The sequence below is a fragment of the Apium graveolens genome, chromosome 1 (genome assembly GCF_009905375.1).
Source record: "Apium graveolens cultivar Ventura chromosome 1, ASM990537v1, whole genome shotgun sequence".
NCBI lineage: Eukaryota > Viridiplantae > Streptophyta > Magnoliopsida > Apiales > Apiaceae > Apium > Apium graveolens.
Genome location: NC_133647.1, coordinates 188,536,452 through 188,608,540, shown reverse-complemented (window position 1 = coordinate 188,608,540; position 72,089 = coordinate 188,536,452). Strand labels below are relative to the sequence as shown.

The following is a 72,089-nucleotide window of genomic DNA, read 5'->3' as shown; positions in this document are numbered from 1 at the left end:
GCAAAACTTATGCAAAATCTACAAACTACAGAGATTCAAGGTCAAATAAACAATACAGTCGTGAAACTCGAGCAAGAAATACGAAGGAGCGAAGCAAAACCCGCACAAAAGATTACATGCATTGCAAAAACACAAGAAAACGAATGAAAGAAGGAAACAAAAGAATCGAGACACTTACAAATGGGCAGGAGAAAAAATGGGGCTTCAACAGCAAATGCTCCAAAAAATCTCTGTAAATGCTCTCTTGTCTCCCTCTGCAGAAGTATTTGCGTAAAGGAAAATAAAGTGGGTGAGAGTGGTATTTATAGAAGGTAAAAGAGGCAGGTGAAAGGTTTTGAAGTAAAAATTAACCCCCAGGACACGTGGCGAAACCCAATTGGTCCCAAATAGTAACTGCACAGCAGTTATTACATGAGTTGTCACGAAATCATTATGTGGGCACGTCTTTTCAGGAGGAAAAAGGGGGAGAGTAAATAACCAGCACACTCAAAAGATATAGTTAAAGCCTATGTATCTTTGACCCCGGCTGGAATCCCAACAGTCGTCTGACACCCCGGCTTCGCAGCAGCAACTTTTCAGAGTCCGGGCAAAATCAAATGTCAAAAGTGTACTTGCCCACCAAACCGTGCCCAAAATTCAAATTCAAAATCAAATGACTAACCAAGTCAACCCCGAAGCCTCATCCCCATTTGACCCCGGGGTTAGGGGGCAGCAAATCAAATAACCCCCAAAACTTTTCTAAGTATTTCAAGGAATCCCACCTTAAAAACTCAAATCAAATGACTAACCAAGTCAACCCCGGAGTCTCATCTCCATTTGACCCCGGGGTTAGGGGGCAGCAAATCAAATAACCCCCAAAACTTTTCTAAGTATTTCAAGGAATCCCACCTTAAAAACTCAAGTCAAATGACTAACCAAGTCAACCCCGGAGTCTCATCCCCATTTGACCCACCTTAAAAACTCAAGTCAAATGACTAACCAAGTCAACCCCGGAGTCTCATCCCCATTTGACCCCGGGGTTAGGGGGCAGCAAATCAAATAACCCCCAAAACTTTTCTAAGTATTTCAAGGAATCCCACCTTAAAAACTCAAATTAAATGACTAACCAAGTCAATCCCGGAGTCTCATCCCCATTTAACCCCGGGGTTAGGGGGCAGCAAATCAAATAACCCCCAAAACTTTTCTAAGTATTTCAAGGAATCCCACCTTAAAAACTCAAGTCAAATGACTAACCAAGTCAACCCCGGAGTCTCATCCCCATTTGACCCCGGGGTTAGGGGGCAGCAAATCAAACAACCCCCAAAATTTTGCAAAGGCGTCGCGGCACAAAGGCAATTACTCTACTCCCCCATCCGGGTAAACCCGCATAAGGGATTGGGGGCAAATGATAGCCCATAATAATTCAGGCCCAATTGAAGAGGCCCAGGGCCCAAATACAAGATCCCAGGACACGTGGCGGCATCACCACCGTCCAGGTTCCCGGGATCCAGAACGTTCCTACGCTCTGGATCTGATAGTACTCTGACACATTCAGCGTTGACCTTGAGGACCCAGGACACGTGGCAACATCACCACCGTCCAGGTACCCGGGATCCAGGACGTTCCTACGGTCCGGATCTGATAGTACTCTGACGCATCCCAGGCGTCCAGATGCCCTACAGTCCAAAAGGCCAACCTACGGTCCAGATGAAAAGAGACAAACCCCTGAACCCTAGTAGGAGGCCTATAAAAGGTAGAACAGAAGGAAGGTTACAGGTTACAATCTTACATACTCTCTCTCTCACCTATACTTACATGCACACACGTACACCCCATAAATATATTCGCATAATCCCCACTCTGCCCTTCTTCTCCTTAAAACCCTTTCTCATTCTCACGCCGGAGGTGCCGCGGGGACGCCACCCCACTCCGGTTATGTTTTGTAGGATCCCACCCTACAGCTACACCGCACGCTGCCGCCGTCGCCGTCCAAAAGGAGTTTGAGTCCGGGCTCGGCAAAGAGAATGCCCCAGGGTGATTTGGGATTATCAGTATTGTCAGGTCTTGACAAGTGTTCTCAATAACTATCTAGCGTGTGAAAATTAACTGTGAATAAATTTAATACATGTGATTAATATGAATGCATAGTCTCCCGCCAACATATGAGCTCTTAATTTTTTAATTTCAAGTTTATTTACGAATTTTTTTTACAAATAGATAATTTGATAATATATTGATTGTTGTATATATACCAACGCCAACTAAAACCCTAAAATTCTTTGAATTAGCCTCCGTGTTATTTGAAGGGTTTCAATCAGCTTTCAATTATGAATAGTCCCGATCTTTTATTATTATTATTATTATTATTATTATTATTATTATTATTATTATTGTTAATTTATCTCTTAGTTCATTTTTTGTTAATATTATTTAGGTTTTGTTTGTATCCCTTTGTGAGAGTAAGAAGTTTTGATGGCGTTGCTTCGATGATAAAGATATGATTATGTATTTGTGGTCGATGGGTTAAAATAACACTTGGAGAATTATATAATGTACATATCACTTCAAAAAATCGCTAAGTTGCATATATAAGAAATAAGGATTCAACAGTGATAACTTATACGTTTGTTTAATTTTGATCATATATATAGATATAGTATGACTTTTCATTATTAAATTATTTTTCTTATTTTAAAACAAAAACTTCATTCTATGTACGTCTCATAAAACTTTTAAATAGGAGGATTACGTGGGAACCCTGCATACAATTCTAATTCTTATTTATTAAAGGGCTGCAGTTATAAACCCAAAGAGATGTTGGCTTAGTGGGTGATCACCAAAATACGTTTAATTAATATATGTTGATCAATAAAATAAGATTAATTAGTGGCAGAATACTGAAACTCCCAACTGATGAACTAATCCCAGCATGCATACATATATAAAACATATCAATTCGGTTGCAAGTTGCTGCCTCTGAGATTTGGCCATGCTTTTTTAGATTCATTTTGATAACTATATGTAATTAATTAAGGTTTTTTCATAAGATTAACACTGTTAAACCTAATTAATAAGCCATTATCGAGTAAGAAACGACCACACGTTGTGATTAAAGAAACCTAGACCATAGATAGACAAGAATTCTTACTGTTATTTAATTATTAAAGTACTAATTAATGAAACAGAAAGAGACGTGAGAAGTTGTGGTGACGGCTAGTTTTGCATGAAAGGGACGCAAAACTTTAAACCTAATTACTGATGATATCTTCTGGTAATTTACACAGCCATGTGTTAATTAAACTCATAATTAAGCAACGGAAACTGCTACGGATGTTGCATGGCTAATACAGAATCATCTACCTCTAATACGTGTTTGAAGACAAAAATGTCATATTTAAATGTCCAAAATATATAATTGATCAGTTAAACACGCTTAAAATTTCTGAAGTGTAACTAATTTAACATAGAATTATAAAGTTATTTTTTACGTAACAGAAACTTGAAGTTAAGTTTAGAATTAGTTGATGATTAACTTCAAAAATAATCTCGATAATTTCAAGTGTAGATTGTAAGTTTGAGTGTGAGAGGTGAGTTGAGTCCATATACCCGTATGTTGTGTTTGGATAGCCATATTAATTCATATTATAGTGTGTATTAATTCATATTTTTCGTTATTTACCCATTCCATTCTGCAATAACATAAACAAGAATTTACTAAACCAAAAAAACATAAATCAGAGATCAAACACCAGGTTTGAGAATAAATGCTCCATTCCTTTTGTACTCATTTTGTGAGGGTTCACTCCATTTTTTACTAATATCCATTAATTTTATTCATTTCATTCTATTCCATTTCTATCTCCGCCTGCAAAACAATATTATAATTTATAAGTTTATCAAGTGACCTTAGCTAAAGCTAAAGGAGTAGGAATAGAAACTGATCGAGTTCAAGTTCATGCATGATGTCAACTGGTGTAGTGATGTACACTTTACTATTGTAATGTTCCCTTAAATTTCAAGTATCAGTGCCCTTACAGTCACAAGATTACTTAAAAATGTATTTTCGAGTACTCTATTTTTGTTGTTTTTGGTTTTTCTATCATCCACATTCACACAACTGGACATGATCAATCACAAGGTGGGATGGTGTGGAAAAAGTTATGCTCAACTTGGCTAAGCATTTCCTCAGAAAATTATTTTCAGATTGACTTTGAGAGACTACTTGTCATTTTTGTTTTCCTCTTTTTAACCTCAACTTTCCCCACCACCCCCTGAAACAAGTACCCAGTATTCAATGCCCAATAACCAAGCCCTTAGGCCTCTTTTGACTGACGCTAAAAGTCCATTTTATTCTAGTGAACTCATTTATACGGAATGAGTCCAAAACTCTAGTAGAGATTGTAAATTATATTTACAACATATGTTATCATGCTTCTTAATAGTGAATTAGCGAAAAAAATAACCGCAGTAAGAAGTAACAGATGTTTTTACGTGAACGTGAATACTAGACATGCTCACTCTTTCCACACCCAGGACTAGAATTGCAGGATTTATGTATTGGCATATCTTAACGACGGTAAGTATGGTGCAAAAATTATCGGTTGTCCGTGTCCATACATGATATACATACATGAAAACATACATTATAATGTTACATAATCAACATATGAATCCATTGTTGGATATGCTTACCACACTTGTATAGTAAAAGTTCCAATCATTACATGCATACATCACACACATTTGAAGTGCTGTTACTGTAACATGTCCTTGTTCTGCTTCCGTGAGTTTCTTACAACTTATGTAGCCCACATTTCTTGCCTCTTCCTCCTATAAAAGCCCATCCATTCTTAATCTGTCCGCTCCACAATCTATTTTCTCACCATAAAAAACCAAATCAAACCAAACTTTAGAATTGCTCTACCATTTTTAGCCATGATGTTTTCATCTGAATATGTAGAAATCCAAACCTTGGCTCAAGAAAACATGTCCCAGGTTGATAACAACTGTGGGGTTATACAGAGTAACATGTCATCACTCCAGCACTTCGACAACTTTTTAACCAACTATATGAACTTGCAAAACTCCCTCCCTGTCCACGATTTCAATGCTCAGTCCTCGTGTGTTAGTAACAACTCGACCTCAGATGAAGGCGATGAGCTGCAGCTTAGCATCATCAACGAGAGAAAGCAGAGAAGAATGATTTCTAACAGAGAATCTGCTCGTAGGTCGAGGATGAGGAAGCAGAAGCACCTGGATGAGTTATTGTCACAAGTTCACCGTTTAAGAACAGAGAAGAATGACATCATAGAAAAATTAAATAATGTATCCGAGAGTCATGACCGGGTTGTGCTAGAAAATGCAAGGCTTAAGGAAGAAACGTCTAATCTTCGTCGAATGCTGACTGATGTTCAGCTTGCTAGTACTTACAATGGCTTAAGAGATTTGGAGGAACTACCCTGCACTTCTGCTCATCCTAGGACTGAATCATCAGATAATTGTATGAGTAGTTCCACCAATTTGCTACAATAAGCTATAGCCATAAATCTGAATCAAAAAATAAAAATATATATACTCTTATGATCTAATATTTGTTGTATCCACCTTTTCATGTTCCTTCTCCTGTATGCTGCTTCCTATCATTATTCGTAATACCAGTTTGTAACTCTTTATCGCCGCATAAAATGAATGAATCATGGAGCTACTATGTGAATATGATATATCCCACTAGCTCAACTCAGAGGCACACTTATGAAATTCATCATTAAATTCTAAAAGGACAGTATATGACCCCCCCCATCACTTAATACAGTCGTCACAAAGGTAATTATGCAAGAAAACAGCCCAAAGTGATATAAACGTTCTAGAACCAAGAAGACTTATCTGTGTCAAACCTAAATAATTGAGTTTTTTTAAAAGAATAGAGCATAAAATCATATAGGTTTCAAGAGAGAATTCATAATGGAAACACGATCCAGTACCTTAGAGAGAAGGCCCCAATAGTACAAGCAATGCGACAAACGGTGGTGGAGGTACTGGCAGTAGTCAGTAGTGGATATAATACAATGAACTACTGTAAGATGCCAACATTCAAAAGGCAACCCATTATACGAAACTAATGTCTTTAGTTTCTGCGAGGCATCAAAGCTAAGAATCCAAGTCCCAGCCATCATGGAGGGACTACTTCAGGTGTTGTCTGCTTAGTGCAGCTCCTTGCCATTTCCACATGTTACCATATTACTGGTTACCTGCATGCTGCCTATCTTATCCTTATGGATATCAGACGAGAATTTCATGTATAATCTAGAATATGAATTCATTCATTGGAATATATTCTTGCTGATCAAGTATCATTGTATAATTTCGATCTAACATAATATGCACATATATTCGTTTTATGATTTTTTTTTCCCAATATTCTACACCTAATAATCTGACAATTTGTACTTGGTGAATTTAGAATATATCATATGTTATGTCAATAATAAGAATTAAGCCTAGTAGTACCTAAAGAAGTATCAGAACCCATGCTAACTAACCGGCCTGGTAGACGTGCATATTCTCACTTGGTGCTTTACTTAAGGCCATGATCGGATCCGTTTGGTTTAAAGAATCAAAAGTGAAATCAGGAGGAAACTAATGAAATGGATAGGATAACACTTTGTAAGATGCATTCCTTCCTGCATTCCATTTCTATCAATCTAAGCTACAGATCAAACTCGAGAATCAATTCTGGGATATATTTCCCATTCAACTTGTTCACATTACTCAGTCATATAAGAATTTGCACCAGTTGCATGGTTTTCCATTAGACGTGCTAGTACAAAGTGGAAGACTACTTGCTTCTAATCACATCCTCATCTAGTAAATAATATTACAGCATTTGTGTTAGAAGCATATATTTACAGTAATTATCAAAGAAAACTAGATGATTATCATTGAAGAAGATGAAGATACAATATAATAAGTTCTGGATTGTGTTATATGTTTTCAGAAGTAGAGTTCTAGGTTTTTATACATTTCAGATCTATCCTCCCACTCCTAACTAACTTTCCCGCCTAATTCATGTTATATGTTTTCAGAAGTAGAGTTCTTGGTTTTTATACATTTCAGATCTATCCTCCCACTCCTAACTAACTTTCCCGCCTAATTCATCTCTTTAACTTGTACAACTGTCCACCTCTTTTTCCTGTTTTGTCATTTTAGCTATATATTTAACATCCCCCTCAAGTGAGGAGACTGGAACAAGTTGCAGACTCCTAACTTGGAGAGTAGAAACCGAAGCTGACAAGAAGGCAAGGACTTAGTAAATAAGATAGCAGGTTGTTCAGAGGTTGGAAGATGATGAGTAACAATAACACCTTGCTTGATCTGTTGTCGTACTAGATGACAATCAATTTCAATATGTTTAGTCCTCTCGTGAAAGACAGAATTTGAAGCAATATGAAGAGCAGAATTGTTATCACAGTACAAAGAGACAGGAGTGACAGGAGGAGTGTGTAACTCGTTGCATAATGAGATGAGCCATGTAATCTCGCAACAAGAGTCAGCCATAGCCCTGTACTCGGCTTCAGCGGAGGACCGAGACAGAGTATATTGACGTTTACATTTCCAAGAAATGAGAGAATTTCCCAGTAGGACACAAAATCCAGTAAGATATTGCCTTGTGTTTTTACAACTACCTCAATCAGCATCTGTAAAAACTTTAAGAGTAAAACCAGAAGCACTAGACATTAAAATGCCTTGACCAGCAGTATGTTTCAGATATCTGACCAATTTAAGGGTTGCCAACCAATGAAACTCTTGAGGTTTATGGATATGCTGAGCCAGAATATGAACAGAGTAAGACAAGTCTGGTCTAGTGATGGTGAGATAGATTAAACGACCAATTAACCTTCTGTAGGAAGAGATATCAGTAAGATAAGGAGATTCAGAGTCATCTGTAAGAGTGTGATGTTGATCAAGGGGAACCAAGGAAGGCTTAGCATCGAAATATCCTACATCTCGAATAATATCATTGGAGTACTTAGTTTGATGCAGATAGATACCAGAACTGGACCTGAGAATTTCAATTCCAAGAAAATATTTCAAAGGACCTAATTCCTTAATCTTGAACTTACTAGCCAAGAAGGTTGTAACTTGAGACATAAGAGTTGTGTCATTACCAGTTAACACCATATCATCCACATATACCAAAAGAATAACAATCTGAGAACCATGTTTAAGAACAAACAGACTAGAATCACTCCAGGTTTGTGTAAAGCCAAATTCTAGGAGAGCAGTAGATAAAGTGTCAAACCACTCTCTTGGAGCTTGTCTCAGACCATACAGAGACTTGATGAGTTTACATACCAGATAAGCATCAGGAAACTGAGTTGAAATCTCAGAGGGAATATGATAGCCAGGAGGAATCTCCATAAAAACCTCTTCATGTAAGGAACCATGCAGAAAAGCATTTGTCACATCCAACTGTGTTAGTGACCAGTTCTGCATAGCTGCCAGAGCCACAATGACTCTGAAAGTAGTCATTTTAGCAACTGGTGCAAAAGTATCAAAAAAATCCAGTCCTTCAGTTTGTGTAAAGCCTTTGGCTACTAACCTAACTTTGTATCTATCAACCTGACCATTAGGAAGGTACTTGACCTTGTACAACCACTTACACCCTACTACCTTCTTATGAGGTGGAAGAGGTACAACTTGCCATGTTTGATTGGCTTCCAAAGCTGACAATTCTGTTGCCATAGCCTGACACCACTCAGTGGACTGAACTGCTTGATTATAAGTAGTAGGTTCAAAGATTTTGTTGTCTGATGAACTAGAGATAGAAGTAGAATGTGAATTAACATTATGAGCAAAACTAGTGTGGAGACCAGTGTAATCTTGATATTTAAGAGGTACTTGTGTTTGTCTCTGAGGTCTGGCAGGAGCATGAGATTGAATGAAGTCACTAGAATCAGAAGAGTGAGGAGTGGAATCTATAGTAGAAATCTCAGGACTAGAAGTAGTGGATGAATCAGAAGAAGGTGTTATAGGATCAGTAAGAGAGATCAAAGATGTTGTGTCTGGAAACAAATAAGGAACAACAGGAGTACTCATAATCTGTTAAAAAGGAAATTGATGTTCAACAAAATGAACATCCCTAGAAATGAAAACATGTTTAGTTTTTAAATCTAACACTTTATAAACCTTTTTGGCATAAGGGTAACCTAAAAAAACACCTTTAACACTTCTAGGTGCAAATTTATCTGCTGGCTTTGGAACATTAGTAGTAAAGCAGAGACAATCAAAGACTTTTAGACGATTGTAGTCTGGCTTTTTATGAAATAGAACTTCATAAGGTGATTGGCCTTGAAGAAAGGGGAGATGGTGTTCTATTAATAAGATAACAAGCTGTAAGAACACAATCACCCCATAAGGATAGAGGGATATGAGCATGAAATCTGATGGCTCTTGCCACATTCAGAAGATACCTATGTCTTCTTTCTACTTTACCATTCTGTTGGGGTGAATAAGCACATGTTGTTGGGTGAATTATACCATTTTGAGCACAAAGAGTGTGAACCTGATGATTAAGGAACTCGGTTCCATTATCAGATCTCAAGATTTTAATATGAGTATTGAATTGGGTTTGAACATGCTGGACAAAGTCAGATAAGACTGAAGCAACATTAGTTTTATCTACCAACAAGAATAACCAGGAAGCTCTAGACTTATCATCAATTAAGGTGAGAAAATAGGAGCAGTTGCCATTAGTTTTAATTCTATATGGACCCCATAAATCCATATGAACAAGTTCAAAAATATCACTACTAACAGAATCACTTGAAGGAAAAGGTTTTCTCACTTGCTTTGACAACTGACAGCTATCACATTCATGAGATAGAGTGGATTTACAATCAAACGAAAACAAAGTAAGTACAGAGTTTGGTACATGACCAGTTCTAGCATGCCAGAGATCAGTAGTAGAAGAGTTCACTGAAATAGCAGCACAAGTAGAGGCATAGGAGAGAGTTGCAGAATTGAGAGCAGAAGCATTAAGAATGTAAAGTCCATTGACAGCCTTACCAATCTCGAGGTCCCTCATCAAGGTAGGGGCCTGAAGATAACATTTGTCAAGATGAAACATCACAGAAGCAGTACTGTTAGTGAGAAGTTTTGTTATGGATAATAAGTTGTATTGAAACTTAGGAACACAGAGTACATTCTGTAAATGGATCTGATCATGTAGAAATATAGATCCTAAATGAGTAACCTCAGCACAATCTCCATTAGGTAAATACAGTTTAGAACTGCAAGGCCTCAAATCATGAAGGAGATGTTTGTAAGGAGTCACATGATTTGTGGCTCCAGTATCAATTATCCAATCACTAGTATTTTGTGAAACAATATTGACAGGACTAGCAAAGTGAAATGAAGTACCTGCAAACTGAGTACTGTTAACAGCAAAATAAGCAGGTGCAGATCCTGAGCCATTTGCATTGGTGTTCCTTAGAGTTTGTTGCAACATCTGCATAATCTGCTGACACTGACCTTCAGTGAACTTGTCATTATTAAGACCAACAGAAGACCCTTCAGTACTGACATTCTTATATGCATCTGTGTTATTTGAGCTTTCTCCCTAAACTTGAGCAGAAAGAACATTACGAGCTGATAAATTCTTTGGTTTGGGCTTTGGCTTGCCATGAACCTTGTGCCAAAGAGGATATCCATGAAGACAGAAGCATTTGTCTTTAGTATGACCAGTCATATGGCAGTATTCACAATAGACGGGAGCATCTGAGATATTCTTTTTAAAAAATTTCTGAAACTGAGACTTTGTCCTAACTGACATAGCAATATTTTCAGCACTGAGATGAGACTGACTGCTCACTTCTCTCTGATTTTCATCCTGAAGCAGCATTGCATAGCATTGACTCAAAGAAGGTAGAGGATTCATAAGTAAGATCTGACCTCTAATATTTGTAAACTGTTCACTCAAGCCCATCAAAAACTGTGTGTTCTGAATCATTCTCTCATGAGTATCCAATTTAGAGTTCACTGCACAAGTACAGTGAGCACATGTGCACCTTGGAGTAGCGGCAAGACACTCCAGTTCATCATTTATGGTCTTAAACTTGGTGAAATAACCAGCTATGGACAGAGTACCTGGAGACAAATGTGAGATTTCTTTTCTAAGACTAAACAATTTAGGGACATTTGTTTGAGCATATCGAGTCTGTAAATCATCCCAAATCAACTTTGCAGATCTCACATACACAATACTATTGTGAATGTTTACGACAACATAATTTAGCAACTAGGATGTAACCATATTGTTACAGCGTATCCAATGGGCAAAAAGAGGAGTATTAGCAGCAGGTTGTGCATATGTCCCATCAACAAATCCAAGTTTAAGTTTAGAAGACAATGCAATTTCCATTGACCTTTTCCACTGACTATAGTTGCTTTCGTCTAAAATCACAGTTGTAAGTATCATCCCTGGATTATCCGAAGGATGCAGAAAATATGGATGATTAACATCTAACAGAGTTGTTGTAGATGTCGATCCCATTGCAGCAGTAGAATATGACGCAGTAGTCATTTTTACAAACACTTAGTGTGCATAATGATAGAAGATACAAAGATTTGCTTGTTTAACTGATAAAAAAAACAGCAAACAATCTTAATTGACTTGCAGATAGAATTGAAGGCCTCAATTGTAACGGAAGAAATATACGTATCTGATAGAAGTTTTAGAATAAGAACATCACCAGATGATGATGCAGAACAATAATGGAGATCTACGATGCTCGAGCGTAACTATGATGATAACGAACACTAATCCATGAATCACAATGAAAATCAACAGCTTTTTGTATGCTTGAGATGATGGATCAAGTTATTGCAGGCTCTGATATCATGTTAGAAGCATATATTTACAGTAATTATCAAAGAAAATTAGATGATTATCATTGAATAAGATGAAGATACAATATAATAAGTTCTGGATTGTGTTATATGTTTTCAGAAGTAGAGTTTTTGGTTTTTATACATTTCAGATCTATCCTCCCACTCCTAACTAACTTTCGCGCCTAATTCATCTCTTTAACTTGTACAGCTGTCCACCTCTTTTTCCTGTTTTGTCATTTTAGCTATATATTTAACAATTTGCTAATTCCATATAAGAATGTGGCTGGGAAAATTTGTCTATTCCAAGTGTCCAGTATATTCAACCATAATTTGATTGATGATCCTTATGATAAGTTCGGTTTAGCAAGTTTAAGCACTGATATATATAGGAAAATATACATAATTGTATACAATTTTTTTTTTCATATGCTGGGTTTTAATTGAAATGAGACTATATATTCACATAAATAAGCCCAATTAAAATATCATGCATCAGTTGTCAGGTCATTCTGCAATTTTTTAGGAATTCTTCCCAAAAAAGTAGTTCACAATCATTGTTCTTTACAGATATAAACCATTTTGATATTAATTTTTGGATAACTAGCATGACTCGTGTTCAGCTGGAATAATTGAAGCTTCAGGACTAGAGCAGCTGAGCAAAAAGAGATCTCTTGGAGCAGTATCAAATATTAGTCTGAGCAGACTAGCAGGATTTAACATCATTGACATTGGGCACTTGTTAATTTTAATATTGTTTGCAACTTCTTGTTTAGATTTCTGAAATTTTATGTTTGGGGCCATACCCTAATTTGTAATAAACTCAATTTTTCAAAAAGTGTTTTTTACAATTCCAGTAATTTTTATTAAATATGGTATTTAATTCATACTTATATTATAAACTGTAAAAGATTTTTAATTGACCGGCCAATGTCGGTCCAGATCGGTCCAATTTAATATTTTTACGGTCCAACCTGGTCTTAGGACCGACTCTCAAAAATATATCATCCGATACACGATATTAAAAAAAACTATTAAATAATGTATTTAATTTATACTTGTATCATAAAATGTATAAGATTTTTAATTGAACGGTCAATGTCGGTCCAGATTGGTCCAATTCAATATTTTTACGGTACAGCCCGGTCTTAGGATCGACACTAAAAAATACATCATTTAATCCACTATATTAAAAAAAGAATAGTGCTAAAGGCACAAAAAATTGTTACAAAATGATGTGTCATGGTTGGTGTGACAGTTTGGAATGATTTAATTGATGTTTTTGATATAAATATAGGGGTCCATTTTCATTTAGCCAATAAAAATTTGACACTTGTCATTTTATAACTTTTTTTGTAACAAATTTAGTACCCTTAACATTTTCCTAAAAAAAACAGTTTCCGGTCTGGTCTGGGCCTACATGGACAGTAGTAATAGGAGCAAATTAAACATTAAACAAATAAATCCACAAGTTTAGAGGGAGAAAACATACAAAAAGGAGGACGAGCAATTTATTCATAACATTTCATTCATACTATGAAATACAATCTCTGTACAAAACACACTGCCTATTTCTTTTTACCCTTCCTAGAATAAACCATCCCTCGGATCCCATCCGGGTCCGCAACAAAACCCAAAGGCCTATAAAACCCAAGAACCCGGGGCTCCGAATACAAAGCAATATTACTAATCCCTTTATTAACAAGCTCCTCCACTAATCTCTCCATCAACACTTTCCCTAATCCAATCCCTTGGAAACTGGGGTCCACCACCACATCCCATATTATTGCATTAAACACACCATCCCCCGTGGCACGTGCAAACGCAACAGGCTTTTGTGTTTTCTCGTACTGGGCCCACAACAAAGAGTCCGTGTGTTCCAATGCAACACGTATTTTGTCGGGGTGGCGACGAGGGAATCCAACGGCTACGAAAATGGAGTTGAGGTCGTCGAGGTTTAGGTGAGTGATCGTACGGTGGAGCGTGAAGCCACGTGTAGAGAGTTCTTGGTCGGAGATGGAGTAGTTTGTGATGGTGAGGGGGGTGGGGTGGGTAGGGGCGGTAGGGTGGCGGAGGAAGGAGTGGAGAGGGGTGGTGAAGTTGCCGTGGAGGAGCATTTTTTGAGGTGCGAGATGTGGAAAAATGAGGATGTTGTTGTTTTAGCTTATCCTTGTTTCGAGTCTGTGGTTGGCGAGGGAGCTGTTTATTTCATGAGAAAATAATGAGAAATAATTTATGTGCATTAAATTTTTCGGTGTTGAATTGTTAAATGTGAATTAAATATGGTTATACAAAAATTAATATTTTAATTGTTAATTTACATTTGAAAATATTGATAATTATTATTCTTTTTCGAGTTGGTTTGAGTGCGGTTGTAAAATGATACGGGTAGAACCGGACACCACATAATCAAGTATGGTATTTTTTTAATTTTAATGTGTTTAAATTTGGATCCGTAATCATATTATGTGCAAACTGAGTCAGGATTTGGGTATGTAATTGTATTATTCAGATACAAACTAATACTAGGTATTTGAGAACCTGATTCAAATCAAATATAAGTCTGTATTATATTTTTACTTTCTAATCTGATAGTTTATGATCCATCACATATGAGTCAAATATTATTGATTGATACTAAGCATCATTTTAATTTTGACTATTCGTATATTTACTAGTATTAAAATAAATATTATATTATAAAAATAATAATAATGTAAGTCATATTTGTAGGAAATTAAAACTTATATAATATATTAAAAATTATATAACAATTATTCAGTTACAAATATAATAGACTAAAAATATATTCTACGTAAGAGGTCGAATCGAATATGAAACATTGATCATATTTGGATATTCGGATAGTATCATTTTATATAAAATAATATAAGACTTAATTTGAGCGATATATGAGTGCTAATATCCGGAATCATATTATATTCGAATTTAAATTTTTTTGCCAGACTTGAAATAATTTTAAAAAGGGATATAATCATATTTTTAAGCTAAATATAAGTTGAGATACGGATAGTACGTATTAATTTAAAGCCCTAGTTTGCATCTTGCTACACTTCGTCAAAATCAAAATTATTTATCATTACATAAGATGAATAATTTTATATATCATTCATTCTAATTAGAATTAGAACAATTTTAAAATTAATAATAACTTTATACTCTCAAATTCGTACTTAGGAATGGGTATCTTATTTTATATAAGATGCTCAAATGCATATTTGTAAACCGACAAAAAATGGAAATTTAATGAGATATTTCAATACCAAGTTTCAGAGTAAAGTTCTATGGAGTCCACATTTAATTGGAGTACTTGGAGTTCATATATGTTCTGCAACTAAAATATAGCTTAAAATATTGCAAAACCTATTATTTTTTGACAAATATCACTATTCTATTAAAAATATTGCAGATTGCATACATTTTACAAGCAGAACATTGCAAAAATATATTATTCTACAAAACATGTTTAGTTTGCAGAACATAAATATTCATGTTGCAGAACATATTGCAGAACATATATATTATACTCTAAATATATGAGATTTGCATGATTTTGTTGAATTTATGCTATTTGTGTAACATGTTTTGCAAAATAACATGTTTTATAATATATTTTATTTGCATAACATAAATGGACTCCGAGGACTCCGACAAAAAGGTGGACTCCATAGAACTCAACTCGTTCCATATAAAAATAATTGAGAAACACAACTAACAAATCAAATGAGATACGCAACTAACAAATCAATTATTCAATTATGAAATGCCTATTTACGGATTAGTATTGTTGATTTTTTCAAAAACTTCTATTTGTGTTAAAAAGAAATATAAATAATTAATTTTTTGAGCTTATTTCTGAGTATTTTTAAGAAAAAAAAACTACAGATTTGGGAATTTTTTTTTATATTCAAAATTTTCTTTCCATTTTAAAAATATTAGGAAAGGAAGAAAAACAAGTCATTTTCCATTTTTATCTTACATTCCGAAAACATGTAATGCTAATGGCCCGTTTGGAAAATTAACTTTCATTTGAAATTCTGAATTTGATCAAATAAATTGTTTAAAAATTTGGAAATGAAATCCAGAACATTCAAATATTAGTATATACATGATAATTTGAAATAACAACTCAAATCATGTCATTTGAACCGTAGGATTTACCTAGTGCGCAACCAAATGATAGCGGCTCCGAGCTACCTACGATAAAAAATATTAATCTCTTATTTAAAATAAAATACAAGTTTTCAAACGCCCTCTAAATTAATTTTGTGGTATAAGAAGATTATATCTCCATCGACAAGTTTGAGGTATAAATGTATATAGCTAATAGAATGATAATCATATAACCGGTCGTCTAGCAAAACCAGATTCCTGATAAATATTTTAATTTCTAACGTGTTTAATTTTATATCAAAATAAAATCAAAAATTTAAAATTGGCACCTAATTTTTGTTTCGATAAACAAGCGAAAATTTCATTAAAATATTAAAATACAACCGGAACAAACTTCTGAACCGTCAAATACAATCTGATTGTGAAACAAAAAACAAGCTAAATAAATAGTTGTTTTGTTTTCAGATTGCTTAACATCTGGGATATGCAAATTCTTCGATCTAAAAAATATTACAATGACATCTCGAGTAATGCAACCTATAATATTTGTGAAACTAATATCATCACAATTGACTTTCACATAAGTATCATATGTAGTCCAATACTCAGAATTATTTGCAATTTTTTGTTGTGAAATGTAAACTCTTACAATATCCAACACCATCCCAGATTTGATCCAAGTTTTGAGAATCTCCCAAAATATCATAGAATTTTTTTCTCATAAAAAATACGGAAACCGTAACATGACACACAGAAATATCAAAACTGAACATTAACATCCCAAAAAGATGAGCACATGACAACCTTGATAACAAGTTATTTAAAAAGATTTCATCTAAAAAGAATTAAGTCTTGGTTTTATTATAAAAACAAATAAAAAGATGACGTGAAAGAATAAAGGGGGAGAGGGAGGAAGGACCGAAAAATGGAGAATCGGTGGATATGAACCCTAGATTCGAGAGTCACCTAATTAAATCAAGTCAAGAAAGATTAAAAGTAATATTACATAACCCAAAATTTGAATCAAAACAATTATAAAATAACGTAATTATTGAAAGTAGAGTCACATATTATTGTCAGGTCTCTAGTATTTCTCCTATTAATCATCTAAAAATTCACCCTAGTCCAATTTTATCAAAAGAATTCTAATCCACATCCCAAAAATTATTTTACTTGAACTAAGTAAAATATTTGTCTATTTATTTTATGTACGGCAGAAATCCAATCATACAAATTTATATTGATTAAAATATTTCAAAAATATTAAAATTTCAAAAAAAATCGTAAGTAAATAAATAAATGATGATCATTGCGGCGCCACGGGCTTTATGAAATCAAAATAGGGCTGCTAGGCAAGTAGCCATGAAGGCTTTAATAAACACTAAGATGACTGAAGGAACGCCTGTAAGGGATCATGTTCTCAAGATGATGTTGTTAGTGTTTGTAACCTAAAGACAACACTATGATATTTTAGTTTAAGACATTAGAATTATTAATGTTTATGTTCTATCGATTATTCTCTTTATAATTTATTAATTCTTAATTTACCGCGATATAAATATTAGATTAATAAATGTCCTTGGAATATGATATGCAATTCTATATCTCTAACTACGTGACTTGGAAATGAGATTATGAGAATAGTATCAATATTCCTAAAGGTCCCTAGTCGAGTATTATTATTAAGGGACAATAATAATGCATTAAGACTGGTGTGTTTGTTGACTGATGATCACATCTCATTGATCATAGGTATAGTGATACTAAAGTCAAAAACGCAGGCAGATGTATATGTACATGGTGCTGGAAAGACCCAATTTGAGATTCTACATGTTTGTTGTGTTATAAGTAATTCTCACAGTGATAATGATGTAATGGTTTTAGACCTGAAGTCATTATATTTCTATACAAGAATGTTGAGTTCAAGCATTCGTGTGGATACCGATAGAGCGTAGATCGCGAGAGCGGGATGCATGGTGATTGAAACAAGCTTTGGATCTCCATTAGTCAACCAATTTGTAAAATTTCTTAAGGTAAACAATCTGATGATCTACGGATTAAATATCTATTTTTCGCATGGATCCCGCGGTGGGTTTCGAAAATTCTGCTTTTTCACGTTTTTAATTACTGTTTTAGTTGCGTTTATGTGCACGAAACTCTTCAGATGTCTCATCTGAATGAGATAGAGATCCTTGGTACTGAACTTGACGGGGAAACCCAGATTGACATTGTCCTTATGAGCTTACCTAAGAGTGTTGAACAGTTTTGCTTGAATTACAACATGAACAAGAGGTTATGTAGTCTCGCGGAACTTCTAACAGAACTTCAGGCAGCTGAAGGATTATTTCGGCAGATTGTTCAAGTGAATGTGGCTGAGAAAGGTTCTTCCTCTAAACCGAAAGGTAAGAAGAAGAAGAAGAAAAATACTCAGACACAGAAAGATGCGAATGCAGTGAGAGTTCAAGGTGGTGTGAAAAAACCTAAGGGAAAGTGCTTCTGGTGCAAGCAGTCAGGTCACTGGAAACAGAATTGTCCTCTTCCTAAGAAGATAAACAATACTGGTATGTCTATTTCTCTAGTTACAGAAACATATATAGAGGCTATATCTACGAGCACTTGGTGTGTAGATACAGGAGCCACTAATCATGTTTGTAATTCTATGCAGGGATTTCAACTATCCAAAATGCTTAGAGATGGTGAGATATATGTGTTCATGGGAGATGCTATGAAAGTAGCAGTAGTTGCAGTAGGAGTTATTCATTTATCTCTTGATTCTGATATGATTTTGGTTTTGAACAATTGTCTTTATGTACCTTCGTTTAATAAATAGGATCATATTATTATTGGAGGATACATTTAATTTTATTGGGAGTTTTTATCATTAGTCTGGGGAGAGGGAATAGATACGGACGTAGATACACATAGCTAAGGTTTTGTTTTTCTTCCCATTGTATGCACTTGGATTAACCTTGGATTCATTTTTTTCCTTTATACAATGTTTAAGGTATTTCTATCTCTTCTTATTTATTAGCATATATCTTTTATGGCTTTCTTCTTTAATCTTGTTGCTTTCATTGTTAATATGAGTGAGTAGTCTTATTAAAGGGCTTAAGGAAAGCCATGTATGCACCATGACAACTCTTTGATTTGTTAGTAGTTTAATGAGTAAATAGTGATTCTAATTTATATGCTTTATTGTTTAATCTATGTAATTGGCCAATATCGTGAATTAATTGTACGCAAATAGGGGTAATAGATCGAGAGATTTTACTCGCTAGAGGCACACATACGATTAGCAGAATTGAGGATTAGTGCGAGAACATAATTGGATTTCTGAAGGTATTAATGCTTGAGAGAGATTAACTATCACTTTAGTTACTCGACCCAATAAATTGTTATATTTATGTGAATATTTTGGTGTAAGAATGGTCAACCTACATTTCCCTAGACTTTAGTTATTTGATTTTAACCACATTAAATTTGCATTATTTAGTTAGCTAAAAATTCACAACGCTCGTTTTAATCCAGAAACAATATGTAGTGGTTGAATTAAAATCCTTGAAACAGTCTCCTTGTGGATACGACCCGTACTTGTTTGTATCCGCTAACAACAGACACCGTGCACTTGCGGTATTATAATTTTACACATCATCGTATAATTATTAGTATTAAAATAAATATAAATATATAAAAATAATAACAATGTAAGTATACTTTTTAGGAAATTAAAACTTATATAAGATATTAAAATTTATAAAATAATTATTTACTTATAAATATAATAGGTTAAAAATATATTTTACATAAGAGGTTGAATCGAATATGAGTCATGGATCATATTTGGATATCCGGGTAGTATATTTTATATAAAATAATATAAGACTTAATTTGAGCGGTTGTAAAGCATAGTGTAACGTAATATGTAATCGAGGAATTATAACTCAATATGAAACATAAACAGATAAACTATATTAAATTGTGAAGCATAAGAACCCTGAAGATGAAGATTTGATAAATACAAAGAATCAAAAGTTGGAATTAATGTTCTAAGTCTATAACTAGGTCATGGGAAGAAGTTCAATAACATGTTGAAGCCTCCATGAAGAATAAGATGTCAATTGTCAAAGGACTTTCAGTTTCAGTGAAATGATTTGATTTAAAGTATTCAAGATCAAGGGTTCAGTGATTGAAGCCATGAACAATCATCCAAGATGTATTAGCTCAGAATTGTCAAGGAAATTGAATTAAGTCAGTTCATGTTAGTTGTTTGTGAACCAGACCAGTGCACCAAGTATCAACATATCATAAAAGAATTAATTCAGTTAAATAGAAGAAATGTTTTTGATACAACTATTGGAGACAAGAGAGAAATTATTCTAAGTCAGAAACCATTACTTGTGGTCGCAGGTTGGAAGGGTCGCAAGTTAGAAGATATAATAAATGGTTAAGACAAATCTGTAGACTGTGGTCGCAGGTTACAAGTTATAGGAAAATCTTCCAAGGCAATCCTCATGCCTTGTGGTCGCAGGTTGAAGTGGTCGCAGGTTACAAAAATGCTAAAATCTTCTAAGGCAGTCTATTCCTTATGGTCGCATGTTGCAAGTTAATAGAAAAAATTCTAAGGCAACTGGTTAGCCCTGTGGTCGCAAGTTACAGGTAGAAAGATACAAGAATGCAAAAAAAAAAGTTCTAAGACAATATGTGATTGTAGGGGTCGCAGGTTACAAGTTTAGCAATTCTTCTAAGGCAAAATAGTATTCCTTGTGGTCGCAAGTTAAGAATAAACAACACTCTCCTTGGTCACCAGTTAGCACTTGGTGATTATTCTATGAACTCAAAATGCAGCAATTCAAAGGAATTAAGTGGCTGAAATTGTGCCACCTGTCCCGAAGAATTGAAGTCTACAAATGCAACAAAAGAATACAATTCATTTTGGTTATCTTCCTCAGCAAACATAAAGTGTATTACGAGAGCTCCATTAAAGACCATATTTATTAAGCTTGTAAACACAAAGTTGTACTGCTGAATTTATTGTAGCTAATCATTTGTTTGATTAGATTGTAACAACCTTAAGGTTTATATTAATAAAATGATCCTGTAAACACAAAGTTGTGTTGCTGAATTTATTGTGGCTAATCATTTGCTTGATTAGATTGTAGCAACCTCAAGGTTTATATTAATTAAACGATATATTCCTCGAATTATTTCGTATCTATTTTAATTCCGTATAATTAACGAAGAACTTGAAATGAATCGAAAAAGATTGTATGTATTGTATTCAACCCCCTTCTACGATACTTTGGCACTAACAGCGGTACATGAATGCCAATATCCGAAATCATATTTTATCCGAATTTAATTTTTTCTCCAGACTTGAAATATTTTTAAATGGATATGAGATATGTATCATATTTTCAAGTTAAATATAAGTCAAGAAATTTAATTTATAGCCCTAGTTTCGAGGTACTTGAATCTTGCTAAACACTTCATCAAAATCAAAATTCTCTATTATTACATATGATGAATAATTTTATATGTCACTTCATTCCAATTAAAATTAGAAAAAATGACATTACCAACACTATAAATTTAACAAAATTGACAATTTTAAAAATAATAATAACTTTGTACTTTCAAATTCGTATTTACCAATGGATTTCTTATTTTATATAAGATACTCAAATTCGTCTATACTAAACTATAATAACCGAACAGGGGTATAATTTGTAGTTTGGTTAATCCTGTTTTTGGTTATCTTTTTCGATCACGAGCGTCAAATCTCTTAACCAAATAATTATAACCGTTAGATCCAAATACTAAAAAAAATACACCAGCCAAACTTACAGGTTTGAATCTCGCCAACAACAAACATTTATATTATTATTTATAAAATTACAAATAATTTTCTAGGTTCGAATCCTGCCAACAACAAACATTATATTAATATTTATAAATAAATACACTAACCAAGTTCACAAATTCGAACCCCGCCAACATCAAACATTTATTTATTATTTATAAATAAGGTTAACGGTTCAAATCTCATCAACCATATACTATTTTATACTATACTATTTGATTTAATTTAAAGTTATACACAATCAAATTATAACTATATTATTATTAATTTTATTTATTTATATTAGAATTTTAATAAAATCATATAAAATATAAATAAAAAATATAAATATTAACGGAATCCGTGCATCGCACGGGTTTTAAGTTAGTATTTGTAAACCGACAAAAAATGAAAATTTAATGAGATACTCCAATACCAAGTTCCATATAAAAATAAATGAGATAAGCAACTAACAATCCAAATGAGATAGGCACCTAAAAAATCAAATATTCAATTATGAAATGCCTATTTACGGATTAGTATTGTTGATTTTTTTTCAAAAACTTCTATATGAGTTAAAAAGAAATATAAATAATTAATTTTTTGAGCTTATTTCCGAGTAATTCTTAAGAAAGAAAGAAAAAAGAGAAAAATTACAGATTTGGGAAACTTCTTTTTTTTTTTACTTCAAAAATTTCTTTCCACTTTTAAAAAGATTAGGAAAGAAAGAAAAATAAGTCATTTTTCTTTTTTTTATCTTACATTATGGAAATATTTAATGCACATAAATGAATTTTGAGGTATAAGAAGATTATATCTTCATCGACAAGTTTCAGATATAAATGTATATTAGCAAAATCGGTCATTCCTGATAAATATAAACTTTAATTTTTAACATGTTTAATTTTATATAAAAATAAAATCAAAATCAATCTAAAGTTGACACCTAATTAAATCAAATAAAGAAGACACGCCTATTAATGTAATACTACATAACCCGAAATTTGAATCAAAATAATTATAAAATGATCTGTTGAGATTTATTTAGTGACAGGAGGAATCACATATTACTGTGAGATCTCTAATATTTTCCCGATTAATCATATAAAAGATTCACCCTAGTCCCAATTTTGTCAAAAAAATTCTAATCCAAATCCCAAAAATTATTTTACTAAACTAAGTAAAATATTAGAATCCAATCATACAAATTTATTTTGATTAAAAACTTTCAAAAAAATTAAAATTTTAAAAAAATCGTAAGTAAATAAATAAATGATGATCATTGCGGCGCCACGGGCTTCATGCGACGCCCGATCCTATGTACACGTATATATGCATATCTTAACTTTAAGTACAGGTGTTTTTACATGTGTTGCTTCATAGCTGCAGAAAACCCCAAGGACAACAGCGTGCCAGGGTTTTGTGACACCCTCCTCCTTTTCCTCGTTTTTTCCTCCTAGTACCCTTGGCCTCTGCTCTGCCTGTGTTTTCTTTTACTTCAACTGAGTTACTTTTTTACTTGCCAGATCTACCCCCTCCTGGTGAGTTTTTTTATTTTATTTTCAGAGTTTAATTTGATGATATGGTGCTGATGCTAATTTCTACTCAGCAGTTGGATTGAGTATCAAGATATTGATTTTACTTAATAACTATGTGTGTGAAACTTGTAACAAGTGTTTGATCGAATTTGATCATGTTCTCGTGTGCTATGTGTGGACATGTAGTATGTGTTGATTGATTTTAATCATGTTCTCATTCTACTTGTATGTTATTTGTCTTGTATAGAAATAATTGTGCTTTCTAGCGGTGTTGGATTATATTTCGGGGTTATTTCTTTCTGCGTTTGTGTTCATATACATGTTAATTTCGGGCTGATATAAAATTTACTTAAATTCGATAATGTGTAGAAGCTTTATGGAATCATTTTGGTAAAATCTACTGAAATCGGAAGATGTCATACTGAGCTTAGCTACTCTTGCAGCTCATTGCTGTATTCCCTGATTTGCCAATTGCGGCGCTGATTGATTAATGGCTATGAGTGCGAGTCCGTTATGTGTAATCCGTTATTTTTTCTGTGATCCCAAGTAGATTCCCTCACTTGCCGAATGGCGCCACATTATATGAATATAGATCTTACCTTTTTCCGGAAAACGACAATACTTGACTTAATGAAAAATGTAAGAAATACTCGTTGACAGGTTTATCTGTTGACGAATATTTAGATTATCAACTGATGACTTTTATATTTATCCTTTAATGAGCAACAAAACATACACTGATGATTATTGAGATTATTCTTGGATGATAATACTACTAGTACCTACGTTCACCAAATAATTCTAAAAAAATGATTTAAAAAAAACATTTTTTTTGTTTACGGACATGGTGATAGGGTAAATGAGATGCACTTGGCTTAATTGATAATTTAGTAATCTTATCTATTTGTAGATTAGTGATCAATGTAATTATTCAAATCATAACATGATGCCTGTTTTTATCTCTTTTTTTGTGATGATGAAATGATGCTTAAATAACACAATCAAAAAGGGAGTGTCCCAAAGACCACGCGAAATAAGCGGATATCACATGAGTAGTTGAGAGATACGCATCTCTCAAACGAGAGATACGCATCTCTCACACGCGTAGTTGAGTGATACGCATCTCTCAAGCGCGTGTTTCAGATACGCAATTGACACACATTGGAAAGATGCTGGCCTAATTTTTAAAAGTTACGCATGTGAAAGTTTTATTTCACTTTTTCTAGCGATACGCATGTTTCCGATGCGTATATTTGTGGTATTTAGTGCCAAACCTTTGGTTGGTGTTATTGTTGGCCAAGACTTATGATTTTGTTGTAAAAAGAGCTTTGAGTCTATGATGATCCATATTGACTAACTACTTTTCACACATGGACTTCACAGTGCATTAGTTGATTCAATTGTGTTTCAGTTTTGGCAGATATTGATTTACTGATCTGGTGATGCATTTCTGAATGAAGTGATGGATTTCTGTAAACACATTGCTCTTTTGCTAAGCTGATATAATACAATGTGAAATCATGCCATCTCGTTCGGTTGAAATCTGTTTCTGAGGTTAGCACTCTCTTTAAAGTGAGAAGAAGGCCTCTTCCTTTCCAAGAGAGTTTCCAGATCAAGTACAGGTTTCAATGACAGTCTTTAGCAGCTTATTTGGTGGAGAAGCCCAGGGGAAAAATAGGATGAAATGGAAACCTGCAGGAAGGAGGCGTGTTTTTGTGCAGACCGAAACTGGTTGTGTATTGGGGATGGATTTGGATCGCGGTGACAATGCTCATACTGTGAAGAGGAAGTTGCAGATTGCTCTGAATGTTCCAGTCGAAGAGAGCTCATTGACATTCGGAGACATGGTACTTAAGAACGACCTGAGTGCCATTCGGAATGATTCTCCTCTTCTTCTTACCCGAAATTTACTGCACAGAAGTTCGTCAACTCCCTGTATCTCGGCCATTAGGACAGATCTTCAACAAGGAGATCAGAGTTGTCCAATCGAGATATTGACTCATTGTAAAAGTCTTGTCAAAATGGAACAGCTTGTCGAGGAAATTATCAGAGGAATTAAGATTGGGGTTGATCCTGTTCCTGTTTGTAGTGGGCTTGGGGGTGCATACTATTTCAGAAACTGTCAAGGTGGGAGTGTTGCCATAGTAAAGCCAACTGACGAAGAACCTCTTGCACCAAATAACCCCAAAGGCTTCGCGGGAAAAGCGCTTGGACAACCAGGCTTGAAGCATTCTGTACGGGTTGGGGAAACAGGATTTAGAGAAGTTGCTGCTTATATCCTTGACTATGACCACTTTGCCAATGTACCACCCACTGCACTGGTAAAGATCACTCACTCAATCTTCAATGTTAATGATAGTGTTAATGGAAACAAATCTGAAAGAAAAAATCTTGTGAGCAAGATTGCATCATTTCAGCAATTTATCCCCCATGATTTTGATGCCAGTGATCACGGGACATCAAATTTCCCTGTTGCCACCGTTCATCGAATAGGGATTCTAGATATTAGGATTTTAAATACCGATAGACATGCAGGTAACCTTCTGGTCAGGGAACTGAATGCCGAAGGGAGGTTTGGGGAAGTGGAAATAATTCCAATCGATCATGGGCTCTGTTTGCCAGAAAGTTTAGAGGATCCATATTTTGAATGGATCCACTGGGCCCAGGCTTCAATTCCCTTTTCTAAATATGAACTTGAGTATATAGAGAAGCTAGATCCATTTCAGGATTCTGAGATGCTGCGAAGAGAACTTCCCATGATTCGGGAGGCTTGTCTCCGAGTTCTTATTCTCTGCACAATTTTTCTTAAGAAAGCCTCTGCTTTTGGACTCTGCCTTGCTGAGATTGGTGAGATGATGAGCAGGGAATTTCACCATGGTGAAGAGGAACCTAGTGAGCTTGAGTTTGTGTGCATAGAGGCAAGAAGACTGATGTCTGAGAGGGAAGTTGTACCCATCAAGGCTGATGCAGAAGAAAGAGAGTTTCAATTTGACATAGACTGTAAAGAATCGAGCCATGACTCTACATCAGACATGTTATTGATTCAACCTCCAATTCAATTTGGAGTTGGAGGTAATTTTAACAGTCACAGTTCACTTTGCAAGCTAGAGGAAAGCATTCAGGAGGAGGAGGAAGTTGAAGGTGAAAAGCAAGACAATGGAATTTCTGCAAAGATGTCTAATGTTCCCAAGCTATCTGTGTCACTCAAGAACACTAGTTTATATGAGAAGTCAAAGTACCTACAATTTTCTGGACACAAGACTGCAGGTGAGCAGGTTTCAGCCAGTGTTAGATTTGTGGAATTTTCAAACATGAAAGATGAAGAGTGGTCTCTGTTTCTAGAGAAGTTCCAAGAGCTTTTGGGCTCCACATTCGCTCAGCGGAAATCTGTGAACCTTGGTCAGAAGCAGAAGCAGAGACTTGGCACTTCATGCCAGTTTTGAGATCAAGGTATCTCTCTATGATCATTCAGGCAAAGCTTTTAATAAGATGGAAAGACTTGTGATCTTACAGGGTAGTTAGATTTATGGTTCAATTTGTATGGTTTATTTTTTTCTAAAAAATTCTGTTGCTGGATTTTGTCGAGAGTTAGCCGTAGCATAAATGTTTGTTTTCAGTGAAATGTATGGTAGGAAAACGCTCAGAGTAGTAAAAGGTTACTTTTTTTTACCGTGTTTTCTTTTTTGCATTTTGGTTAACTTGTTTGATATAGAACTTGCACAGATATGAACTTTCATGTAGATGCCATATGTTATGCTTCCTTAGTCTCTTCGCTTCACCCAAACAAAGTAAAAAAAACCATAAGCTAGTCCCGTGTGCTAAGCATTTTAGAGATACCATTCAACTTCTTCAGGCAAGGAGAGTTAATTTTTTTTACTGAAGATTCAATTATATTAGAGATGGATAGTCAGTTCTAAAGTAAATTTGAATATTACTTTGCTGATATTTCTTATATGTGCATTTTTTTGATGCAATGATCTGAAAGAATCTAAGGTTTCACCATCAGATATGCATTTTGTCTAGACCACATACCGGGCGAAGGTTTTAAATACTTGTCGTAGATATACAGCAATCAAGTTTAGTTTCTTTCAATAGCAATCTGCATAAGAAATATCAGCAAAGTATCACAATTGAAATGGACGTAAGAAAGAACAAAATTCTACAATTTAAAGGCTTTTCTCGTGTGAATTTACTCAAAATGGAAGCAAGGCGACAGTCGGACATCAATATGAGCTTGGTTAAATACAATGGTTACAATAGATTTTATCAGGAGTATTCCAGCTGATAGAGGTTCAGTGTTAAATTTTCAAAAAAAAACCCTAAATACATTGACAAATGGATTGAACATGCCATGACCTCAAATAAACCTTCGACATGCTTCCTTAGCTTTAACCAAACCTTCCCTCCTTACCAGGAATGCTCCAAGCATCCCCTCCTTCGACATGCTTCCTGAGCTGCTCTCAAATAAATATACATTGTTCCTCCAGTTCTAAGGAAATTACTGGCGACAAGTGTTTTAATTGAACACTTTAAGTATAATTCTTAATTCTACCATCTGCAGAGAAGTAAACAGAAAATAATTTGTTTTTTTATCAGCATAAACTATGAGTCGAAATAAAAAAATAAACATAATCAGATCAAATGTCAAGAGGTTTCAAGTACGTCCCAGTAGCTCATGTTGGTTGATTGTTCCAAAAACTATAATGGTATAATGAAAGATCTTATCATCTTACTTCTTTAATTATGTAATTATCTATATGTATATTTTATTACAAAGAATCAACTACTTTGACAATTGTTACATCACCTTCTGCCATTTATTGAATCCCGAAACATTTTCAATCTTCATGTTCATTTTCATCTTCAGAATCTGCATAAAAAATTATACAAGTTCCAAGTAAAGATCAGTTACAAAGGGAGGACCCAATTGTGCTCAGTTTTGAAATCATACCACACCCACATGAATGCAAATGCATTCCAGATCCAGACATATAGTATTAAATATCCAAACATATTCATTCACTTGTCTAAACTTACCCGATCGAACATCATCACTGAGTTGTCCTCTTGCTTGGATTTGTTTAACAAGCATCCTATACATTAACACCCACCAGTAAATGTGAAGGACAAGCAAGCAATAGAGCAGAGTATTGAACACATAGTAATATATCGGTCCTTCGGCACTATGCTTTGCCTTGTCCAATGTTTGAAGGACTTCGTAACTGCACCGAAAAAGGAAAGAAAGAGATATGAGATAATAGGAATACGCAAAAGTTGGTGCAGCGTGTCTATATAATGTATTATAGTCTTTGAGTGCAACCAATTTTTTATGAAACAGAAATTCGTTGTGGGTTGTGGCACAACTGGAGTATGCATTAAAACCTAGAGAGAAGATTTTTAGGATACTCAGATAGAATATTGACCGGCTAGATAGTTATACATTATATGATCTTACTTGCACAACCATGATAACTAAAAAGACTAATAGCAGATGAATTAAAGTATCATGAAGCAAACAAACAAAACATGAAAGCTATACAACACAAAAACACAATATCCATGGTCTGTAAAGTTTCCAAAGGTCTGTCCACACAAACATAATATTATCATGCATCTTTTTAGGGCCATGATGCCAACCAAATAATAAAAGCATACACTGTCCAATCCTAAAGAACTATCACATCTGCTGCACCTTGGACTACTAAAGTTGCAAGTATTTAGCCTTCAACTTCTGTTATTGGTCACAATACCTCAGGATATTCTACGAGTTCAAGACAAAGTTGTTTAGTATCTTATCATCATATATATTAGTTCATACGTTGAACTTATAAAACCAACTGCTGCACGTGGAGAAGTCGGTATGATACGCATATTGTACAAAAAGGGTTCTAGCATTCATATTGTGCCTACAATTACACCAGGCATGAGCTATATGTTTCATGTAACAAACCTAGCGATACCCTTGCACGTATGGGTTACCAAGAAACTCATTGTCAACATATGGAAATAGATAATGTACAAGCCATGTCATATTTTCTGTGTTTGCAATCCTGCTAAGCATGGTCATTCAGGACTTGATCATGAATTCCAACATAGAACAGTGTCAGAACTCAGAAATTTGGGGCAATAATTGAATGTGCAGTTGTAATGATCCTCTTTAAATATCAAATTGATAATTTCCAGTATCGGGAATTCAAAACACTTTACTAACACAAAATGGTGTGGTCAAAATTACTTCTTTTACTGGTCAGGACCATTAGATGGTACTCTGCTTAACATAAGTTCTGCCCTATCAAAAATTCAGAATACATATTAATATTGGGAAGAATTTGCAGGAGTGGCAAATATATGAATTAAGGAAGTTGTTCCCACCTTGTACTCCAGAGAATCCAAAATGGATAATAAATGAGGCGAAGAAGAACCCATGATAAAACAAATAGGATAAATGCAAAGCTAGCAAGTGCCTCCGCACCACTATATTTAGACATTTTCCCCACTTCAAGAAATACATCACTAGCATCATGTAGAGCTAGAACAACAGACCCGACACGAGCAAATCTGCAGGTAGACATGCGAAGTAATATTATTTCATCAGCACCTAGACCTCTTTCAGCTGAATAAGCAATTAAAGCCTTATATTGAGCAAAACACGTGATTCCATTGCTCAAAATATTCCAATCTGTATAAATGTCGGGATAACTATTATCAGCACTGAGACTATAACCAAAATAAATACATTTTAGTCAAACCTGAATATATAAGACAGTATGATGAGTATGGCAGTTGCTACGTGATGGCCCATTGACACCCCAAAGTCGGAACGCCTTGTTTCCCAGAATATCAGTGCAAATATAGAGTACGTATAGAATCCGCCAGCGTACATATAAAGACCTTTCAGTTTCAACCTGGTTATCATACAGAGATTCAAGCTAGTAAGCTAATAAGATCTTATTATGCTGTATACCATATACATACTGAGTGACCTGAAGCGACTTTCAAAGTAATACAATTTTCGGTGTTTATTTTTTAGAATTCTTACTTCGTTTTCAACTCTGGCCACACTTGATCACCAGGGCCTGTCCAAAAATTGCTAGTGTTAGTGAACCAAGGCTCGTCATAGGTTACAGCAAGAGCTAGAACCTCTGCTGAAAGATAATAGATGCATTTCCAAGCTGACTCCTTGAATTTATGTATTTTCTTTCTCCTCTCATCTGTTTCTATGGCTATATTCTGTTTTCCCTTTCCAAATATCAAATATCTTCCCACTCTCTGCAACATGTAAATTTCCATTATGATTTTTCAGTCTGAGAAAAAAAAATCATAAAGAGAGTCGTTTCTATCAGTACATGCTATTTTCGGTATATACCAGTATAGGGTTAATTATTAAGTTGACCACTATATAATTACCAAAGTTTCAAATCTACCACCGAAAATTCGGGGTCTATAAATGGCCACTTTCAAGTCGGAAAGTCTCAAATTGGCCACTTTTCAAGTCGGTTTTAAGCTAACGACATCTCAATATTATCATCGAAAATTAGCAATTTTCTGTGAATATGGCCAATTTGAGACCCCAAATTAATCGGTGGTAAATTTGATATTTCGCTATTTGTATAATGGTAAATTTGATACTTAATCCTATCAGTATAACATGTCACCCATGAGTTTGAACAGTTTTTCCGTTCAAACTATCTTGACGGCTTACCTAATGTAGAGCTATTCTTATTTTTCAGCTAATTAACATCAAAATGACATTCTAGGGTTAGTAGCAACAACATTGAGCCAGATAGAAGATACTGAATGGGACAAATTGCTTTAATAATACAGATCGAACATATGCGCATGTACCCTAAAGGTTTGAGACCATTGTTTGTTGGCAAAGAAACACAGTGGCAGTTTGGATAATAAGATTTGAACCCGGTTAACAGGAATGGGAATGAGATTGCCCAACAAAAATGTACTAGAATATCATTCCCATCCTGTTAACCATGTTCAAATCTCATCACCCAAACATCCACTAAGATTTTTGTTTGGTTGGGGTGAATGTAAACGGAGGGAATGGAAAGGAATTTGAACTATTATATAGGTGGTTTCTTCACAATTTTTAATATGACATATTTGCACTCACTCACTTCTTTTTTCTTCAAATCTTCCCCTCAACCTCCATGGTTATTCATTAATTTCATTCATTCCATTCCATTCTTCCCAACCAAACACAACATAAGTCTATTTAAAATATAAGCAAAATACTAATAATTTTAAACTTACAATATTTAGAAAATCGTGGCCTTTAAAAAGAAGTCCTATAGAACAAATTTAAAATTCCGTATTCCCTATTCTATATGGTAGACAAAGATTGAAATAGTACATACTGATTTCAATCCACCATTGATATTGAAGTAATCAAAATCTCAACTCAATTATGTGATTGCAATCATCAATATGAACTAAAAAGGAATGTAGTACTTGAGAAAAGTATGGTAGGGGGACAAAATCTTATAAAAATGACTTGATATCAAAGTAGGCACATTCTTTCCTACATAAGTCTTTATGATAGGGATAAAACTAATGTAATCAAGTGAAGAAAGATAGACTCTAGTCCTGGTGCTTTTTTTTGGGGGGGGAGTTCTCTATGGAAGGCGGCTCTCTAAATATATGAGTTAAACATTCAGCCTGTGCAAGTAAGATACTGCAGGGGGACAAAATCATCTTATAAATGACTTAATATCAAAGTAGACACATTCCTTCCTACAAGAGTCTTTATAGTAAGAATAAAATTAACGAAATCAAGTGAAGAAAGACTGACTCTAATCCTGGTTCTGAGGTGTTGGAGGGGGGAGGGGAGGTTCTCTATGGAAGGCATCTCTCTACTTCTACGAGTTAGCCTGTGCTCGAGACAAACAGCATAGTGCTTGGTTATTTTCTCTAGTATACTGATTAATGAATGACTGTATTAAGCATCCAGTTACCTAACTAATAAAAGCACGATAAACAATAATAACAAAGCCATCATTGCACATTCTTCTACCTTAATGTATTGTACACTATGTTTCATCACATTAAACTGCAGGAGGGAGCAACACACAAACTAAACATCAACCTCAGAAAAGCCTAAAGCTCGAAACTTTAAGCTAAAAACAAGATAATCAACACAACTAGACAATAATACAATCACAATGGATCTAAAAAAAGCACCAAAATTAAAAAAGAAAAAATCATAGTACCTCAAAAACAAGTCTATCAAGAAAGAATCTGACAGTGGGAAAGAACAAGGCAAAAAGAGGAAGAAGTAGAAAATCTTCATAGTGAGGGTAAGATTCTTGTTCCCAATCAAAAGAACCCAAGAAATCAACTAAACCCATGATGGGAATCCTAAAAAGATTGAATCTTTACACACAAAATACAAAAAAGATTGAATCTTTACACACAAAATATACAAAGATTGAATCTTTACATAGAAAATATAAATGGGGTTGTGTGTAATTTTGAGGGCAGGTCAAAGTTTAAGTTTTGCAACCATTTGTTCGGTTATAGTTAAACAGATCTCTTCATCATCATTAATCTGGTATGAGTTGACTTTGATTGAATCGGGTAATTTGATTAATTTGAGATGATAAAAATATATATATGGACTTGTATGTAATGTGTAAGTATAGTTTTGAGTCCAAAGATGGGAGGTCTCAAAAGCCCAAGAACAAGATGGAATCTTTAGCCCTGTTAAATTAGGTAATTATAACACCTTTATTTAATCATTATACGTTTTCTCACTTATAGCATTAGATTCTTGTTATAACATGAAGTGCCTATTTTAGAGAATGTGTTTTCTTTTTGAAAGTTAGTGGTTTTGAGGGATGTAAAGAGAGTTAATTTTATGCAGACAAGAGTTTTATTTGTGATAGGACAGAAGAAAGGTGAGTACTTTTTATCCTGTTTTTATGAAGGATACATTTTCTGTCGGTTTGTTTTTTTATTTTTTAAAGATTGGGTGTGTGTTAGTTGAAGAGCTTTGGATTTAAACTAAATTGAATGCAAAAGATATGATTTCTTTAATTTTTAGTTGTAAATGGAAGAAGTTGTAAATAATAGGTATGATAATTTAGAAGAAGGTGCCAAGGACTTGAATTGTACATAAATATATCATACACCCATTTTAATTTAACCTCAATCTATTTTATTTTTTTCTTCAGGAATATCCTGAAATTTTCAAATAAGTTGGGGTATGCAATTTTGTAAAATTTTTATATGCAGTCTCTTTAGTAATTTACATTTCCTGCGCCCATTCAACTTTTTATGTTTTGTCTCCCAAAAAGTCGATTCATCATTTCCTATTGAGAATTTTCAGAAGATAAAATTGTTAACATATATTATTATTATTATTTAGTTTTATTATCATAATAATTTTTAAAAAAAAATTATCATAATAAAAATGTTTTTATTTACGAATATACTATTTTTCAAAATTATTTTGCAAAAATATGTTTTTCAGCGACTCGATTTAACTAAATTAATTTTTGCAAGCTCGTGCAACTTTAAATGCAATAAAAAAAATCGGTTTAACTACTTGCAGATGCATATATGCTTGAGTTTGATTAATTTTAGTTGCACCGTATTTAAAAATTACATCTCCTCAACTTTTTCACAAGATAAAAAAATATTTCATTTAAATAAGAAATTTAAAATTTTTACATGGAATTTATTATTTAATTAATTAAAATATATGTGACAAACATCATCACAGTGAACAATTAACAAAATGGTACTCACTATATCCCATTCATTTCTATATACTTTCTTTTGTCTTATTCAATTTTATACATTTTAAAATTTACCAAAAATATTAAAAAATTTATAATGGGCCTGTTTGGCTAACAAATAATAAGTAGTTTATGCACTTACAAGCATATAAGTATTTATCGATGAGTGTTTGTCGACACGAGTTATAAGTTGTAAATTTAACTTATAAGTTCATAATTTGAATGTTAGCACTAAGGTACTTTTTCTCAACTTATTTTCATTTTCCGCTTTTTTTAATTAACTTTAGCCTTAAAAATATATGTTTGTAAATATTATTCAAAAATTTAAAATTCATGAATTAAGATAATTATATTTAAAAATTATTTATTTTAATTCATTTAAGTAAAAAAAAATTCTGACTTTTAAGTAAAATTATCCAAACAGTTACGTAATTTATAAATATTCATCTACTTATCACTTATAAATCACTTATTCATTTTAAGTCATAAGTTACTTATTTTAGGATTTTTCAAACGGGCGCAATATAAAAATTAACTGCACCCACTTACATCAACTATTTTATTCAACTATACTAACTTTATATATTTAATATTAATTGATCTATCATTTTACTTATTTATTTTATTTTTTTTTAATATTTTTTTAATCTCCATGTTCAATTAAAATTTAACAGGAAAATCAATTCATTCGTCCTTTAACTTTATGTTGTTTTTGGTTAATGACCCTGAACTACAAAACATTTTTTTACGATCATTATACATCTAAACATTTTAATTAGAGACCTCCTGTTAAAAATTGACTAACAGACGTTGGTCGTGTATGATGTGTTAATTGAAAAAAATAAAAAGAAAATGACTTGGAAACTAGCAGGACATGTCGTGGCAAAATTAGACACGGAGAAATCACGTGAGACATATTTTCCCCATTTTATAACTTCCAATTTAAAGTACAAATAGCCAAAAAAACGTTAAAAGATACTTTGAGGGTTTAATTAGGGTTAACGGAGAACTGGGGATAGGTAATTCAACAGCAAATGGGTTGAATCGAAAGCTTGTTTGGCCATCATCAAGGTATATGTGTAAATATTTAAGGCTTCACATAATCATTCATCACATTTGAGTGATAAACCCTAATTATTTTATTATCTTGAAGATGGGGTTATATCATGTGAACATACAGATTCATCACGGCGGGGATTTTACTACAAAGGATGGAATAAGATATTACAAAGGAGGTAAAGTTGAATACATTTACGACCAAGATTTAGATGGAATCAGTCTTACTGTATGTCATAAATTTGTAAGTACTGATCTTGGCTATAAGGATTATAAAATTTATTGGCACGAGGAAGATTCTTCACTTGATAGTTATACTATATTGTGGAATGATGATGTTGTAGGAGAGATGAATGCATATGCTTTGAAATTTGGTAATTCTATTATATATATTGATCATGCTTGTGAGATTGGTACTAATACTTCTGAAATTGATAGTAATGAGAAGGAAATTGATGATAGTCATAGTGATAACAGTGAGAGTGGATGGTCTGAGAGCGAGGAAGATGAGAGTGATGAAGAGTATAGTGGAAATGAAAGTGATAAAGACGAGGAGTTTCATGAAATTATAGAGAAGAAAAAACAAGTAACTAAGGCTAAAAAAATCCAAATAAAGATGAAAATGAGAGCTTAGATGATGATTTGCATGTTCCATTAAGTACTTTGCTAAATAAAAAAGATAAGAAAGATTCAAAAAAAAAGAGGAAAAAAGTAGACTTGAGTAAAGACACTGAATGGGAGAGTGACCATGACAGTGATAGCTTTAGAATGCCTTCTAAAGAATCATCAGACTCTAGCGATTATGATGAAGAATCATCTAAGTCTGTGCGGAGAGAAAAATGACCATCATATGTTGCATTTAATCCCAGAACCCCAATGAAGTATATTGAATTTGAGCCTGGATTATTGTTTACTAGTGTATCAGTCTTGAAGCATGCTGTTATTGACTATGTTGTATAACAAAAGAGAGATATTTGGGTTTTGAGGAATGATTTGCAAAGGATTCAGGCTAAGTGTAGACCAAATTGTCCTTGGTATTTGTATGCTAGTAAGATTGATGTGGATGGAACTTTTCAAATTAAAACATATAACAAACAACACGGTTGCATCTTAGTGCATAAACATAGTTTTGTGAGGTCTGATTGGCTGTGAAGGAAATTTGGGAATCAAATCAGGGAAAATCCTAAATGGAAGCTACGAGAGTTTCAACAATATTTCAATGAAATGCATGCTCTGATAATATCAAAGAATCAATGTTGGTTAGCTAAAATGTTAGCATTATCTGAAATTGAAAGTAAAATTGGTAAGTAATACAAGAGACTGTATGATTATAGAACAGAGATATTGAGGTCAAATCGAGGAAGCACAGTTAAGATTGGTGTTGATAAAAATGATAGTGATAACTTAGGTACTTTTAAAAGAATGTACATTTATTTTCCTGTTGTGAAAGAGGGTTTTTCTCAAGGGTGTAGGAAGTTCATTGGTTTAGATGTTTGTTTCTTGAAGAGTTTTGTGAAGGGTAAGCTACTGGCTGCAATAGGAAGAGATGGGAATAATCAGATGTTCCCTATTGCCTGCGCTATAGTGTTGGATTTTAATCGCAGCGGAGGCATGCTAAAACACTTTTACACATACAAAATCCAAATAAAAGCATATAAATCGTGATTAAAACATATGAATCGATTACTAACCTTTAATAGCGATCCAAAAGCAACGATCGGAGATTCTTAGCAGCTGCTCCTCAAACGTGAAGCACTCCACCGGTATCCACCAAGAAAACGACGTTAAGGAGGAGGAGGAGGTGGAGAGAATTAGGTTTTCTAAAAACTTTTGGGTTTTGGTTGGAATAAAAATAGGGTTTATAATAGTATATTTATAGGCAAAATTTTCAGCTGAAATTTTCCCATAAAATATTATTATTATTAACCCATTTATTATTATCATTAATAATTAAAACACCTTTTAATTATTAATCCTTTTTCTAAACACTTTAGAAATAATTCTCTCTCTTGATTTAATTTCCAAAAATTAAATTCTTAATTAATAATATTAAGAACTTTTCTTAATTAATTTATAATCAATTAAATCTCATTTAATCAATTATTAAATTTGCCAATTAATTATTTATTTCATAAATAAATAATTATCAGCCATTATTAATTAATTCCTCCACCATTAAATCATTCTCTTTTTATGGCGTGACCCTGTAGGTTCAATATTAAGCCGGTAGTAGAAATAAATAATAATAAAACTATTTTATCATTATTTATAGAAATTCTCTAATTTATTAAATATGATTAATTAATTAATCATATTTATTCTACATCGTGAGGGATACTTCTCAGTATATCGCGACTATCCGGATAATATGAATTCACTGCTTAGAATATCAAGAACCTATTCAGTGAATAGTTACCGTACAATAAACTCCTTCTACCCTACAATGTCCTGATTAAATACAAGGCATGGATCTTGTGTCAAGCCTATCTAATTTAATCACTTGCTTACCATTTACTATGCTTAGTTCTATGCAAATTAGAAACTCCTTTCTAATTTCATTCACTCTGGCCAGAGATTCCTGAACTAGCATAAGTGGATCAGCCTTGAACATTCGCTTCCTTCACTGGAAGGGGTAGATCCTTTATTGATCATACACTATCTTCGTGTATAAATTCCTATACCCAGTAGAGCCCTAATAATTGTCCCTGGAGACTAAGAACTAAACCAAAGCATAGTTCAGTGTACACAAGATGACTATGATGACCTCAAGTTTAAGGATACTTGTACAACTATCACTATATGAACAACTGCTGACACGTGAGTGAACTCCATCAGTTGTTCAGCTGTGCGAGTCATGTTCAGTGAACTTATTCTATAATAAGCACCTACATACTAGCTATACTGTCACCACACAAATATCTATAAGAACAGACATCCTTCAAAATGAAGCAAGCATAGTATGTACCGATCTTTGCGGATTATTAATTACCAGTTAGTAATCCTATGACCAGGAACTATTTAAGTTTAGAGTTATCATCTTTTAGGTCTCACTATTATGATCTCATCATAATCCATAAAAGCTTTACTCTAAACTATGGTATATCTTATTTAAACACTTAAATAGATAGAGCCCGTAATAAAAACAAAACAAGTCTTTTATTAATATCAATGAAATCAAAACAGATTACATAAAAGTTATTCCTAAATCCTAATACATGATTGGACTTAGGACATATTCCTTTCAATCTCCCACTTGTACTAAAGCCAATCACTCTGGTATCTAATACCCATCTTGTCTTTATGACGATCAAAGTGACTTTCATAAAGTAGCTTTGTGAGTAGGTCTGCTATGTTGTTATGTGTGTCAACTCTAATTCAATACAACACAAGAAATGTTATCGCGCTCCCACTAACCCTTTTGTAGACACATGGTTCATCTACATTTTTCATAAAATCAAACTCTTTGATTGTCTCATCAAAACGGATGTTCCATCTACGAGAAGCTTGCTTTAAACCACATATGGTTCGCAGCAGCTTACACACTAGGTTTTCATTTCTCTTGGAAAGAAAACCATCTGGCTAATTGCCAGATCTCATAGTCGTAGTAAGCAGCAATCGCAAGCAAAATCCGAACTGATTTTAACAAGGGCTACAGGTAAAAGGTTTCATCAAAGTCAATCCATTGCCTTTGTTTGAATTCTTTTCCCAAAAGCCTGGCCTTAAAGGTCTCCACCTGGCCATCTGCTCTAATCATTCTTTTGTATCCCGTATACATAGATTTCATTCCGGATTTCATGGCACTATGCCATTTCTCTGAGTCAACATTACTCATAGCCTCATTATAGGTCACAGGGTCGTCATCATCAATGATCGACAACTCATTGTCATTCTCAATGACAAGGCCATATTACCTCTCAGGTTGGCGAGACACTCTCCTTGACCTACGAATGGGCTGTTCCCCAGAAGGTTGTTCAGTCAGAACAGGTGTTTCCACTTGATCCGTAGTAGTTTGTGCTTCTTGAACTTCATCAAGTTCAATTTTGCTCTCACTGTTTCCTTCAAGGATAAACTCCTTTTCCAAGAAGGTAGCATGTCTGGAGATAAACACCCGATGATCGGTGTAAAAGTAATACCCTGAAGTCTCTTTAGGATATCCCACAAAACTATATTTTACGGATCGATATTCCAGCTTATCTGGGTCAACTTACTTGACATAAGCTGGACATCCCCAAATCTTAACGTGTTTAAGACTCGGTTTCCTTTCTTTCCATATCTCATACGGAGTTTGAGGAACAGATTTGGAAGGCACCTTATTCAGTAAATATGCTGAGGTTTCCAATGCATAACCCCATAGGAATACTGGAAGATTTGCATAGCTCATCATGGACCGAACTATGTCTAACAAAGTTCGATTTCTCCTTTCAGATACCAATCTGGAGGCGTCCACTGGGAGACTATACCATTTACTTTGAGATAATCCAGAAACTCTCCATTCAAGTATTCACCACCTCGATCTAATCGAAGAATTATAATACTATGTTTGGTTTGTTTCTCCACTTCATACTTATACTCTTTGAACTTTTCAAAGGCTTCAGACTTGTGTTTCATCAAACACATATCCGAATCTAGATCTATTATCCATGAAAGTAATGAAGTATGAAAATCCACCCATGGCTTGCGTAGACATTGGTCCACATACATCTGTGTGTACCATTCCTAGCAAATTTGCAGCCCTCTCTCCATGTCTACTAAATGGAGACTGCAGTGCCACAATGAAGTGAGATTTTCATCTTCCCTTTTCTTTTATTAGTTTGTTCAATCTGAAGTAAATCATGCTCTACGTCACATACATACAGACCATTATTTAAAATTCCACGTCCATAAAGAACATTATCTCTAAGGATAGAACATTCATTATTCTTAATAATAAATGAAAAACCATCTAAATCCAACATAGGGATAGAAACAATAGTCCTCACAATAGAGGGAACGTAATAACAATTATTCAAAATAATAGTCTTGCCCGTAGGCATATGTAAACTAAATGATCCTACAGCTATGGCCGCAACCCTTGCTCCATTGCCCATACGTAGAATCACCTCATCTTTTTCAAGATTCCTACTTCCCTTTAGTCCTCGCAACGAATTGCAAATATGAGAACCACAGGCGGTATGTAATACCCAAGTACAAATTTGACCTAGTGACATATTAACTTCGATCATGAACATGCCTGAATTAGAAGCGGTAGTCTTACTACCCTTCCTCTTCTTCAATTCTGCAAAGTAAACCTTGCAGTTTCTCTTCCAGTGCCCCACCTTGTTACAGTGAAAGCAAACAACTTTGCTCTTGGGGTCTTCAGCTTTTGGTGGAACCGACTTTTCTTCACCTACTTTCTTCTTCTTGGAAGGATTCCTCTTCCTTTTCTTAGGATTGGAACCTTCACCAATTAGAAGAACAAAACTCTTCTTAGGGGGAAAATTCGATTCTGTAGTCTTCAACATGTTGTGGAGTTCAGGCAGGCTGACATCCAACTTATTCATGTGAAAGTTCACAACAAACTGCGAGAACGAACTCGGAAGCGATTGCAGGACCAAGTCTTGGCTCAGCTCCCCATCCATGGCAAAACCAAGTTGTCCAAGACGTTCAATTAAATTGATCATCTTAAGTACATGGTCATTCACAGATGATCCCTCAAACATCCTACAACCGAACAGCTCCTTCGATATCTCATATCGAGTTGTCCTCCCTGCCACATCATACAACTCTTGTAGATGCATGAGGATAGTGTGAGCATCCATATGCTCATGTTGCTTCTGTAGCTCAATGTTCATGGAAGCTAGCATGATACATTGAGCAACATTTGCATCATCTACCCACTTACGATACACAACATGTTCATCATTATGTGCATCACTAGCAGGTTCAGTAGACTTAGGTGAGTCAATCACGTATTCCAGCTTCTCAATCCTGAGAAAAATTCTCAAGTTTCGAAGCCAGTCAGCATAATTAGGACCAGTCAACTTGTGAGCATCCAGTATGCTCCTGAGTGATAGTGCAGAAGACATAATATATATTGTAAATCTGTAAATGATAAACACATAACAACACTTAGCAAATATTCGATTTCATTTTAAAACACTATATGAATCGGGTCTTCATTCATAAGTGGTTCCCACTAGTTTACCTAATTTATTCAACCCCCTACATGAAAAATTAAGCATTCATAATGCAAGTGGGAATAGGGATCCTATATTCCATTACACAACCCCGGCTGTAGCACGAACCGCCATTTAATGTTCAATAGGCAGACAACTCTTGTCAATTACATTTTATGTTATTCCCTAATCAAACTTTAGCCTCTTGAATAATTGAGTCACGGCTGTGGCACGACAAACTCAATATTCTTAGTCAACTCTAACCCAACATTCCGTACAATTGAATCAGTCCCCAAAGGCCCACGGATGTGGCACGTACCAACCTTTAGATTCTTATTCAATGTACACATCTCTATGTAATAGACAAGTATTTCTTATTTCGAAATCAAAGCCCTCGGCTGTAGCACGAACCGACAATGATTCAAAAATAAGAACTACTTTTCTATCATGTTGGAAGGCTATGACCGACACAAGCTCGTTGTGTCATTGGCCAATTACTACTTGATATTATTTAATTTTAGAGGGATTATATTACGTTACAATCATAATCATATTATAAAGAGATTCTTCCTTTTAAAGTAAATATTTCAAATCAATAATCAATAATCAGATGATTCCCAGATCGGGTGGAGCATTGTCAAAAGGCGTCACTTAATAACCCTTTCTTACAGATAGAAATTTGTTGTTGACAGAATCATCTTTTCTCTCATATCGAAAATTCATATTCAATTACGTGTTCCATAAATACAAGAATCTCATGATTGTATTCATAATATTATTATTTAGGTTATGAAACAATTTCACTATACTAGGTTGTCTGACAAACGCCTTATGTTCATTTAAGTTCACCTAAATCTATCATCGCATGATAAACTAAGCATATATCATATATATCAACATGAATAAACATCAAGGTAGGCATGTTACATCATCTAGCATATTGGTCTAAGCATTATACATCTCTATGTATCACATGAAGCATTTAAAAGCAATTAAAACAGTTAAAAACAACTTTAAAACACTTTCGGAAATATAAACAATTCAAAACTTTTATATAAACTAAAATTTGATCACTCCATTAGATCCGTCTCGGAAAAACAAATCCAATGATATATTGCACGCCCAAAACGGAGTTACGAAACTCCCAAAAAATCAAATTTAAAAAATAACAGATGGGCTGTAACGCATTACAGGAACGCGTTACAGCTCTGTAACGCATTCTGGTAATGCGTTACAACCTTTTTAAGCCATTAAAAGGTGTAACGCATTCCGTGAATGCGCCACAGTGTGTAACGCATTCCCGGAATGCGCCACACCCTTCCGCGCGCGCGTGCGCTACACGCGCCTGCACCTGCCGCCGCCTGACGGTTCTCGATCGCCGTGCTGTTTTGTTTCTTTGTCTTGCTTCCGTGCCATCAGTTAGTACAGCAACAGCAGCAGATATATATATATATATACATACTTACAATTTATATATATATATATGATTATTTAATTACGAATTTAATTACAACAACTTCAAAAATTCATAAAAAATAATCTATACATCATAAAATTATAAGAAAAATACCGAGACGATCTACAACACTTGTAGAACCCAGATCAACATTCAAAATTATTCTGATAAACGATTTCTCATCAGACAAAATTAATCCATGATATAACTTGTAAAAATCATAATTAATTTATAAAAGCACATAAAATTCTGAAATTTGTACCACAGATCTATATGCATACAACCTATGCTCTGATACCATTGATGGATTTTTAATCACAGCGGAGGCATGGTAAAACACTTTTACACATACAAAATCCAAATAAAAGCATATAAATCGTGATTAAAATATATGAATCGATTACTAACCTTTAATAGCGATCCAAAAGCAACGATCGGAGATCCTTAGCAGCTGCTCCTCAAACGTGAAGCACTCCACCGGTATCCACCAAGAAAACGACGTTAAGGAGGAAGAGGAGGTGGAGAGAATTAGATTTTTTAAAAACTTTTGGGTTTTGGTTGGAATAAAAATAGGGTTTATAATAGTATATTTATAGGCAAAATTTTCAGCTGAAATTTTCCCATAAAATATTATTATTATTAACCCATTTATTATTCTCATTAATAATTAAAACACCTTTTAATTATTAATCTTTTTTCTAAACACTTTAGAAATAATTCTCTCTCTTGATTTAATTTCCAAAAATTAAATTCTTAATTAATAATATTAAGAACTTTTCTTAATTAATTTATAATCAATTAAATCTCATTTAATCAATTATTAAATTTGCCAATTAATTATTTATTTCATAAATAAATAATTATCAGCCATTATTAATTAATTCCTCCACCATTAAATTAATCTCTTTTTATGGTGTGACCATGTAGGTTCAATATTAAGCCGGTAGTAGAAATAAATAATAATAAAACTATTTTATCATTATTTATAGAAATTCTCTAATTTATTAAATATGATTAATTAATTAATCATATTTATTCTACATCGTGAGGGATACTTCTCAGCATATCGCGACTATCCGGATAATATGAATTCACTGCTTAGAATATCAAGAACCTATTCAGTGAATAGTTATCGTACAATAAACTCCTTCTACCCTACAATGTCCTGATTAAATACAAGGCATGGATCTTGTGTCAAGCCTATCTAATTTAATCACTTGCTTACCATTTACTATGCTTAGTTCTATGCAAATTAGAAACTCCTTTCTAATTTCATTCACTCTGGCCAGAGAATCCTGAACTAGCATAAGTGGATCAGCCTTGAACATTCGCTTCCTTCATTGGAAGGGGTAGATCCTTTATTGATCATACACTATCTTCGTGTACAAATTCCTATACCCAGTAGAGCCCTAATAATTGTCCCTGGAGACTAAGAACTAAACCAAAGCATAGTTCAGTGCACACAAGATGACTATGATGACCTCAAGTCTAAGGATACTTGTACAACTATCACTATGTGAACAACTGCTGACACGTGAGTGAACTCCATCAGCTGTTCAGCTGTGCGAGTCATGTTCAGTGAACTTATTCTATAATAAGCACCTACATACTAGCTATAGTATCACCACACAAATATCTATGAGAACAGACATCCTTCAAAATGAAGCAAGCATAGTATGTACCGATCTTTGCGGATTATTAATTACTAGTTAGTAATCCTATGACCAGGAACTATTTAAGTTTAGAGTTATCATCTTTTAGGTCTCACTATTATGATCTCATCATAATCCATAAAAGGTTTACTCTAGACTATGGTATATCTTATTTAAACACGTAAATAGATAGAGCCCGTAATAAAAACAAAACAAGTCTTTTATTAATATCAATGAAATCAAAACAGATTACATAAAAGTTATTCCAAAATCCTAATACATGATTGGACTTAGGACATATTCCTTTCATATAGTTGATGTTGAGTCAACTGAAAGTTGGGAATGGTTTATATCCTTATTGAAGACCGATCTCAACTTAGATAATGGTTTTGTCTACGCTTTGATGACTGACTAGCAGAAGGTAAATTATTTGTAATTTTTCATTTTTTATTGTGTTACACACAATGATTATACATGTAAAATATGTATAATTGATGGTACTGAATGTGCAGGGTCTAAAAAATGCAATTAATAACATTCTACCCATGGCTGAGCACATGTGTTGTGCAAGACATATATATGCCAACTGGAAAAAATGCATCCAGGAAATGTGTTGAAAAATATGTTGTAAAATTCGTAATTTTATTTTTAATTTATTTATGAGAAATTAGATATTAATTTGTCTAGATAAATATTTTAAAATTAGAATATTCTGAAAACATTTTGTGCAAGGTAGTTGATTTGTGAAAAGATTTGTTATTTGTGGAAATAAGTGTAAGAATAATTTAGAAAATCGAAATTTTTTTAGGTAATTGTGTGTATCAAATATTTTATTTATGGAATTTACTTGGAGAGGTTGTAAATCTTTAGGAGGAAATATTATTATTTCCTAGTTGAAATATAGGGTTTTGTATCGTTATAAATACACCATATTCGTATTCCTTGTTTTTATCATTAAAATTCGTAGGACTTTCTCAGCAAAAATCAGCTGTCTTGTAAAATTCGTAGAAAATTCATCGTAAGTCAGAATTCAGTGATTCTGGACTTTTCAGAAAGGTCTTTTCGTTATCTTCAGCTTTCGTGTTTCGTGTTTTTCAAGAAAATATCGTTTAGAGGGTCAAAAAGAGTAAATTCAGATCTGGTCAGGCTTTGAGGTAAGTACCTTTTGACTTACTTTTAAATTTCCGAAAAGATATTTCAGTTCTGTTTTTAATTTCATATAAGATATAAAAACTTTGATTTCGAAATTATAAGATATAAGTATTTGTGAATTTTAGAACCCAGTCTCTACGTTTTCGAACCGTTCGTAATTTACGCTATAGTTCCGGAACTAGCCTTAGATACCCTTAGTAGGCGCACAAGTGTGCAACTTTAGATACCTATTAAGGGCGCGTAATTATTGAACTTTAGATGCCGACCACTGGCAAAGTGTGGTATAAAGAATAAGAATAAGAATTAGATGCCGGCTACTGGCAAAGTGTGGCCGTAGATCAAGACTGTGGTATTTATAAGAATTATCGTTTCGTTCTGTTTTATTCTGCTCAGATCTGTTATAAAATCTGTACTGTTATAAATTCTGCTCTGTTCTGTTTTAAATTCTGAATTTTAAAATATAAAACTTTGGGTTGGATTTATTTTAGAAAATGTTTTACAAAATTATTATTGTTTTAAGAGAAATCGTTTTATCAAAACACCCATTGTTTTTCTGTTTAAAAGTTAGTCAATTTGTACTTGCTGAGCTGTGTAGCTCACCCCTTTTAACATTTCAGGTTCGGAATTTGGAGCATATTAAGATTAAGGAATGAGAACTATGTGGAGATCTGTGCTGCTTCGTTTTGTGCTATTTGAATTAGAATAAAGATTTTGTTTTTAGAGAATAAATTTAATTATCTGTTAGACAATTATTATCAGATTTGTGGAGCTGCGTCTCTATTTTTATGATTTTGATTATTGCGTTTGACCGCTGCTTTGAATTTCGTGATCTATTAGAATTATCGAGTAATAATATATTTTATTTTTAGTTTTCGATTTAGAATTTAATAGTCCGGAAGTGCGGGCTGTTACAGTTGGTATCAAGAGCAGGCTGTCCTTCGGAGTGTATTAGGTATGGGACTAGTACATTCCCTAGGATGCGATCCTTTAGACTATCGTATAGGTCTTAGAAAATTATTTTGGATTTAGGGCATTTATTTGTGTGATTATTTGATATGTTTGACTTTTGTGTTTTTTTTGATTATTGACTATAAGTTTAGAATTTGTTTTGTGTGTTCTAGTAAAGATGGATGGAGAAAATCAGAACAACAATGAAAATCAGGGCAATAATGATGAAGGAGGAAACGTCTTTGACCAGCTGGCTGAAACTCTAGCTGTACTTGTGAATCAGCAACCGAAGCCCAACATCGTCTCTCAATTCAAGCGTTTGAACCCGCCAACTTTTGATGGAGCTACAGACCCGGCTATCGTTGAGATGTGGATCCAAGAGATGGAAAAAGCTTTCGGACTTCTGGGGAGCAATGAGGAACAGAAGGTGACCTTAGCTGTGTACCAATTGCAAGGAAGCGCTTACGACTGGTGGCTTATGGAAAAGAGGAAGAATGAGACGACAAATCTTGAAGAAAATCATGAACCGTACACTTGGGCAAAGTTCAAGAAGGCTTTAGAGGACAAGTACTTTCCGAGAACAGTTCGTCTGCAGAAAGAGAGGGACTTCATTCGACTTCAACAAGGTGGAAGAACCGTCATTGAATACGAAGCAGAATTTGCAAAGCTTGCGAAGTACGCGTCGACCCTAGTAGCAGATGAGAGCAGTCGAGCACGAAGATTAGAGGAGGGACTTCGAAGTGACATCAGGAATTCAGTGGCGTCGTTTGAACTTCAGACGTACGAGGCTGTCCTCAACAAGGCGTTAGTGATCGAAAGGGGCTTGGCAGAATCTGAAAAGGCGTCTGGCAGTTGGAATAAGAGGCGGTTCACTCAAACTAGTGGGCAATCTTTTCAAGGGGGACCACTCAAGAAGCCACACGTGTACGATAACATCGGGGGTCAAGGTGATCGAGAGACGTGTACCAGGTGCGGCAAGAATCATCCGGACAAAGTCTGTCGTTGGAATACAGGTGCTTGTTTTCATTGCGGAGAAGTAGGACATAAGATTTCGAATTGTCCGCACAATCCGCCACCGCCACCAAGGAAGGAAGCAGATAACAAGATGGGCAAAGGACGTGTGTTTCAGCTGACAGGAAATGACAACTATCGCAATTAAGGTATGATTTCTTTTCTTTAGTGACTTATTTAATTTATTTATGTTATGTGAATTTGGGGACCAAATTCTTTTAAGGAGGGAAGAATGTAAAATTCGTAATTTTATTTTTAATTTATTTATTAGAAATTAGATATTAATTTGTCTAGATAAATATTTTAAAATTAGAATATTCTGAAAACATTTTGTGCAAGGTAGTTGATTTGTGAAAAGATTTGTTATTTGTGGAAATAAGTGTAAGAATAATTTAGAAAATCGAAATTTTTTTAGGTAATTGTGTGTATCAAATATTTTATTTATGGAATTTACTTGGAGAGGTTGTAAATCTTTAGGAGGAAATATTATTATTTCCTAGTTGAAATATAGGGTTTTGTATCGTTATAAATACACCATATTCGTATTCCTTGTTTTTATCATTAAAATTCGTAGGACTTTCTCAGCAAAAATCAGTTGTCTTGTAAAATTCGTAGAAAATTCATCGTAAGTCAGAATTCAGTGATTCTGGACTTTTCAGAAAGGTCTTTTCGTTATCTTCAGCTTTCGTGTTTCGTGTTTTTCAAGAAAATATCGTTTAGAGGGTCAAAAAGAGTAAATTCAGATCTGGTCAGGCTTTGAGGTAAGTACCTTTTGACTTACTTTTAAATTTCCGAAAAGATATTTCAGTTCTGTTTTTAATTTCATATAAGATATAAAAACTTTGATTTCGAAATTATAAGATATAAGTATTTGTGAATTTTAGAACCCAGTCTCTACGTTTTCGAACCGTTCGTAATTTACGCTATAGTTCCGGAACTAGCCTTAGATACCCTTAGTAGGCGCACAAGTGTGCAACTTTAGATACCTATTAAGGGCGCGTAATTATTGAACTTTAGATGCCGACCACTGGCAAAGTGTGGTATAAAGAATAAGAATAAGAATTAGATGCCGGCTACTGGCAAAGTGTGGCCGTAGATCAAGACTGTGGTATTTATAAGAATTATCGTTTCGTTCTGTTTTATTCTGCTCAGATCTGTTATAAAATCTGTACTGTTATAAATTCTGCTCTGTTCTGTTTTAAATTCTGAATTTTAAAATATAAAACTTTGGGTTGGATTTATTTTAGAAAATGTTTTACAAAATTATTATTGTTTTAAGAGAAATCGTTTTATCAAAACACCCATTGTTTTTCTGTTTAAAAGTTAGTCAATTTGTACTTGCTGAGCTGTGTAGCTCACCCCTTTTAACATTTCAGGTTCGGAATTTGGAGCATATTAAGATTAAGGAATGAGAACTATGTGGAGATCTGTGCTGCTTCGTTTTGTGCTATTTGAATTAGAATAAAGATTTTGTTTTTAGAGAATAAATTTAATTATCTGTTAGACAATTATTATCGGATTTGTGGAGCTGCGTCTCTATTTTTATGATTTTGATTATTGCGTTTGACCGCTGCTTTGAATTTCGTGATCTATTAGAATTATCGAGTAATAATATATTTTATTTTTAGTTTTCGATTTAGAATTTAATAGTCCGGAAGTGCGGGCTGTTACATATGTTTTGGCAAGCAGCAAAAGCCAGTACTCTGGAAGAATTTAACTTGATCATGGAGGAAATTAAAGGTATATCCCTTCTTGCTCACTATGACCTACTTAAGACTGAACCTAGATACTGGAGTAAGGCATACTTTGATACTTTGACTTGTTGTGATATGGTTGATAATAATTTATCTGAATGTTTCAATAGTTGGATAGTAGAAGCAAGACATAAGCCTATACTTGAGTTGCTAGATGATATAAGATTGAAAGTCGCGAAGAGATTACATGTCAAAAGAGACTTCATGTTAAAAAATGATTGTGTCATTTGTCCTCAAATTATCAAGAAGCTTAATTATTCAATTGAGGCAACTAGATTCTGCAAATTGACATGGACTGGTGACATTGATGGTGGACAATGAATGGTGAATATGGTCAAGAAGACATGTTCTTGTAGAAGATGGGAACTAAGGGGGTATCCTTGTAGTCATGGCTGTAGTGCTTTATTTGCAATAAATGAAAAACCAGAAGAGAAGATAAATGAATGCTATAGTAGAGATGTGTACACGAAAGCATATGAGCACATGCTTAAACCAATGAAAGAGTCTTTGTATTTGCCAAACACTGGGTTTTCTGACATATTCCCCCCAAAGACTAGAAGAATGCCATGAAGGCCTAAAAAAATAGGAAAAGAGAACAAGATGAACCGGGTGCAAAAATGAAATTAGGAAAGAAAGGGGTCAGAATGACTTGTAGTAGGTGCCTTATGTTTGGTCACAACAACGCCAGTTGCAAAATATCTAAAGAAGAAGTAAAAGAAAGACAGAGGGAAGCAACTGAGGCAAAGAAGGCTCAAGCCGAGGTAGCAAGAGCACAAGCTGCAGAGGTAATTTATCTTGTTTGTACCTGTCTCTTTTTTCTTTCATTCACTAATATTTTTTGTTGCTTATTGAATTTGCAGAAAAAGAAGAAGGTGACAAATCAAAAAAGGAATCCAAAAGCGGAAGGCACAAATGAATCCCAGCAATCAAAGAAAAAGAGAGGAAGACAATCCTAAGGCTCAGAATGTTCAAGTATTACCACCACCTCCTCCATTGCCCCCACAAGATGTTGGTGTTTTTAAGTCTGACCAAGCTGGTTTCTTTTACTTCTCAACAACTAAGGAAATAAGAAAAGTATATTCACAGCCTGTTAGAGGGGACTCAGGATCATCATAATCAGAAGTGATGAAGCACAGCTCAAGCCAACCTTGAAGAAATCAGAATATCAGAAGTGATAAAAGTCCTGGATTTTAGAGTTTAAATTCTTGTATGCTAAATGGTTATTACTTCTTTTGGATGTTAATTTATGACAATGGTTGGATGACAATTTATGACAGTAGTTGGATGCTAGGTTATGAGTACTTTTAGATATTTATTTATGATGGTTTTGGAGTAAAGATCTTGATATTTCAGTTTCATTGTAAGTGTCAAATGATAGTGTTAAATATACATCGAGTTTCTAATTTATTTGATAATTTGTTACAAGTTAACTCATTAAAAACCAACTCACATTCATAGGTTCTTTTACAAACACAACTTCATTACAAATGCAAGAAAAACAACTGAAAATCCAAATCTGGACCACTTCAAGTGGCTAATTTATGCATCTTTTAACTTCAGTTTCAGTTCCAATTCTATAGAATCCATCTTCTTCAATGCTTGGAGCTCACCAATTCTTGCCTCCAACACAACTATCTTACATGTTAGTTCTTCATTATTTGACCATTGATCATCATCGTGCCATTTAAATTAGCCACACTATTTCTCTTTCATCTTGTAAAATGGACACCCAAAAAACCTTCTTTCTTTACTATATGGTTTTTTAGATGTCCCGATCGGACATTCATAACCACATTTGCAGATTTCTGATGTTGAAGATGCCCTCGAGTTGCTTGTGCTACCAACACCCGATTTCATCTCAAATTAGTTTTCTCAATTGTTATGTAATAATATGTATGAACCTTAATCCCCAATTCATATGCAATTTATATATAAGTCTGTATGTATTATATATATGCAAGTAACGATAAGAAAATAATCATGTGCAAATCATGTGAGGCCAATATCACACGTATTAATAACTGAGAATCCGCCTAATTTTAATTTTCTTTATTAATTTGACACGTCAGCAACGACTAACGTCTGTTAGTCAAAATTTAACGGATGGACATATATCAGAAATATTTAAAAGTATAAGGATCGTAAAATATTATTTTACAGTTCAGGGACCTTAACCAAAAACAGCATAAAGTTAAAGGACGAAATAATTAATTTTTTCAAATTTAACGGGACTCGGGGAATCTATATATTATAAATTACTGGATAACCATTTTCTAAGGTTTGGTATTCATATTTTGGCTCGGATATAATTTTTAACTTTAATTTGACTCAGTGGACTATCCATTTTTAGGTTTGGTATTCATATTAGGTTTATAAAAGATTCATATATTTATTATGACCCGTTTTAATTATAGAAACTTACAATACAATTATAAATATGAATTGTATTATTTATGGTAAGTTTTTAATACAAATTTGACGTAAACTTTAAATTTTGACAGATGTATTTATAGAAATAATATCATAAAATATATACCATAAAAATAACTTATGTAACGAAAGTAGTTCTTAAATAAATTTAGCATAATATGTAGATGTAATACACTTATTATATAGATAACTTAATCTTTCAGAATTATATTATTCAATTTTAATTATAAATTTATTTATTTATTTTATTAAATAATTTTTAAAATACCCGTGTGCAAAACACAGACTATAAACTAGTAATAGGTAAATAATTGCTTAAATTTGCACGCGAAAGGTAAAGGTAAATAATTGCTTAAATTTGCACTCTATTGTGTCTTTTACATGTGATTCTAAATTTTTTTAAGTTGATCGATTAATTTTTGATTAAGTTTTTGCAAGATACATGATTGAACTGATTTTTAAAATTCAACTAATTTTTATGTATTTTTATTGATCAGGATATTACATATATATTACTGTTTATAAATAGAATTTTAGTTATTTTAAATAACTATAAATTATATGACATGATCAATATATATTAACTTATAAATTTTTAGTAAAATAAGAATACTATATTAAAATAATTTAAAATATTAAAATGGATCCGGTTTATTTCCGATTAATCTTCAATTTTTCGATTAATCCTAAATTTTTTAACTTGATCACTTTTTTCTGATTACCGATTTTTATAATATTACTTTTATACCGTGCTTATCAAAATATAGTACCAACAATAATTAAAAAAAATTGTACGACTGAGTATCATTACTATATTCCCCTTATTAAAAAATAACCATAATTTTGTAAAAATATCTTTTTAAATTTACACCTAATTAATAGTATTTTTCTATCTGGCAAAGAGTTATGTGTTAAAAATTCAACTCATCTTGAAAAATAAGACGTGTTCAAATTTTGGATGAAATGAAATGCAGTTCTGAATGGAATCGATGCATTAATTATCATATGTACTTTAATTATCTGTAACAAGCTCATATGTACTTTAAATATCTGTAACAAGCTCATGATCGATATAATCATGCATGCCATTTTCTTGTCTTTCTTTCAAATTAATTAGAAGTATGATTAAGAAACAAAATGGAGTATTAAAATAGGACAGCCATAAATTAAAGCAAACACTTGACATTAGCCAACCAAACCAAGGTCATTAGGGGGAAGGATGACAACGGATGGACGGATTCGGATCGGATATTGTAAAATTTAAATTTAAATCCAAAAATTTTTGGATTATTCAAATTCAAATTTGTCGGATTTTGTATTGGATCGGATATTTTTCGGGTATCCAAAATTAGAAATAATATAATTAAATTTTAAATTATTTATACATGTAAATATCATTAATTACATTTAAACATTAGCTAAAACTAAAATACATTAATTAATTAATTATGTCTCCTTCTTCCTTGGTGCTTAAATGCGGCGCTTTATCTTAATTCACGTGGTTTGCATGCTCAGGTTTACCTTGATTTACATGGTTTGCAGGGTATTGCGTTAGCTAGTGCACACACTCAAAGGTAGCGGCTGCAGATTACCTACGATAAAAAAAATTGTCAAACACATTAAAAGACATAATATTTAATATTTCATCACATATGATTTTTTTTGTAAGTATTTGAAAAGTACATCTTAAATAATAAAAGGTTGATATTGAAATAAAGATTTAAAATTCATTAAATAAGTGTGACAAACTTGACATTAATCTACTATTACTCGAATAACACAATAAAAACATGAGAAAACATGTTTAGATCTAAAATATAATATATCTATACTATAATATAATAGACGAAATATTAAAAGTTTGGTAATCGGTCGGTCGATACTTGCTAAAATTACTTAATTACCCTTACTTAAATATTCTAATTCTAATTATTAGGTCCATCAATTCTAATTCTAATTGATGTTGAAGTCAACTTCCTCTGTTATTTTACCAATTTCAATTCTATTTTATATCGAACTCTATATCATTATAATTTATATTAAATTCAACTTTTTCTACCAATTTATATTTTAATTCATATCGATTTCTATATTATTCTAATTTGTTATTTCGAGCTAAATTAATAAGCAAACTAAATATAATTATTAAGATTTAGTTGATATGTAAAGTGAATCGAGCTAAGATAAAATAATAATACTATAAGTCCTCCTAAAAAAATATACAAATGAACTTGGATAAAAAGATACATTATACGATTGATTTAGACTAACATAAAACTAAAATAAAAATACAATTCGACCAAAAAAAAAAATATATATATACTAATTATTCAGTCTAAAATAAAATTATCTTATTGATCCACACTTAAAAAATAAAATAAAATTAAACTAAAAATAATTAGTTTGTTTTGGTCGGTGTATTCTAAAATAAAATAATATAAACCACTGATCCGAGATAAATCAAATTAATATTAGATTAAGTATAATTCGTATTCTATTGGTATGAACTAAAAATTAAATTTTAACTAAAACATAATTATTATTATTTTTTAAAATACACATAAAATTATCAGTAAAACTATATCGTTCAGGCAGTAATATTATTTTTTTCAAATATTTTTTATATAATTACTGTTAATCGATTAAGTAATCAACATGTTAAAATAATATTTTTTAAAGTACCAACATAATCAAGACATTATATTTTTACTCTCAATAAAATAATAATTTCATTATAATAACATTTTATCTTTACCAATGCTATCACTTTAATAAGTTTAAATGTTCTAAAAAGTTAAGAACATATACGTCTACTAATATAATTATTATGAAATCATATAATTTAAACTTTTAAATGAACAAAATTAAAAACTGAATTCAATTTTTTTTAAAAAAATATTAAATATTAAAAAAAATCTATGCGATCCGTGCATCGCACATGTTTTAAGTTAGTAATATATTATTTATGTCTATGGTTTTAATTGGATTTCGGGTTTGGATCGGTTTTGGATTATATTTCGGATTTCGAATCGGGTATCGATTCGGTATCGTTGAAATCCAAATCTAAAACAGGTTATGTATATCCAAAATTTCGGGTTTCGGGTTGAATATCCGTCGGATCGAATTAATTTACAATCCCTAGCGGTGTTATAGGCTTATAGCATCAGATTCTTCAAATTCTCCAAACATTTTTTTTTCTCCGGAATTCTCCCAACAATTTAATTGGTCAAGATGCTAGCTAGCTAATCAACATGTGAATATGAATTGTATTCCACTTTGTTCATGAAATGTTCGATTTTCACATGCATTCCCAGCTTAGTTTCAAACTTTTACATACATTGACAGATTATCAATGTCATGCTATTTAAACTAATCCTCAGATCTACTGTACTTTCAAACTTCTATCCATGCTTTTCCTTTCTCACGTGGAGCAAGAGCTATATCATGTTATGAAGAGCAGATTGTTAAACTGTGAAACATCAAAATACATCTCCTCTAAACAGTTGTCGAACCGAATAAAATTTTAAGTAGTTTCTTCTGGCAAATACTTTTACTCCGAAAAAAACTAGTCAGCATAGCTTACATTATAAATAAGTAGGGTATATCATAAATAAGTATAGGGTAAATGGGACTCAAGTACTATCCAAACACTGGAAATTGTATATAGAATGTTTGCGATCTTGAACCATCTAGTATAGAATTCCCTTGGTATATCATTCCTCAAATATGTATGAGCACCAAAATAATCTTTTTGAGCTTCTACGACTACTAATTAAGGATAGATCGAGTGTACAACAATAGCATGAGTTACAATTACCTTGGATAGTAGTTTCAACTAGGATAAGACAACACTAATGTAACAAAATGCCTTCCGAGGTCTGAGAATAAAAATTATTAATGCAGACTTACATTTATTAACAATCCTTGTCCATGAAGCCCATAGCTTTCACCAGAAAAGCATACTCGTATGCAGATTCCTCGCATTGACTGTACAGCCCACCTTCACCAAAATGACCACCCTTCATATTTGTCTTCAAAATTACTGCTCGAGAACAATCTGAACATGCATTTTCTCTAACTTTAGCCACCCATTTTGCAGGTTCCCAGACTCCCACTCTAAGATTAAGCAAAGTTTAAGTTACTATTACGAAGAGCATGGGAATGCACCAGATAAAGTATATACCCGAAAACTTTTCAGCAGATGTTTGTGCGTGCCAGTCAAATGCAGATATAGGCGGTGCATACATACAGAGTAAGGAAGATGAATTATGTAAAATTTTCATTCGAAGTTACCTTGAGTCATTGAAAGATGCTGTCACAAGCATTGCAGGACAGCAAACTCCAGTTGGTATATTGTCATAGGGAGAGTAGCTGAAAATTGATTGGAATTGGGACTCTATCTGAGGGTTTCCAAATTCTTCGTAGTCCAACATTGTGAGAGGCAAACTAGGATCCATTAATGTGTTGCATATATCAAGAAACGGAACCTGGGGTAAGCATAAAGGTTGCATTAGTCTACAACTAAATTTGATGCTCAGTTGCATAACATGAGTCCTAACACATCTTTTTTGACATTTGCTAATATCATCTTACATTGACAAGAAATTGCATGATAACTTCATCGACATCTTTTTATTAGAAGAAGAAAATTTCCTGGTAAATCAGTCCTCTTATATGATGATGTTGCACAACAAGAGTCCTCTGACATTTTTTCGACATCCACGAACACCATCTTATGTAGACTATTTTGCATGATAACTTCATCGACATCTTTTTTATTGAGCTAATAAGTAAAAGACCACTTATATAGATTCCAAGGGGAAAAAGTGCTTTATGAACTGATTCAGGACTCGACCAAGTAAAGACACCATACGGGTTCAACTAAAGTTTGCAGGGAGGTTTACCTTCAAGATGACAGCTCGAAAGAGTTGTGGATGCCTATTAACAGCTGCACCAACAAGAAGACCTCCCGCGCTACCTCCAAAAGCACCAAGCTGATACTTGTGAACATAACCTTCTCTAATTAGGTACTCAGCACATGACTCAAAATCAGCTATAGAGTTTGATTTGTACAAACCACTCCCAGATTTATGCCATGAAGGATCACCACCACCACCTCTGCGCAGTTCAAACAAATCATTCCAATTTGATCATCATGACGTTTGTAAGTACTGCAGCCAACAATCAGTCATGTATAGCTTTATATATAGCCAGCTTTAAATTAAAGTGAGATTGTAGTGAATTATCATTGACCATGAACATCAGAACTGAACTAGCTCAATTTAAATTTGGAAGGTGACAGACTTTAGAAGTACTTGGTGTAGCTATAAGTTGTAACAATTTCCTTTAATTCCAATCAATTATGGTCCAAATGAAAATGGTTTAAGAATAAGCAACAATATTGACCAAACATGCTGTTATGTCACAATATCAACAAACCTTAGTATTACCTTACATCAGCAAATGCAACCACCCAGCCCCGATCAAGTAAGCTTAATCGGTCTGCGCTCCAGCTTTTATCAAGCACTTGCCCGTATGCTCCGTAGGCCTGTAGAAGGCCAGGAGACTGTTCCTTGTGATGTGCTCTATGAGAGTACAAGATGGTCAGAGGAATTTTGGTACCATCATGTGAAACAACTTCCTTTATTTCACAACCATATGCATCAGATAAATTACTCCATTTCTGCCCTTCATTACATATAACATCTTCGCTCCCTTCACTTTGGGTGTTGGGAAATTCGAAGCCGTCTCTTTTGCAAGTAATTGAGCACGATTCACTCTTAGAACTAGTATTATTGTCAAGAACCTCATCTTGATGCACTATGGAGAAAGAATGTCTCGACATGTCGTAATCAACAATTACATCAGGTATCTGTACTAAAGAAAATAGGACAAAGTATGAGGAAGAAAGGTCTACAAAATAATCACTAACTCAATTTCTCAGATTCATTGCTATTTTTAGGTTTCTAAGACAAATTAACTTCAATTTTAAAGAGCACCTTAGAACTAATGATATAAGATGTCAATATGGACAAACAAGCAATTTCTGTTGTAATTCGGGGCCTTGGACTGCAGAGATTACTTTGGTCTCTGACCACATAGTTCGTAAGACTTCCATGAAGATTATTGATAATGAGCGGAGCGACTAGTTAAATTTCAGCAAGGGCTGTCCAAAAAGTCAGGAGGGTCGTTCAGTAGTTACCAACGTTCTTTTCCAACTAACAAGGCATTAGCTCTTGAGGATTGAAAGTTTTTAGTTCTATTGAACTATTACAGCATATTTTCCTTAGAAGTATTATTCAAAATTTTATAAAGTACATTTGTGAAATCACATATTCATACATAATTTAAATTTCGTGAAGTCTTTTACTCATGTATAATATTATTATCATCTAATTTTTTAGAATTGTATAAACCCTGTTGTTTGAAGGACAAAAAAATGCATAACACAAGTTAAACTTTATTCAGGAAGAAGTATACTGATAAAGTAAACCAATTAAATAAATGGGAGTAAAGTGAATTATGTGCACCTGCATTTTAGTCGCCATACCACTTGCAATACAACACTTATGAAACTACAGCTGGAAATATCGAAGTTCACATTTTGTCCACTTCAGCTAATTTCTTTAACTTTTTGTCCAATTCACGTTTTAAGGAGTATATATGTATTAGGTATATGCTTTGCTCCAGCTCAGAAATATAGTTATGAAATAAGAATTGGATAAAAATTCCTTAAAAAGGTAAGCTGAGATAGGCGACAGGTGCACAAATGTAACCAAATGTGAACTCTAGAGTTGCAATTTGCAAATAGTAGTTTCGAAAGTGTAGTATTGCAAGTGGTATGTCAGAGGAAGTGCAAGTACACAAAATGCACTTTACTCAATAAATGGAGACATAAGAGGGTACTGGAAAGAGGAGTCTATATCGTTTAGAGGTCATACCACTGGAGATGAGACAATTGCACGGTACTGAGAGCTCTTAAAGTCATGATTTGAACCAGGAACAATTTCACATAGGTTTGATGGCAGAGGGAAATACCATGGATTAAGATTATCAATCTTCATTTCTTTCTACATATCAACAGCAGATCAGCTTTAATTACACAAAACAAATATAAAAAAAGATATAAATTCTATATTGTGCTTACAATATTAAAGGAAAAAAAAAGTAGTGAACACAACAGACAATGTCATTAGGAGTGCTACTCCATTTAGCTGCCTGCCAGTATGCAGTTCTCTTTAGAATTCTTTCAAGAATATATTTCTATTTTTCCAAGCAATAATATATTCATATACATTAAAGCAAAATCCACTATGAGTTGAAAATAATAAAATATGCATATATGCACATATATGAAGAAAGTGGAGAGTATACCTTGAAGCAATCATCAATGGGTAATTTGATGGAACATATTTGGGAGAGACCATTTCTGTTAAGGAAAAGAACCAGGTGTTCATTAAAAATGTCCATGTCGTGTATGCTGATATCTTCACTTGGTACAATGATAGTCTAGCAATAAGAAAACGCAGAAGCAATTGAATACAACAAACAAACAAAAATATTCCTCGAAGGTGATCACATGTATATATAATATCTAAACCCATTTGGCCAATCCCACTAAATGCCAAAGCCCTTCTAGGATAAAACCTTATTCCAACCTAACCTAGATTTTCATGTAACAAAAGACTGCTTGATCTTCAAGGTGATTTTAGAAAAAGTTATCAGCATAATAAATGATTAATAGTATAACACTAAATAACTGAAATGTCCTTGTGACATCCTGTTAAACACTTTTATTACCTAAAAATGTCTAGAAGAAAATTGAAACAGTAGTTCACAATATAATAATTAGACTAAAGAATATTTTAAGATAATTAACATGCAAAAATTAAAAAACTGAGAAATAATATTTAGAATTTTAATGTTTGAACAGTTTTTTAACAGGTGCAGACACATAAAGAAGACTACATTTAGAGGGCACTCTATGGTATTTTAGAATAATGTAAAGCTACCATCATGAAAGATGGTAGGCAGTGCAGAAACTAACAAAAGTGACGGTTGCCATCAACAACCTGGACTTGTTGCCAACCCGCAACAACCTGAGTGTCGTCATTGCAAAGCAAACCTGGCTCAACTACCATGATAAGTAATCCAGGTTGTGACGGAAATACCAGGGACGGAGGAAAGGGTGGTAGGCGATAGCGGCCGCCACCCCAAAATCCGGAATAATCAAAATTTTAGTATTAAAATCCGTGAAAAAGACTTAAATATGTATATTTTTAACTTTAAATCTTCATAAATTTTAAACATTGACCCATCAAATATACTTAAATTTTATTAATATATAGTGATGGAATTTTATGATGTTTAAAATTATCTTGAATTTAGATACAAAAGATTAAATCAACTATGTTAGAATTTTGTATAGTAATAAACTTACATATTATCTTGTTTATAATACAAGATAAAAAACTAATAGAACAAAAATACTAAAAAATAATAGATATCAAACAGCTTCCTTTTTGCATATTAATTGTCACATAAGTTAGAAACAGTAAAAACTTAAATTTATATGGAACAATGCATGAGACAATATAATAACTAGTGATAATTTATGGAAACTTTATAATGAAGTCCATTATAGATTCAACACATTTTCAGAAAATACAGCGTTTCTAAATAAGTAGACTATAATCTACATATGTGCACAAGTATGGTACATATATATAATCCAAGTGCAGCTTAGTTCCTTGTGCAGTTGTGCTGGAAAAAAAAGGAGATTACTGAGGTATATTACTACAAAAGGAAACCTAAAGCGACCACAAGGAGATTTGCACTACAATTGTTAATTTTGTTGAAACTAGGGATCACGCCACGTGAGTCGTGACTGAGTAAATAAACATCTAAACTAAACTCATCCTAAAAAGTGGTTCAAAACCCACTTGGAACTTTGTCATCTGTTTTAATATGTCAGGTAATGTATTATGACTTTTCAAAGTTGTATAACTTTTTGAAACAATATACAAACATGGGAACTGAGATTACATACATGAGGTCATTCCTCAGTACCTGTACATCTTCCCCATTAGTGGGTTTTGTATAACAAGTGATTTATTGTTTCATGAAATAGCAAAGTTTTGGGTTCAAATGATCTATGTTTAGTCATCACCGCCATCTAAATGGCTAGAATATATATATTGGATGCAATTAAGGAAACCAGCTCAAGTAGCTCAAGGAAAAACGAACAAGCTACACGATCATTGCAGTTATTACCAACTTTATTCGAGGTCCACAACTTCTGAAATTTCATCGTGTCAATCAAATTAAGAGGGAAAAAAGGAATTTATAAGGACTGCAAACAACCGTGTTTCCAGGACATATATACTTGGTTACGGAAAATGCATTAGTACAGAACAAAAGAAATACCATTAATCACAAAGTTTAATGGAGAATATTTGTAATAACAAGCTTAAAAATGTCAACTTGAAATTCTAAACATGTGTAACCACATTATAATAAATTTTACCTCCCATTTAGCTTCCCGTACATCCTCCACTCGGCATCTAATCAAGTAATAATTTCCGGTAGCCAATAAATTATTTCCACGCGGAAGCTGATTTGTAAGAGCATAGAAAAATCCATAATGATGTTCCAAAAAGTATTGTACACCGGGGATGCGCCTGTGTACTCTATGCAGGTAGCCTTGAGGGTTGATTGCATCTATGACATAAACCTGAAGTGAAACCACATATATTTTAGTAAAACCACTTCAAAATAATAATAAAAAATCGTGCACATTTAAAAGGACAGGAAACAGGGAGAGGATCTAATAAAGACATGTGAAATAGATAAATTCTTTCCTCTGATGAAGTCCTTGAGTTAGAATTCACAGTTATAAACTTTCCATCTTTGGTACTAGTAATGTCCACACAGAAGCTGGAATCCGTTTCCGTATACGTTGTAAATTTTTTGATAGGATTTTGTCCCAATTTACAGTATTGCACCCTGCTAAACCAAAAATTAGTTAGATCGATTAGCTCTTATATGAAAGACATAGAAAGGTAATGTAGATATTTTCCTGTGAGGCCGTTGGTTTTCATCAGATACAGTATAGTATAACGTGCAACTATCTTGAGCCCATGCCAAGCTAACTACTTCATCAACTCTCAAGTTCTCAATAGCACCATTGCTTAGGTTCTTAACTTGAAGAATGAACCTTTCAGCTCCAGTTTTATCAAGTGTAAACGCAAGATAATTATGGTCGGGTGACACTCGACATGTACCCACATGAACATACCCTGGAAAGGAATACAATTAATACTAAATTCCAAATTATAATAACCCAAGTACATTAGGAAACTATTTGTCTGCAAATGGCCAAACATGAACACGTAAGCACATATATGAAAACTTATAGATAACTTTTAATAGTTGAACACACAAGGCGAAAAGCCAAAACCAGGTAACCTTTAACGTACAAGCCTGTTGATACCGAAAGTTGATTCTTACAGTGTGCAAGATACATACATAACTTTAGGTGCATCCACGGATAGATTTATTCATTATAGATGTATATTCAGAGACTTCAGCACTGAAGTTTTGCTCTTTTAGACAAACATATACTTCTTGAATTTTGTTTTTTTAAAAGTAAACAAAAAATCACATGAAACGAAAAAGAACAAAATGATAATGATAAAACATATTATATATATGATCCGCAGAAACTCTCAAGTATCATTACTCCCATCACTTACTAAAGAGAAAAAGAAAGTGTAAAAATGAACCCACCATATTGTTCTGCAATTTCATTCCAGTCTAACAAAATTTGCACCTTACACGATTCTCCTGTCACATAATTAAGTACAGTTTGAATCCAACTATTCTTCTCGGTTGCTAATTTCCTACACAGAACTGGGTATTCCTTACCCTCCGGAATATATTGGTAGTAAGACCTGTTCAAAACATAATTAGTTTAAGATAAGCAACAATCTCAATACTAAAAAAATCATATTGAATACATTGCTAATAAATTCTCAATACAGACAAAACTCATATTACATGAAATCTACTATTTCAGCACATTAAAAAACATGATCTAAAAAAAAGCAAATACATCATCCCAGAAAAATAAAACGAAGATTAATTCCAGCGTGCTTATACCTAATCACAAATTCCACCTGATTAACCATACATTTTTGTAAAAGTAAAACGTTAAAAAGAACCTTCAATACTTACCCACCTAAGCTCAAGATTACATCTTCAGACTTCCTTGCATACACATATAAGCATAACAAAAAAAAACAAATGTGAATACACACAATTCAAGTCTGCTTAGGCCTACTGAAAGCTCTACACATTTTAACAATAGATTATAACAAAAACACAAAAAGGCATCTTAAATCCTTTCTCTTATATTTAAAGATTACATCTTTACACATTTTTACAAATATATTAGCATAATAAAAGCAACAAACTTGAACACATATCTATATTTTAAGTGTACTTACACCTATCTGCAAATGCTCCAAGATTAAACCGTAAATTATCATGAAAACACTAAAATTATTATATAATCCTAACCCATACAAAAAAATCATATCTTTACACATTCTTGCACATAGAGCAGTATAATAATAGCAACAAATGAATACATATAAGCAAAAGATCATATCTTTCACATCAAAAGGACTACATTGGGCATATTTGGTTTGGTTTTAATTGTTAAATATTACATAAATAGATGCGTTCGGAAACAAAAAATTCTACTCATTTATCGAGATTATTAATTTATCCGGGATAGATCAAGATTATTCATTTATCGAGATTATCGAAAAAGAATCATACCAAGGTCCCCATCTTTCAGGAGGAGTAGAAATCTTGGAGGCAATTCTAGCAGTCATTTCAGAATAAAAAGATTGTTGCAAAGTCTTTGTATCATCCATAAAACCATCTGCATATGAATTTTCTTGATGAAGATACTTGATAAAATCAGGATCATCAGTTTGTTTCATCCAATGGTAAGAATCTTTCCACGTCACCCCATGAGCTGAGACTTCAAAGCTCACTTTTTTAGCCACAGGAGGAGGTGTTTGATGAACATTTTGGTGGGTTTTGCAGGAGGAAGAGAATGGAGAAGAGGGTATGATGGGAAATAGAAGAAAAATGGAGGGTAATTTGGTCTTTTTGAGGGTTTTTCCGGCGGTGTAAAGGGTGGCCGGAGAAATCATGGTGGTGGGGGTTGAGGGTTTAGTGGTGGTGAAAAGGGGGAAATACTGTGGTGGTGATAATATTTGAAGTGTGTTAGTTTATACTATTGTTTCAAGAAGTTAAATTTATGATTATTATAATTTTATTTCTAAAATTTTGTTATTTATTTATCTATTTAACAAAATTGCTCAATTATTCCTTAGCCATTTACTATATTAATATTATAAAAATCGGTAATCGAAACTAATTGGCCGATATATCGATTTAGGATTAATTGTTAAATCAAGGATTAATCACATGAAATTGTGATTATGTTTTAATATTTTAATTAAATTTAATGTAATATTCCTCTTTTATTAGATATTTATAAATTAATATATATTTAACATATTATATATCTAATAACTAAAAATTATAAATTGAAAATTTTATTTTATAGCTAATAATTTGTTTATAATGTACGCATCAAGAATAATTCATACTGATCAATTAAATTTGAAAAATCAGACTGATTACACCGCTTATAAAAGATTAGTCGGAAATTAATCGATAAAAGTAGAAAATTTTAAAATAATGCAAGAATGGATAAATAGTAATACAAAATGATTTCTTTATTTAGTTAGCACAATGAGTTATCTTATTTTTATCTTTTCTATATATATTTTTAGTTGGAAAAATCTCTTAATAAATAAACCGGTAGTTATAGTCATTTCTAAATTGTGTTTTTTATTATCTAGTCTTGCCCAGAGCCCAGGAAGGCCATCTTCATCAGAAAAATGACAAAAATAGCTATTTTTTGAAAATTTTTAACAAAAATAGTCATTCTGAAAAAAGTGGCCAATTTTGGCCGATTGAATACTCCACTGTCAGTTGGGTATCCCAATTTGTATAGGATACTGCACTGGTAGTTGGGTATTTCATATATGGGATACTCCACTGTCAGTTGGGTATCTTATATAAAGTGGATACTCCACTGACAGTTGGGTATCCCATCGGCCAAAATTGGCCAACTTTTCAGAAATTGTTATTTTTGTCAATTTTGTGTAAAAATAGGCTAAATTTGTCCTTCACCCTCTTCATCACGTATAAATAATTAAAATAATTACGCCAGCAGTCACTTGATAGGCCCCTTGTAGTTGAAAAGTTTCAGGGCTTGGCCCTTTTTGCTGCTGCAGTCTAATTTTCTTTCGATAAACACTTCAATTATTAATTCTCGGCCTTGTCATAACACGATAATATATAAATCTGACAACAGCCTAACTAGAAAAACCGTTGAGAGAAAGAGATGTTAGGAGGAAGAGAGAGATTATTCATTAACATATTCAAATACATTGAATGGCTTTTTATAGGTCATGACTACTAATGAAGGACATCAGGATGCCATAACTACTCAACTTTGGTCAATAGTTTTCACTATGAACTAGGATGAAGCAAAACTAACATAGCTTTGAGAATCCTAGTTTCGCAGGTGTATATATATGTGTAAACTATGTGTATCTTCAATCCTCCTTGTCCATCAGGCCCATAGCTTTCACCAGAAAAGCATATTCATATGAAGTTTCCTTAAGCCAACAAAAAGCCCAAGGTTCACCTTGATGCCCACTCGTCATATTTGTCTTTAGAATCACTGCTTTAGAACATTCTGAACATGTAATTTCTCTTACTTTAGCCACCCATTTTGCAGGATTTCAGACTCTAACTCTGAGATTGATCAAAAAAAGTATGTTGCTGAGTATACAAGTGACATAATTTCCTGGCAGGTGTTTTTGAGTGCAGGATGGATGATATGAAATAGGCCTTTGAAGTTGCCTTTCATCTTTAAAAGACGCTGTCACAAGCATAGCAGGACAACAAACTCCAGTTGGCACATTGTCGTAAGGAGAGTAGTTGAAAATTGATAAGAACTGAGACTCTATGCGAAGGTTCCCAAATTCTACAAGATTTAGTAACCGAGAATTATCTTGATTATTTGTGAGTGCTAGTGAATCCAATAAAGTGTTGCAAACATCGAGAAAAGGAACCTGGGGCAGGTGTAAATTACACAAAATGAGTCAACTAACATCTTTATTCACATTACATAGACAAGTTGCATGATAACTTCATGAATATTACCCTCATTGTTTTTTAATGTTACTTAAGTAATAGACCACACATATAGATTCCCAGGGAAATTCCATATGAACTAATTTGTGGATCAACCGAGTAAAGATAAAATGTAGTAGTTTCGGCTGAAGTTTGCAGTGAAAATACCTTCAAAATGATAGCTCGAAAGAGTTCTGGATGCCTACTAGCAGCTGCAGCAACAAGAAAACCTCCAGCACTACCTCCTATTGCACCAAGCTGATACTTGTGAATATAACCTTCACTAATTAGGTACTCAGCACATGACACAAAATCAGCTATAGAGTTTGATTTGTTCAAACCCCTCCCAGATTCATGCCATGAAGGATCAGTAACACTCCCACCACCTTTGTGCAGTTTAAACAAGTCAAACCAAAGCTGATGACCAAATTTTCAAGAATCATGACCTCAATGTGAACGAATCAGTAAATAGCTTTCTATATAGCCAGTTACAAAAATTGGAAAGAGACTGCAGTAAAGGGTTATGGAGCAATTAATTGAGAAAAATAGCAACATTGATTAAACAATGCCCCCTTTAACATCCCTAAAATGTTCAATATGTTTGTAACCCTGATATTAACAAATTTGATATGTACCTTACATCAGCAAATGCAAATACCCAGCCACGATCAAGTAAGCTTAGTCGCTCTGATCTCCAGCTTTTATTAAGCACAAATCCGTATGATCCATAGCCTTGTAGAAGTCCAGGAGACTGTGCCTTACAATGTGCTTTACGAGAGTACAAGATGGTTAAAGGGATTTTGGTACCATCATAAGACACAACTTCATTTTGTTCACAACAATATGCATCAGAAAAGTCACTCCATTTCTGCTCTTCATTATATATGGCATCTTCGCCCTTTTCAGTTCTGGTGTTAACAAGTTCAAAAATAGTTGAGCATGCATCATGATCAACTATGTGTTAGGACCTTTCCAGGCCTGCTCTTTATTTATATTATATATATATAGGCTGCGAGGAGATATTGAACATAAACGGATTCTTTTATTGATAAAAAGACACACACACAACTACGTGATATTCGAGAGATCACCACTCTCCACACTAATACCCTTTAGCCTTATTCCTTGATTCATTGATACCTCCAACATACAGTTGGCTTCCTTATTTATAATCATAACATCAACTCATAATCCCTAAATTAAAGCTAAAATATATTATTTCCACTAAATCCTCCCTTTCAAATCTGTAACTGATGCACAAACTAATTATTCAGATTTGTAACTGATTAAATATTTATTATGTTGCCTAACATTACCCGCCGCCCAAACTCAAACCTTGTCCTCAAGGTTCAAACGAGGAAAGTCCTCCATAGTGACCTCAAGTAATGTTCTCCTCATAATTCTCATTGGACTCGTTCACTTCAAGCTCATCTCCATGCATCTGTAGGACTTGTAATTCCTTCTTCTTGCAGCGGTGTCCTGGCCCATACTTTTCATCACAACGAAAGCACATACCCTTTTCTCTTTTTTCCTGCATTTCGGCTTCTGACAAACGCCGAAATTTGGGAGTACCTGTTGTCTTCGCATAGGGCTGAATTGGAGAGGTAAAGGACACTGCCGAGAGTTGTCGAGCTATATTTCTTGAAAAAATAGTTCCCGATGGGATGGCCTGTTCCTTTGAAAAACTGTTGCCACTTTGATAAAGTTGTATGACCATGTTTTTATCCTCAATTTGTTGTGCCATGCGCATCATCTTGGGAAGCCCCATGGGGTCCATTAGTCTCAACTCAGCACGTATATCAGGTTGAAGTCCTTTTCTAAATACGATTTCCAAAGTTGATTCAGATAAATCACTTAGAGAGGCAGATAATACCTCAAATTGATGACGATATTCTCGTACTGTGGTAATTTGTTGCAGAGAGAATAATTGGTCTTGAAGAGCACCCTCTTGCGTGGATTGAAAACGTTCGATCAATTGTTTTCTAAAATCTTCCCAACTGCAGAAAGGTCGTCGGTTGTCCTCATAGTAGTACCAAGATAAAGCTTCACCTTCCAAACATATTACAGCTGACCTGATCTTTTCTGTTGGTGAGAGATTATTGAGTTCGAAATAACGTTCCGCGCGAAATAGCCAGCCTTCAGGGTTCACACCTTCAAACACGGGCAATTCAAGTTGTCGGGAATTAAATTCATGGATGTTATTGATGGTGGCAATCCATCAGGCGTTTGAGTCAGTGGTTCTTTGTCTTTGCCACTGCCAGAGGCTGCTGGAGTCTCTTCATCTGGCCGTTTGGTGATGATGTCCAATTTTTAACCAAAGCAAGAATACTTTCTTCGAGATCTGGTATTTTGTCTATACCAGAGTGAAGTTTTTCCATGTCTATCCGCTGAAAATCTGATCTCAATTCCCTAATATCAGCTTGCATTTGCTTCCAGCTTCTCCTCAATTTCGTCGACCCGATTCTCGACTCATTTTGCGCCTGCCATTGCCCTAAGAACGGAAGTGCTCTGATACCACTGTTAGGACCTTTCCAGGTGTGCTCTTTATTTATATTATATATATAGGCTGCCAGGAGATATTGAACATAAACGGATTCTTTTATTGATAAATAGACACACACACACAACTAGGTGATATTCGAGAGATCACCACTCTCCACACTAATACCCTTTAACCTTATTCCTTGATTCCTTGATACCTCCAACATACAGTTGGCTTCCTTATTTATAATCCTAACATCAACTCATAATCCCTAAATTAAAGCTAAAATATATTATTCTCACCAAATCCTCCCTTTCAAATCTGTAACTGATGCACAAATTAATTATTCAGATTTGTAACTGATTAAATATTTATTATGTTGCCTAACACTATGGAGAAAGTACGGCTCAATATGTCATAATCGACAATCACATCGGACATCTGCACTAGACAAAGTGGGACTGGGTATGATGGAAACACTACTTAAGTTTGGCTTTTTTGGGTTTCTAATGAGATGAGTTTTGGTATAAAACATTAGGGGCATAGCTTGATCTTTCGTAAGTAGAGAACTACAACACTAAAGAGTATCACTCATTTTGATTAATAAATATGGAGAAATATATAGATAAATATTGAGACCTATGCGTCTTGAACTGAAAACACTACTTTTGGTCCTTGACCACATATTCATTATTTAGTGAACTCCCGTGGGACTATGGGAGAGTAAAATATTAATTAGCAAACTAATAGTTAGCTTTTAGAACGGGGTTTACAAAGTCAGGAAGATGGTCTAGTAATTATCAACATTTTTCTAAATAAGAAGACACCGGATCTTGGGGCTTAAATGTTTGATTTTGTTGAACTGAAATTGCATTCTCTTTGTAACATGTAAGCATATGTAACTTTTAAAAAGTTTAATTGCGAAATTGCATTTTCATACATGATGTGAATTATCTTTAATTTTTCAATAATGTGAAATTTTGTTCTTTAAGATGTCACAAACTTTTTTGTTCGAAATTTCAATAGTGATGCGATAATTCCGAAAACTATACCGGTTACCGATTATACCATAGGGGATGAGACGATAGCACGATATCGGGAGCTTATAAAGTCATAATTTCCACAGGGACGAATTGTGCATAGAATTGATGGCACAGGGAAATACCACGGGTTAAGATCATCAATCTTCATTCCTTTCTGCATGCCAACAACAAATTAGCTCAAAGATAAATAAGCCAACATGAAAAGATTTCAAAATTTCATATTTTTGTTTAACAATTTGAATAAAAGAATAAAGAAGGGTACATGAAGCAGAACTAAATGAGTACATGATCGGTATGATTTAGGGCGATACACTATTAAGTGCTTATCATTATGCAGTACACTATTAAGTGCTTATCATTATGCAGTTCTCTAAATCTGATACAATCTTTCTGATTATTTTCAGTTATTATACATTGTGACATATATATCTTTCACACATCTAATATGCGTAGATATTTTACCTTGAAATTTCCATCAGTTGGAAATTTGATAGAACACAATATGGGTAAACCGCTTCTGTTAAGATAAAGGACCAAATGTTCATTATAAATGTCAATGTCCTCTATGATGATACCTTCATCCGGTATAAGAAGGGTCTAGCAAGATAAAAGTCAAAATCAGAAGCAATTGAATACAAGAAGCAGATGAACGTATTCCTTAAGAACATGTCACTAGGAAATAAAATCCAAGCAGTTTAGCGCACTACCTCAGTTCTTTCTTGTGCAACTATTCTGATAGGAAAATCTGGAGGCATATTAAAGGAATACTTTACGGAACAATGACCACAAAGAGAGCTACACAGGATAATCATTAATTTAGTAGAAAATATATGGATCATTTCATGTGACAGATCATGTAGACATCTGAACTGACATAAGCTTAAAATGTTGTTTACTTCCAGAGGTGGCCATGCGTATCAGTCATCTTCCCTGATGCCTAGTTACATCTTCATTGTCAGCTTTAATATTTCAGGAAATATATGATAACTCTACATTTGAGTTCATATGATTTACCAAAACTTTGTCCAAGTATAGGGATTAATTTAAGACTAAGTTTCCTAAGCTTTTCCTTCATATATTTTATTTATTCCAATATAGGGTTTAAAATATCAACTAAGTTTTTGTTTCATGTAATAGCAAGGAAATTAGATTATCTAACTGAACCATCACCTCCTTACAATTCTCGAATTTTTGGAGTGAACTCAATCAAGAAAAACAACTCAAGGAAGAACGAATTTATCTATGCGAAGAATTCACATCCTTGACAATTTCAGTCAAGGTCTACAACATCATAAATAAATAGTATCAAATAAAAGCAAAGGAAAGAAGAATGTTATTGAAATTATAATAACCCTTCCGACTGTTTGTTTTAGGATACAAAATTATAAATAAGGAAAGTGCTCAAGTATCATAAACAGAAGAATATGATCATCGAGAGGCTCTATGCAGAATATCTGTAATCTCCAAAAGTTTTCAAAGTAAAATTTGTAATTCATGAAAAAGCGTATTTATTTAGGAACGAAGTTTACCTCCAATTTAGTTTCATGTACATCCTGCACTGGGCATCTAACCAAGTAAAACTCTCCAGTTTCCAATAACTAATCCCCTAAAAGAGGCTGATTCGTTAGGGCATAGAAAAAGCCCTGATGATGATGTTCCAAACAATAATGGACACCAGAGATGCACTTTTGAATTTTATGCAAACCACTTTTGACATTATTTGCATCTATGACATAAACCTGAAATAAAAATACATAGAGTTAAGTAAAAAAACACCACTCAAAGACAACTCTAAAACATAAAAAGAGAGGGACGAAGAGGAGGGTTTCACTTAAGACCTCTGATGAAGTTTTCGATGTAGAATTCATAGTAATATAATTTTAATCTTTGGTAATAGCAATATCCACTCTGAAGGTTGGGTCCTTTTCTTTATATACTATGATATTATCGCTAGGATCTTGTTCTGGTGTACAGCTTTTCACCCTGTTCAGGTAACAATTAGTAAGACTATGAAAATACCAATATGAAAGGCCTAATAAATTGATAAGAAATTTTGCATGTACCAACGTCTTGTGTACATGGTATAAAACAAAGTGCAATTATCTTGAGCCCACACCAACTTATTAACATCATCATCTCTGAAGTTCTCGAGAATACCAGAGTTGAGGTTCTTAATTTGAAGCATGAACCTTTCAGCTCCGCTTATATCAAGTGTATAAGCAATATAGTTATGGTTTGGTGACACTTCGAGTGTATTGACATCAACATACCCTGTAACCAAAGACAATTAGTAGAACAAGTAATTGAAACATGATATTAAACACACAAATAATTATAACTGGTACCACACAAGTAAGATTACTATAACCTATAGGTGTGCATATGAGTCAACAAGAACATATAAGCACCTAAGCAAAAACTTTGGTAATTTTACTATGACGGCGATGAGTCATGTCGAGTTGATGGAGGTCCAGACTAGTCGATAGATTAATAATAATTAATTAAATAATATATAATCATATATATCTTATAAA

The 72,089-nt window shown here is 33.6% G+C and overlaps 6 protein-coding genes and 1 pseudogene across 7 annotated transcripts; 3 read left to right on the top strand and 4 right to left on the bottom strand.

Annotated features, from left to right (window-relative positions):
* Positions 1–4,593: 4,593 nt before the first annotated feature.
* LOC141673706 (basic leucine zipper 43-like) lies at positions 4,594–5,683 on the top strand. The gene has a single exon (XM_074480453.1). The coding sequence runs from the start codon at positions 4,915–4,917 to the stop codon at positions 5,509–5,511; it is 597 nt and encodes a 198-aa protein (XP_074336554.1). The 5' UTR covers positions 4,594–4,914; the 3' UTR covers positions 5,512–5,683.
* Positions 5,684–13,354: 7,671 nt separating this feature from the next.
* Positions 13,355–14,040, bottom strand: LOC141673701 (GCN5-related N-acetyltransferase 1, chloroplastic). The gene has a single exon (XM_074480446.1). It carries the CDS (start codon positions 13,980–13,982, stop codon positions 13,434–13,436), a length of 549 nt encoding a protein of 182 aa, XP_074336547.1. The 5' UTR covers positions 13,983–14,040; the 3' UTR covers positions 13,355–13,433.
* Positions 14,041–23,179: 9,139 nt separating this feature from the next.
* Positions 23,180–26,952, top strand: LOC141673695 (phosphatidylinositol 4-kinase gamma 7-like). Of its 2 annotated transcripts, none has more exons than XM_074480444.1 (2): positions 23,180–23,379; positions 24,797–26,952. In XM_074480444.1, the coding sequence occupies exon 2, from the start codon at positions 25,005–25,007 to the stop codon at positions 26,817–26,819; it is 1,815 nt and encodes a 604-aa protein (XP_074336545.1). In that variant the 5' UTR covers positions 23,180–23,379; positions 24,797–25,004; the 3' UTR covers positions 26,820–26,952. The 2 variants fall into 2 exon arrangements, with proteins under 2 accessions (XP_074336545.1, XP_074336542.1); XM_074480441.1 differs by having other exon boundaries at positions 24,788–26,952.
* Positions 26,953–27,595: 643 nt separating this feature from the next.
* On the bottom strand, positions 27,596–33,069 carry LOC141673691 (ASC1-like protein). The gene is made up of 7 exons (XM_074480437.1): positions 32,598–33,069; positions 30,416–30,645; positions 30,126–30,281; positions 29,749–29,934; positions 28,414–28,598; positions 28,184–28,246; positions 27,596–27,931 (listed from the first exon to the last, which is right to left on the bottom strand). The coding sequence occupies exons 1-6, from the start codon at positions 32,733–32,735 to the stop codon at positions 28,215–28,217; spliced, it is 927 nt and encodes a 308-aa protein (XP_074336538.1). The 5' UTR covers positions 32,736–33,069; the 3' UTR covers positions 27,596–27,931; positions 28,184–28,214.
* A 13,655-nt stretch (positions 33,070–46,724) lies between these two features.
* Positions 46,725–47,705, top strand: LOC141713531 (uncharacterized). Its single transcript, XM_074516998.1, has one exon. The coding sequence runs from the start codon at positions 46,725–46,727 to the stop codon at positions 47,703–47,705; it is 981 nt and encodes a 326-aa protein (XP_074373099.1).
* Positions 47,706–55,431: 7,726 nt separating this feature from the next.
* On the bottom strand, positions 55,432–64,041 carry LOC141673687 (uncharacterized). Its single transcript, XM_074480433.1, has 11 exons — positions 63,586–64,041; positions 62,530–62,693; positions 61,812–62,039; positions 61,604–61,750; positions 61,268–61,476; positions 59,116–59,250; positions 58,683–58,811; positions 57,192–57,613; positions 56,646–56,859; positions 56,035–56,228; positions 55,432–55,857 (listed from the first exon to the last, which is right to left on the bottom strand). Exons 1-11 carry the CDS (start codon positions 63,966–63,968, stop codon positions 55,656–55,658), a joined length of 2,427 nt encoding a protein of 808 aa, XP_074336534.1. The 5' UTR covers positions 63,969–64,041; the 3' UTR covers positions 55,432–55,655.
* A 1,322-nt stretch (positions 64,042–65,363) lies between these two features.
* On the bottom strand, positions 65,364–67,164 carry LOC141713522 (uncharacterized; annotated as a pseudogene).
* Positions 67,165–72,089: the final 4,925 nt, after the last annotated feature.

Excerpts from the sequence above, each read along its gene's own strand:
- LOC141673706 (XM_074480453.1), top strand. The coding sequence starts at position 4,915 with ATGATGTTTTCATCTGAATATGTAGAAATCCAAACCTTGGCTCAAGAA.
- LOC141673701 (XM_074480446.1), bottom strand. The coding sequence starts at position 13,982 with ATGCTCCTCCACGGCAACTTCACCACCCCTCTCCACTCCTTCCTCCGC.
- LOC141673695 (XM_074480444.1), top strand. The coding sequence starts at position 25,005 with ATGACAGTCTTTAGCAGCTTATTTGGTGGAGAAGCCCAGGGGAAAAAT.
- LOC141673691 (XM_074480437.1), bottom strand. The coding sequence starts at position 32,735 with ATGGGTTTAGTTGATTTCTTGGGTTCTTTTGATTGGGAACAAGAATCT. Across the intron at positions 30,646-32,597 it reads TTGATAGACTTGTTTTTGAG|AGAGTGGGAAGATATTTGAT; the intron begins GTACTATGATTT and ends TACATGTTGCAG. Across the intron at positions 29,935-30,125 it reads ATACTGTCTTATATATTCAG|ATTTGCTCGTGTCGGGTCTG; the intron begins GTTTGACTAAAA and ends GTCTACCTGCAG.
- LOC141713531 (XM_074516998.1), top strand. The coding sequence starts at position 46,725 with ATGGATGGAGAAAATCAGAACAACAATGAAAATCAGGGCAATAATGAT.
- LOC141673687 (XM_074480433.1), bottom strand. The coding sequence starts at position 63,968 with ATGATTTCTCCGGCCACCCTTTACACCGCCGGAAAAACCCTCAAAAAG. Across the intron at positions 61,751-61,811 it reads ACGGCCTCACAGGAAAATAT|GCAGGGTGCAATACTGTAAA; the intron begins CTACATTACCTT and ends ATTTTTGGTTTA. Across the intron at positions 59,251-61,267 it reads TACGGGAAGCTAAATGGGAG|ACTATCATTGTACCAAGTGA; the intron begins GTAAAATTTATT and ends TCTTATTGCTAG.